Genomic DNA, 72089 nt, shown 5'->3' on the forward strand with positions numbered 1-72089 from the left:
CGCATGCTTGGCCAATCACTCATAGCTCAGGCTGTGTAGTACACGCCCCACACTATATAATGCCGCCAGCGCGGCGGCCTAGTGTAGTGTGTTGGCGTCTGAAGCAGTTAGTGGGTATTCTGTGTACCTTCAACACAGTACACACCGATCGTTTTTGGCCGATTTTCGATTTTGCTGTTGTGTAGTGGTTGTTGTCTGTGTGCCCTGACCGCAGTATACACCGCTATATTCACCTCACCTATATAGCTAGTGAGCTATCTTTTATAATAGAGCTTGCAGTCAGTAGTGTTAGGAGCTTGTGCGTGCTGTCTGCGTGCTCTGTACCCAGTACACACCGCTATATCCACCTACATAGCTCTTCTCTATTTGAGCCCACTTGCCATCTGCAGGAGTTATTGGAAGTTGTGTGTGCCTCCAGCACAGCACAGTATACATCTGTATATACCCCTTTATCTCTGGTGTTCTATAAAAAAGGCATCTGCAGGAGTTAGTGGGTTTTTTGTGCCTCCAGCACAATATACACCTGTATCTACCGTTTATTGCTGTTCTCTAATAGAGCCATCTGCAGGGCTTAGTGGGTGTTGTGTGACTCAATTACAGTATACCCCTTTATATCTGGTGTTCTATAATAAAGGCATCTGCAGGAGTTAGTGGGTGTCGTGTGACTCTAGCACAATATACACCTGTATCTACCGTTTATTGCTGTTCTCTAATAGAGCCATCTGCAGGGCTTAGTGGGTGTTGTGTGACTCCATTACACTATTGTTTTACCCAACTCCCTTCAGGCCATTACCATGTCTGGAAGGCCAGCAAGGGGAGGCAGACAGGCACGAGCCGATAAAAGAGGGCAAGCAGGCTCTGTGGCTAGAGACAACAGTGCTGGTCGTGGACGCGGTGCATTGTCATCAGCACGTGGCCATGGGACACGCTTGTCCTTCTTTTCGGCAGCTGGACATGTTGAACCGCAACATGCCAACGACTTGGTAGAGTGGATGACCAAGCCCTCTTCATCCTCCTCATCCTCTCTCACCCAGTCTCAGGGTATTAGCAAAGCAGCTGCCAACGCATCGTCTTCGCTCCTCTCAATGTCATCATCAGTGACTCCTTCCCTAGACCCACCATGTCCTCCTGAGGAGTCTCCTGAACTCTTTGAGCACAGTGTTGGGTACATGCTCCAGGAGGATGCCCAGTGTTTTGTGGGCTACAGCGATGAAGAGGGAGGGGATGATGAGGGCACTGACTTCATGTGGGTGCCTGGTAGGAGAGAGGAGAAGGAGGAGGAGGAGGAGGAGGCACATGTCCAACGAGGCAGGATGCCCTCCGGGGGCCAGCTTAGGGGCAGCACACCGACTGAATCACACCGCAGAGCTCCGCCTGTGCAGGGCGCTGCCTCTGTGCGTTATTCTAAAAGTTTTTTGGTGTGGGCCTTTTTTGAGACGAGTGCATCAGATCGCACCGCTGCTATTTGCAACATATGTCTCAAGCGTATCTCGCGTGGCCAAAACATCAGTCGCTTGGGCACCACATGCTTGACCAGACATATGTTGACCTGCCATGCAGCTCGTTGGCAAGCGTACCTTAAAGACCCACACCAAAGAACAAAGCGGACCTCTCCTTGCTCCTCATCAGCTGGCATCTCCAACCCCACTAGACCTTCAGTCCTCTCTGAAACCTGCTCTGAGAGGAATGAAGGTGTAGAATTAGGTGTGTCACAGCCAAGTGCTTCCAGGAACTCTGCCAGCGGTACCCCCACGTCCGATTATAGCAGGCAAATGTCCCTGCCCCAGCTGCTGGACCGGCGAAAGAAGTTCACTCCCAGCCATCCACATGCCCAGCGGTTGAATGCTAGCTTGGCTAAATTGCTAGCACTTCAACTGCTGCCTTTTCAGTTGGTAGACTCGGCCCCCGTCCGTGAGTTTGTACAATGTGCGGTTCCTCAGTGGCAGGACCCCAAACGCCACTTTTTCTCAGGGAAGGCGGTTCCGGCTCTCTACCGGCATGTGGAAGGCAATGTCCTTGCTTCGCTGGACAGGGCGGTCAGCGGTAAGGTGCATATTACCACTGACTCATGGTCCAGCAGGCATGGACAGGGACGTTACCTGTCTTTCACGGCCCATTTGGGTCACTCTTCTGGCAGCTGGGAAGGATGTAGGACAAGGTGCAGTAGTGTTGGAGGTTGTTCCGCCACCACGCCTCCAAAATGCTACTATTGGTTGTGACACACCTCTCTCCTCCACCCACTCCTCTTCTTCTTCCTCCATGGCCTCTTCCAGTGCTCTGTCCTCAGAACCAGCGATGCTCCGTAGGCGTTCCAGGGGCTACGCAAGTACGCAGGCAAAACAATGCCATGCCGTGCTTGCGCTGGTTTGTTTGGGGGACAGGAGCCACACTGGGGCGGATGTTTTGTCAGCTCTGCAGGGGCAGGCCGAGAGGTGGTTGACGCCACGCCAGCTTAAGCCAGGAATGGTGGTTTGTGACAATGGCACCAACCTCCTCTCCGCCCTCCGACAGGGACAACTGACCCATGTGCCCTGTGTAGCTCACGTCCTTAACCTGGTGGTGCAGCGGTTCTTGGGCAGGGACCCCGGCTTACAGGATGTACTGAAGCAGGCCAGGAAAGTCTGTGTGCATTTCCGCCGATCATTTAATGCCTGTGCTCGGCTGGCTGAGCTCCAAAAGGAGTTGAACCTGCCCAAGAACCGCCTTATATGGGACGTGCCCACCAGGTGGAACTCAACGTTGGCCATGCTGCAGTGGCTGCACACGCAGCAGAGGGCCATCAATGAGTACCTGTGCGACTACGGCACCAGGACAGGGTCAGGGGAGCTCGGTTTTTTCTCACCACGCCAGTGGGGCATGATCAGGGATGCATGCACTGTCCTGTCACCGTTTGAGGAGGCCACAAGGATGGTGAGCAGTGACAGTGCATGCATCAGTGACACTGTACCTCTTGTCCACCTCTTGGAGCACACGCTGCATGGAATAATGGACAGGGCACTTGAGGCAGAACAGAGGCAGGAAGAGGAGGACTTCCTTGCCTCTCAAGGCCCCCTTTATCCAGACAGTGTTCCTGCTGTGCCACCCATCACACAGGAAGAGGATTAGGAGGAGGAAGAGGAGGAGGAGGATGATTATGCCAGCATGGAGGTGGAGGCTGGCACTCAGCATCAGCAGCAGCAGTCTTGTAGGGATGATTTACAGTCCCAAGAAACACGTGGACTTGTACGTGGCTGGGAGGAGGTAGCTGCGGATCATGTTGCCCTTAGTGACCCAGAGGACTCCGGACCGAATGCCTCAGCTAACCTACGCTGCATGGCCTCCCTGATCCTGCAAAGCCTGCGGAAGGATCCTTGTATTCTTCGGATCAAGGAGAGGGACCATTACTGGCTGGCCACTCTCCTTGATCCACGGTACAAGGGTAAGGTTGCCGACCTTATCTTGCCATCGCAGAGGGAGCAGAGGATGAGACATCTCCGGGAGGCCTTGCAGAAAGGTCTGTGAAACGCGTTCCCAGAGACTGGGAGGTTACAAACTCCTGGTCCTGGACAACGTGTTGCTGAGGCATCGGTCAGAAGGATCGGTGGAGAAGGTGGCCGTCTGACTGATGCTTTCAGACAATTTTTTAGTCCGCAGCCCCAAGGTATAATCGGTTCCAGCAACCATCGCCAGCGTCTGATTTACATGGTGCAGGAATACCTAGGGGCAAGGTCAGACTTGGACACCTTTCCCACCGAAAATCCTCTGGCTTACTGGGTCTTGAGGATGGATCACTGGCCAGAGCTTGCACAGTATGCAATTGAGCTACTGGCCTGTCCTGCATCCAGCGTTCTTTCGGAACGCACCTTCAGTGCTGCTGGTGGCTTTGTTACCGATCACAGCCTGTCCACCAAATCAGTTGATCGACTGACCTTCATCAAGATGAATCAGTCTTGGATCACCCACAGCTACCAAGCACCTGAAGCTGATGTAACCGAATAATTTTTTTTGAAATATCACATCCCTTCAAGACTGCCTATGCTGATGCTGAGTGACTGTCCTGTTATGTTGATTGTCTATCCTCTTCCTCCTCTGCTGATATGTTGGAAGAACATTTCTGGTTCTGGGTGATGCCATTAGCCCAATTTTTCTGCCCCTGTTTAACAGGGGCGTTTAAGTACAATTTTTGATGCAATGCTTTGCAGCAGGGCTAATTCCTGCAATAAAACTAGAGTATATGGGAGAGGTTGCAGTGTCGTGGCACCAGCACCAGTGCCTAAGGCCCAATTTTTCTGCCCCTGTTTAACAGGGACATGTAATTACAATTCTTGATATAATATTTCACAGGAGGGCCCGTTCCTGTGCCCACCCAGAGTAACTGTGAGGACTTATAGTGTTGTGGCACCAGCACCACAACCACCAAAGGTAAATTTTTCTACCACTGTTCAACAATGGCATGTAATTACAATTCTTTCGGTATAACAGAGTATATAAAACAATAAAACAGAGAACAAGCGACATCATATTTAATAATACGGTACAGACAAGCATATGCGTATGTCGCTTAGAGTTGTACAAAGAGTATCAACTGAAGCATATATCGAACAGAATTGAAACACTCCGATTGAGTCGGAGTCAGCTAACTTAGATACACTCTTCCTCTATATTGGTTGTAAATAGAGGAGTAATGGTACTGCATGTACAAAAAGATTTCCATATAAAGAGAAGGGTGGAGAAGGAGAGAGCAGCTAGAAGAAGACAGAAATACAAGTCGGAAGATAGAATGAAGGGAAAGGGGAGAGAGAGTAGGAGAAAAGAAAAGAAGGAGAGTTGGTCAACCGGTCTGCACAGACCCAGGCTTTCATACGTCTGAGGCCATCCCAATTCTGCAATTAACCTAGGGCTCAAATAGATAGGGGTCGAGATCTGGGGGTAGAAAGTGTTGTATCCAGGGCTGCCATATTTTATAGAATTGGGGCATACGATCGAGGAGTTTCGCCTCTGATTTAGAGTGAATCATGGCCTTTGTAACCCTATTCTTCATTTCCGCCACCGGGAGCGTGGGGGTTTTCCACGCCTTGGCAATAGTTTGTTTAGCTGCTGTGGTAAGTTGCAGAAATAAAGCCAATTGACTACGAGTGTAGTTATGGGGAGTAGAGTTGAGAAGGGCTAGCGAAGGGTCTGGTAAAATAGAGTGCCCCGTAAGGGTCGATGCTATCTGGAAGGAAGTTATCCAAAAACGCTGTGCTACTGGACAAGACCACCATATGTGGAAATGTGTGCCCGCTGTTTTACAGCCCCTGAAGCATGTGGCGGGATATCCCGGAACAAATTTGGCAATCCTGGCTGGGACCAAGTACCAGCGCATAAGGACTTTATAATTAGCCTCAGAGGCTATAACATTCTGCGTTGCTTTATTTATGTTAGTCCAGATTGTGTTCCATGTGTCTTCTTCGAGGTCTAGTCCGAAGTCTGCGGACCAGCCCCTAGTATAAGATGGGAGAGTTGTAGGGGGGGAGGAGAATTGAGTGTACAGTTGGGAGATAATGCCCGGTGTATGTGGGTCTGTTTCGCATATTTGCTCATAAAAAGAGTTAGTATCATGGGGACTAATAGGTTTAGGGATTGAGTTGAGGAAATGGGCGATCTGTAGGTAACGAAAACATTCGCCATTAGGTAAGTGCGATTGGGCCTGGAGAGCAGGGAAGGACCTGACTTTGCCATTGCGCATAAGGGTGCCAACTCGGTCGAGCCCTGCCCCAGACCAAGCCGTAAATAGTCCAGGTTCAGAAAAGGCAGGGATAAATGATGGGTGGCCGATAATAGAGAGTAATGGTAGATGACGAGATTTAAGCCGGAAAGATTTGTGGGTCTCGTCCCAGACTCTGAGGGAGTGGGCTGTGATCGGATTACTAAGTCTGCTTCTCAGTGTAGGGGGGAGCCACAATAGATTAGATATATTTATCGGAGAGGCGTCTATAGCCTCGAGGCTGACCCATATCGGTATCTCCGTTTTAGCATGGTACAGGGTGAGTTGTGCAATTTGAGCTGCACAGTAATAGTGTCTAAAATTAGGTACTCCTAATCCACCTAATGATTTGTGGCGGTACATGGTGGCTTTAGTGACTCTAGGCCTAATTGTTCCCCAGATGTATTTGAAGACTTTACCTTGAACCAGTCGGTGAAAATATAGCGGGACACGAATCGGAAGGACTCGGTATAGATATAATAGTTTAGGCAGCAGTGTCATTTTGACTGCCACTATGCGACCTAACCACGATACGCACAGTGGCTGCCAGGATGATAGGAGACTAGTCAGCTTCCTAAGTAGCGGAAGATAGTTATATTGGAACAAATGCAACGGATCTTTCGTGAGATTGACACCAAGATATGGGATAGAGGATGAGGACCATTGAAAAGGGAAATTGCTGCGAAGAAGATTAAGCTCATCACTCGGCAGAGATACGTCTAGAGCTCTAGATTTAGCCTGATTGACCTCTAGGCCGGAAATAGCAGCGAACTGCTCCAGCAATTTACATAAATTAGGCAAGGTCGTATGAGGAGTTGTAACGAACAGCAAAGCATCATCGGCAAACAGACACAATTTATGTGTCGTGTTTGCTATCTCCAATCCCCGGATGTTCGGGTCTGCCCTAATTAAAGCAGCCAAGGGTTCGATAGCTAAGGCGAACAACAAGGGGGAGAGGGGACAGCCTTGTCTCGTTCCTCTCTGTATAGGAAAGCCATCTGACTTAAAGCCAGCATAGCGTACATAAGCACAAGGCTGGGTGTATAGGGCACCTATCCATTTGAGGAAGTGAGGACCAAATCCCCAATATTGAAGTATATATTGCAGGTATGGCCAAGAGACCGTATCAAATGCCTTGCGTATATCCAGTGAGAGCAAATGCATGGGGATCTTACGAGCTTTAGCAATATGCTGCAGCAAGACGACCCTCCGGACATTATCACTGGCTTGTCTCTTGGGGATGAACCCAACCTGGTCCTTATGTATCAGCTTCCCAATTACTGGATTGAGTCGTAGCGCTAGGACCTTGGCCAGAATTTTGACGTCAACATTGAGTAATGATATCGGCCTAAAGTTGGACCATATTGTTGAGTCAGTGTTTGGTTTAGGAATCATTGAAATAATAGCTGTTAGCGCATCTCTGCCGAAGGAGTGTTGCTGGAGGAGAGAATTAAAAGATTTAGTTAAGAGGGGGGAGAGGGTGTGGGCAAATTTTTTGTAATATGATGCCGGTAAACCGTCGGGGCCGGGCCTTTTGTTAGGTTTAAGGGATTTGATAGCTGCAAGAATTTCTACATTAGATATAGGTTCTTCTATTGCTGAACGGTCAGCGCTTGAAAGATTAGGGAGAGATAGCGGATGGAGGAGGGAATTCGCCTGGGTGCTAGAGAAAGGCGTACCTGGTTCATACAGTTTAGATAATCGAGTGCTAAATTCTGTTAAGATTTTCATAGGGTTATTGGTCATGCCACCTTGTGCCAGCCGAAGCTTAATAGGCTTAAAGGACCTATCAGGATGCCGTAGGCGCAGTGCTAAAAAGGTGCTAGACTTATTCGCCTTTGTATAAAGTCTATGCGCCGATTTGTGGATAGACTTATCTGCCTCTTCAGCAAGCACAAGATCCAGGGCCAACTTGGCTTTATCTAGAGCAAGTCTGTTAGTCTCAGTGGGGTCAGACTGAAAGAGAAGAAAGGAACGCTGATGGTCTTCCTCTAGCCGTTGTAATTGGGCCTGTCTGAATTTCTTAAGGTGAGAGGATACCGAAATAATTGTACCACGGATAACTGGTTTATGAGCTTCCCAGAGGAGGGTAGGAGATATTCCCGGGGTGTCATTAAAGGAAACATAGTCATTTAAGGCCGTCTGAATGTCTAGACAATATGATGGGTTAGAAAGCTGAATTTCGTTTAAAGACCATGTCCTGCCTGTGTTCTGTGGGATTATTGACGAAACTGTCGTGATCACCGCGCTATGGTCAGACCAGGATATCGGGTGTATGCGGGAGTGCAACAGAGTGGGCGCAGCAGCAAGTGGGATAAAAATGTGGTCGATCCTCAAGAAGGATTTATGAGGGTTTGAGTAAAAAGTATAGTTCTTTTTAAGGGGGTTACATTCACACCATGTATCGAGGAGCGTCGCGTGAGCAAGCTGCTTGCTTAGTCTTTTAGAGAGAGAAAAATTTTCTGACGAGTATGGGGACTTATCCAGGTGTGGATGTAGGACTAAGTTGGAGTCGCCGCATACGTACAGCGCTCCTCTAGCATGCGTCTGAATTATCTGTAGTAAATGTGAGAAAAAAGGGTTAGGGTTAGTATTGGGGGCGTAGTATGACACAAAGGTAACTTCCGTGTCCTGTATATGTCTCGAAACTAATAGGTAGCGACCTTCTGGATCTCTTACTTCCGACGAGATAGAGAATAGAAGTGAATGATGGAATGCTAAGAGAACTCCTCTGTGCTTCGTGGAGGAGGAGGCTGTGTAGACTTGGGGGAATTTGGCGTTGAAAAATTTAGGTGTGGTATGGGCTGCAAAGTGTGTTTCTTGTAGTGCGACTACTTGGGCTTTCAAGGAGACAAAGGTTCTAAAGGCCTTAACTCGCTTGTTGGGGGAATTGAGTCCCTTCACATTGAGTGATAAGATACTCAGGGGGGCCATGAGATTTGGTAAAAATAAGCGAACATTAGCTTACCCAGGGCTGCACGGACCGGTCGACCAGAGAAAGAAGGGGGAGAGGATAGAGAGAGACCTGAAAGAACAAAGGTTAGAGTAGAGAGTGAAGAATAGCAAAGGTAAGAGGAGAAAAAGAGCGTTGCATGGGGCGGTGTGGGCCGAACCCAGCAACTAGGGGGAACGACAATCAACCTGCTGACTCGCCAGTCAACAGGGGGTCGCACCATCAGGAGGGGGAGCAGTGACAATTCACCGCTGCGAACCGGTAACGGAAAAATATACATTTGCAAATAGATAACATAGTTAATAACAGAATACGATTCAACCATAAAGCAGGCTAGAAAGCCTAGGGGTACGAACTGTGAAACTTAAAGGTTATCAAGTAATACTAGTAATATTAATTATTTTAACCACTTGCTTACTGGGCACTTAAACCCCCCTCAGTCCCAGACCAATTTTCAGCTTTCAGCGCTGATGCACTTTGAATGACAATTGCGCGGGCATACAACACTGTACCCAAATGAAATTTTTATCATTTTTTTCCCACAAATAGAGCTTTCTTTTGGTGGTATTTAGTTACAGCTCGGAGTTTTATTTTTTGCTAAACAAACAAAAAAAGATGCAAAAAAAAAAAAAAAATCATGTTTTAATAGTTTGTTATAAAATTTTGCAAACGGGTCATTTTTCTCCTTCATTGAAGTGCGCTGATTAGGCGGCACTGATAGGCTGCATTGGTGGGCACTGATGGGCTGCATTGGTGGGCACTGATGGGCTGCATTGGTGGGCACTGATAGGCTGCACTGGTGGGCACTGATAGGCATAGTTAAGGCGGCACTAATAGGCACAGATAAGGCGGCACCGATGGGCACAGATAAGGCGGCACTGATGGGCAAAGATGGGCACAGATAAGATGGCACGGATGGGTGGCACGGATAAGTGGCACGGATGGGTGGCACGGATGGGCACTGATAGGTACCACAGATAGATGGGACTGATGGGCACTGATAGGTGGCACTGATAGGTGGCTCTGATAGGTGGCACTGCTGGGCACTGATGGGCGGCACTGCTGGGCACTGATGGGCGGCACTGCTGGGCACTGATGGGCGGCACTGGGGTGCAGCACCTTTGAGGCAGATTTTGGGTGGCACTGTGGGTGGCACTGCTGGGTGGCACTGTGGGTGGCACTGTGGGCACTGCTGGGTGGCACTGTGGGCACTGCTGGGTGGCACTGTGGGCACTAACAGGGGGGCACTTACTTTATTTCAGGATGGCACTGCGGGTGGCAGGTGGGCACTGGCAGGGGGCAGGTGTCCGTTTAAATTGCTGGCCGTGATCGGGACTGATGTCCCGAACACGGCCGCCGGCGATCGGCTTTTTTTTTTTCTCCTCGCGCTGTCAGCGCGAGGAGGAATACTAGCCGATTACCGGCTCCGTTTTATCACATGATCAGCTGTCATTGGCTGACAGCTGATCACGTGATAAGGGGTCGGGATCGACCCCTTACACGGATCGGTGATCAGGCGAGTCTCACGGACTCGCCGATCACAGAGCGCGCCGCGCGCGCCCCTCAGGGGGCGCGCAGGCCGCTCGTATCCGGGATGACGTCAATAGACGTAGTCCCGGAAATGTGGGTCCGCGCTATTGCCGTCATTTTGCAATAGCGCGGTACCCAAGTGGTTAAACCTTGTTTCTGTTCTGCCGGGATTTGGGAAATCACGGCTGCTTAAAAAATAGGGAGATAAGGAGGGGACGGGGTACAGGGAAAAGGTGTTGGGGGGGGAGAAGGGAACAGGGGGAGGGGGGGGACAAGGTAAGGTAGGGAGGGGGATCCAGGAGGATATGAATAAACACAGACAATAAAAGCATCGTGCGACATTACCATTCTGAAAGTAGTTAAAAAAAATATAAATAAACAAATAACTCGCGAGGAGATGATCAGGCCTGCGAGTCAGTGACTCGGCAATCCTGGCCAGATCATCGGCCCGCGAGTAAGTATCTAGAATGGTCAGAAGGTACAACCATTACCGGTCTAACTTGGTCGCCAACTGTCACGTAGAACACATATAAAGCTGGACTGGTTTAGCAAATACTGCGGCGGCACAAAATAAAAGAAAACAATGAGGGCATCAAAGCAGGAGAGCCCGATATAGTGCCCAATATATGCGTCTAAGTTAACATCAAAAAAAAAAGAAAAAAAAAAAAAAGGGGGGGGGGGGCGAATGGTTGGAGGGGTAAAGATGTGGTTAAAGTACTTTGAAGAAAGTGGTAGCGTCTCAGTCTCGGCTTTCTGCCTGGAACAGTATAGGCGTGCAGGCCTGCGCTCAAATAACGTGAGTCTCGTGGTGAGTTCAGGTTACGGCATTAAAAATTGGAGAGAGAAAAATAAAGGAAGAAGTAAGGCCGCGTACACACGGGCGGACTGTTCGCCCAACCTTGTCCGCTGAACAGTGTTTGGGCGGACAGTCCGCTCGTGTGTGGGGCTTCAGCGGACAGTTTCAGCGGACAGTTGGACGAACAAGGTCTTACGGAAATTCCGAAAAACTGTCCGCTGAAACAAGGTTTCAGCGGACTGTTCGCTCGTGTGTAGGCTTGTTCGGCCAACTAAGTCTCGCGCATGCTCAGAAAGGATTTCCACGTCGGAAGGTTGCATTGCAGTGTATAGGACGTCGTATTTTTCGTCCCGTCGTACGTGCCGTTCACGTCATCGCGCACGGTTTCAGCAAACTGTTCGTCCGTCGTGTGTGGCCATGTCCGTCCATGCTAAGTTTGAGCGGACTGTTTGCCGAAACTGTTGGACGGACAAAGTTGGGCGAACAGTCCGCGCGTGTGTACGCGGCCTAACTGAACAAAAGGAGATCAGCGAGGTATGAATACCTTTGGGCTAGGATAACTCAGTCTAGAAGAGGATTTAGGGGTGCCTCGCCGAGGCACAGAAACGCCAGGGAGATCCTGCCGATTCCTCCTCGGGGTAGCCATGTTAGGATAGGGTGCAGCTCGTGCCGGGGTCCGAGGCACCACTTCTCCCACTGGTGGGGGTGGGGCTGACGGGGCCAGTTGGAGGTTCTCTAAGAGGGTTTGAAGAATCGCTGGCGTAGAGCAAGTATGTTGCTGTCCCTGGTATGCGAAGTAAAGAGCAAATGGGAACCGCCATGCATACTTAATTTGATGCTGTTGAAGGATTAGCAACTGTGGCTTCATTGCACGTCTCTTTGCAATTGTTAGTGGGGCTAAATCTGTGAACAGCTGGTAGGAATGGCCCTGGAACTGAAGGTTATTCTTTTCGCGGGCTATAGACATGAGTTGCTCCTTCGTTCGGAAGTAATGTAGCTTAACGATAATGTCGCGGGGTGGTCCGTCCGCTTGGCGCCTAGTGAGTGCTCTGTGGATATGATCGAATTCTAACTGTTCGATCGGAATAGAGGGGGATAGCTCTTGAAACAAAGCCGTCGTAAATGACTGGAGATCATCAACTGATTCAGGAATACCTCTCAAACGAAGGTTCGACCGACGCGACCGGTTATCGGTATCTTCCAGTCGGGACAGCAGAGCAGCATTTTCCTCCCAGAGAGCCTCCTGTTCTTGTGCCAATTCACGCAAATTGAGCTCGGTGTCGTCGGCCCTGGTTTCCAAGTCCGCCGTGCGTTGACCCAGCTCACGAATTTCTCGGGAAAGTCTATCAGTTATCTGATCCGATGTTGTTTTCAGCGCTTTCTTAAGCATTAGGTCCATATGTGCCAGAAAATCGGCCTGAGACATGCCAGATACCGGTGGCGTTGGGGAGGCCGGAGATTGAGGCCTCTCATCGTCCTCCTCGCTACTGCTACCGTGGTCTCGAGGTAGGCCTTGTAGTTGCGTGGCAGCAAGGGCCTTCGCCGCCATTTTAGAGGTAGCGCGCGCTAAGGCCTCTTTAATAGGTTTCTGCTTTTGCTTCCCTCGCTGGCCTGTAAGAACCATCCCGGGTGAGGGCCAGTGGGGTACCCGAGGACCGGAGCAGATTCGGAGATCGTTAGCAGCGAAATATAGCGTTTTATGTGCCGGTTCAGCAGCGGTGAGTGCGGAGCTCTAGTGACTTGCGTCCGCCATGCTGAGCTCCGCGCATGCGCCCCCCTAATTACAATTCTTGATATAATCGTTCAAAGCAGGGCGCTCCAGCGCCCAGCAAGAGTCACTTTGAGGGCTTACAATGTTGTGGCAAAACCAACACCTTGTTCCGCCATTTCTGCAGAGCATATAGGGCAGGCCCCTACTTTCAAACATCCAACTTACAAACATCTCCTACTTGCAAACGCAAGGAGACAGCAGCAAGTGAGATGAAAAAAGATGGACGACAAAACAAATTATACAGGGGTGATAACCCTTCCCTATGTTTTCCAAAAAGCTTAAAAATAGTTTGTTTGACTGGAGCTACACTTTAAAAATGTACCGGTTGAAAATTACAAACAGATTCAACTTAACACAACAAACCTACACAGTCCCTGTCTTGTTTGCACCGCCTGTATACTGCTGTTCTGAGTATATAGGGCCTGGGGGCCACACGCAATTCCTTTTTTTAATATGGGTACAGGGTTCCCCTTGATATGCATACAAGACCCAAAGGGGCTGGTAATGGGCAGGGAGGGCTACCCATGCCATTTTTCTCAATGGTTTTCAACCATATTGCAGGAACCAGATATAACATTAAAACCGCAAGCAGTTTTCAATGATGTTATTTCTGTTTAATGTCATTTTGTGCAGGGACTGTTCTAAACACGGGAAACACGTGGCACTTCACAGGCATACTACAGACACCCCCCAGGCACCATATTTAAAGGAATATTTCACTTTTATTTTCACTTTAATCATCATTAAAATCAGTGCTCCCGCCAAAACGGCCATTTTTAAAAACATTTTAGCCATTGACCCATGTCCCCTGGGGCAAGAGCCAGGTCCCCAAACCCTTTTTAGGACAGTATCTTGCATATTAGCCGTTAATATTAGCACTTTTAATTTCGAACGTTCGAGTCCCATAGACATCAATGGGGTTCTAAAGTTCGTTCGAATTTGGGGTCCGTTCGAAGGTTCTGATGCGAACCGAACCGGGGGTGTTCGGCTCATCCCTATTTGCCAGGAAGGGGGGGGGGTGAGTCATAATTGGGCCAATTAGAGCTGCAGAGCTGGAGGTGTGCTTCTGTGTAAATCCAGTAAGTGAACAGGCAGCAGCTTCATCTGCCCACAGTTAAAAGTTATGCAGCCAGACTTAGTGGAGGGAGATTTCTGCAGCATATTTGGCAAGTAAAGAATCACAGTATATATAAAATAATATTCAAAGTGGTTAGAGGGAAGCTTCAGAATGGCAAATATGTTTTTATTACAAATTATATGAACACACTACAGTTCCTCTTTAATCTCCTCTTAAGATAAATACAGGAAATCTTACAAAATGTATTTAATAATGTAATATATTGACTTGTATGTAGGTTTAGAAGCTCTCTGTGTTACATTTAAAAGTATAACTCAATAAACTTGTACCTAAGTTCCTCAAAAGTCTGTTGTCTAATCATATATGGCACACAACAATACTTTAACAGATGGGGTTTTATGTGCAAGGATGCTTCAGTCGGCAGAAGTTGATCAAAAAATAAACAACAAACGAAGATGAAATTTTGCTGAAATTCGGTTTTCCTCCATTCTTATAGAGCTTTTAAAGATTTTATAACTTATTATTTATTGATATATGCAATATTTTTCCACAAGCAGATGTTTTGCTGCATTTGTAAAAATCTGCTTATAACACATTGAGTGATTTTGTTTTTTATGCTATGTGGAGAAATGTAAATACAAAAATTCATAAACGTGTTTGTAAAATATTTTTAAACTGCAACAAAGGCTGGATACTATGTATTGGGCAGGTGCTTATAAAATCTGTAACAAACACACATTATTATAACTTGCTTATAAGTGTGACAAATGTCTTTACGTTAATCAATCATAATGCTAAATGTTCTCCTGGCTTAAATGAAAGCCAGAGTTGTCTTTCTTCCAGGCTTCAGAGTAGATTCAGGGCAATTACTTTACTCAAAGCAATGCAAAAGTGATTTTAGAATGCCTCAGATACAGGATGCAGCTTTTGTGTTGAAAAAATATTTCCTATAAATTTCTCCATTATGTTTTTTCTTTAAAAGTGATTTACCACAAAAATAAAATTCCCCTGCTTTACATCTGTAGTGAAATGCAAAGGGTTCCAACTTCAAAAACCCATTGAAAACACCAGCAGAATCCCACCTTGCTCTTATTCAGAGTGCCAGTTGGACAGATGTCTGTCCAACAAGAATATGATCATTTCCATGATTGAGGTATTTTAAGCAGGTCTTTATATGGGAGAACCAGTGTTAATTTTGTCGGCTAAAATGACTAAAACATTTTAGTCAACTAAATTAATACAATTTTAGTGGACTAAAATATGACTGAAACTAAATCAAGTGAGATGACTAAAATACAACTAAAACTAAAATGCCATTTTAGTCAAAAGACTAAGACTAAAACTAAATTGAAATTTGACTTCAAAATTAACACTGGTCTGTAGTGCATGTTCATACTTCAGTACCATAAATAATAACATATTCTATTTTTCACTCCAGCAGTATATAATGAGTTTGTAAATTGTAGAGAAATGTTAACTAATGCATTACAATTTAATTACACCCATTAGATTTTAGATGACTAAAATTAGTTTTAGTCAACTAAAATTTACTGGAGATTTTAGTCGACTAAAACGTAGGACATTTTAGTCGACTAAAACATAGGACATTTTAGGCGACTAAAATATACTGGAGATTTAGTACACTAAATACCACTAAAACTAAAACAATTGCAGAAGACTAAAATGGGACTAAAACTAAAATGTTATTTTAGTCCTAAGACTAAAACTAAATTGACATTTGCTGCCAAAATTAACACTGGGGAGAACCTATGGAAAATGTGAGAGTAGGAGGACTTTTACTATTACACGGAGAGTATCAAAATATGGAAGACTCCCATTTTTCCTTGAGATACCTTTTAATGATTTACAAAAGAAGCACAAAAAAAGGATTTAGCTGGCCATAGATCGTTCAAATCTCAACTGGTTCAGCAGGGACCAGCCTAGATTTAAACCATCTATGGGCAGGCTGAATGTACCCAAGTCGATCCATTGATTGACTTAGATACAACCAGCATGCTGGATATTTGGCATGCGATATTTGCTAGTGGCTATAACTGCTAGCAATAATCAGTGTGTTGTGATTATGCGGGATTATGTGGGAGTAATTCTCCCATCAGCGCTGGCTGTGTTGATGGGGAAATCAAGTGATTTTTAGTATGCTGGGTGAAAATGTGAATGTAAATGTATATAACTACAATGTGTATAATGTGAAATACTAGCAATCCAAATGAAACATGCACCTGCAAAAGCTATGCACCTGATAATCATATAACATTATATAGTCAATCTTTGTCAAACTGTAATTAAAGTGTTGTTCAGTTGATGATAGGGATGAGCGCACTGGCTTGAGTTTGATTCAAGGGCTGTTTGTCAAAGTCATCAAAAATTCAGGAGATTTTAAACTTTAATCTGAGCTCCACTGAAGTTAATGGGTAAATATTAAAAATCAATTCTGGTGATTTTAAAGGCCGATAGGTAAGGGGTTGTCAAACAAAAGGTATGGGGTGTTAAACAATGCTATAGGGGAAAAGTACCAATAAAATAAAACAAATTACAAATACATTTATTTATTTGATGTGTGGAAGAAAATGCCAGCCAGTGCCACCAATCCCTTTGCTCTTTTTTTCTATGTGGCCAGGGCAGAAATGGGTGAAGGCTCTCATCATGGTAGCCTGATGTTATGCAGGATATGTACCCTGATCCCGGTATATATACCTGAGCAGGGGCCAGAAGGATAGAGACTTTTGTTTTGAGATCCTTGCTGCTTGTATTGCTAAACCTTTCGGACTTATCCCTTTGCCCATATAGACCCAGGAGTGTCCTCTCCGTGCTTCTTTTCTCTTCTTATTTGTCAGGGCTGGCTTAGCCCTTCCTTCTCTGGGCTGGCCGCTCAGCTGTCGGCTAATTGCCAGCTCACTTCTCTCTCCACAGTTACCAGCTGTTCCTGATGATGCTCATCTGACCTGCCTACTTAAAGCCTTCCAGCTCACTTCACCTCTGCCTTCGCCTTGGTCACATCACTAGAAAACATCTCCTGCGTTTTGTTTAAAGACTGGCTTGCTGACATCCCTTCTAGCTCCTTATCCTGCTTGCTGTTTCTCTACTTGGATCCCCAACTTCTGGCCTGGCTGACTACCCGATCTGGTTACTGGACTCTGGCTATGCTTGACTACACTTTTTCTATTTACCTTTTTATTTGTATTAATAAACAAGTGTGATTTAATTGTACTTCTGTCTGCGTCTGATTCATGGTTTCTGACATTAGTCTCCTCTCCTTGCTGTTGCTGTTTGCTGCCTAGTGGACTGGAAGCTAATGCCAGGACATCCATGTCTCCTAGGTTTCAGTTATCTACATATAGAAGTACACTGCTCACTATTTAGTGTGGACCCCTCTCCTGAGCCAAAACAGCCAGTGAACTGGAACTGTAAGACCGCTTTTGAAATTCTATATTGCTGCCCTTTGCTCTTGGTGTGCGTTCCTTGCTATGTTCTGGATTGTTGCTTGCTGCCCTGTGGTCTTGCTGATTGTCCTTTTTTGTATCCAGGATTGCTGCCCTGTAATTGTTACCTTGTGTCTTTGCTTCTTTTTTTTCTTGGATTGCAACCCTGTCACATGGACATTTTGTGGCCCCATATTGCAGCTGGTTCCTTGCTGTGCCTGACTTTCTGTCTCTGTGACCTTTACTGTGCCATATTGCTTCCCCATGATCCTGCAGCTTGTACCTTAGTCTGCCCTGCTTGCTAAACTGAGACTCTGAACTGATTCCATGCTGTGCCATTTTGCTGCCCCATGACCCCGCCGTTTGTCTCTCATTGTGCTCTTGATTGTTAACCCTGGACCTATGCCTTGTTGTTGCATTCTTCCTTGTTGCAATGGCTGTACTATTATCCTTTAGCGCCCCTAGGTACCGTAATACCCCAATAAACTCCCCCTCTCTTTGCTTTTCCTAGTTTGTCACATTAGTATTATGAAACAATATGATTCTCCCAGAAAGTGTCATCGTGAACCTCTTCTGCCATCATGTATTTTGCATGTGTAATTTTTTTTTACATTTTACGCAATGCTTGGCTTACATACAGAAGCACCCTAATCGGATTATTTTCAACTTAAAAAAAAGGCTTCTTTAGGTTGTTTTGGCCGCAAAACCTGATTTATTTTATCCAGTGGTAATAGGCCTGAATAGAAAGGCGGAATTTTAAGCCACAACAGATGTAAAAGCGATAAGAATATATTCTTCCAAAAAAAGTAAAACTAAAGCAGTTAGCTTCATTCCAATTTGCCATTGCCAAAAATATTTTCTAGTATGCCTTGTAATTTGTCAAAACACAGTACGCAGTACAGAAGACCGATTTTAACCACTTGTCGACCACCTCACATACATATACTGTGGGGCGGCGACTACTACAGGCGAAATCACGTACCTGTATGTGATCGCATATCCTGGATTAGCGCCCCAACCAGCGGGTCTGACACTATGTCTGTCGGGACTCTCCGATCATTTCCGACAGAGGTAGAATGGCAGTCTGCCTATGTAAACAGGGCAGATCGCCATTCTGTGACAAGAGAAGACAGACATCCTGTGTTTCTGCTAAGAAAGAACATGGATGTCTGTCTTCCCACAGTTAAAGCATCCTTCACACAGTTAGAAAGCACTCCCTAGGGACACATTTAACCCTTTGAATGCCCCTGAATTGCACTGATCACTGTATTGGTGTCATTGGTCCCCAAAAAAGTGTCGACTAGTGTCAGATTTTTCCACCGCAATGTTGCAGTCCTGCTATAAGTCACCGTTTGGCACCATGACTAGTAAAAAAGTAAATAAATACAAATTGGCCTAAACTGGTGAAGAAATTCAATTTTTAACATTTTTTTATTGGGTGTGTTGTATAGCAGAAAGTAAAAATTATTGGTTTTTTTTCAAAATTGTCTGCCTTTTTTTGTTAATAGCGCAAAAAATAAAAAATGCAGAGGTGATCAAATACCACCAAAAGAAAGCTCTATTTTTGGGGAAAAAAGGACATAATTTTTGATCATCATTTTCAGTTAAAGTAACGTAGTGTAGTATCGTAAAAAAAGGCCTGGTTATGAAGGGGGTAAACCTTTCTGAGCTGAATTTGTTAAACCTCAGCTTCATATTCCAGAGACAAGGCAGTTTTTATCCTTAAAAATGAGCTTGCCATATTTCAGAGACAGAAACCACACATATACCAAAGTGACTGAAAAGTATATAAGCAGCTAGATTGGGCTGCAATTTAAGAGGTAGAAATGAGGGGATTCTGTATTTATTTACCCTAATAATCACATAAGTCATGACACACAGTCTAATTTTCTCAATTTCTAATATACTGTCCTGTGGGGCAGACTGAACCTGTCCCAGTACAGCGCACCACTACTTTTTTTTGACTAGAAATGAGGGGGTGTCTATCATAGTATATCATAATAGTAGGAGGCAAAAGTAATGATTGTAGACTCTCTGTACAGTAACATACCTCACAAGGATGGGTTGGTTGCATGTCACTTATGGCTTATCATCCTCACCAAATCACAAATACTCTCCTGTGAAATTAATGTTATACATGTCACTGAATTCATTCTTACACACAACTAGTACTTTGCTTTCAACAATGACATCTAGATATGGGTACTGCTATGGGAAGTAAAATTGCACCCCAATATGCAAACTTATTTATAGTTCACCCAGAGGACAAATTTCTGAACAGCATACAACAAAAGCCATACAGATACTATCACTATGTCAATGATATTTTCATCACATGGACAGAAGGTGAAGAAAGGGTTTTCCTTATTGATCATTGCTTGTCACCCACCAATCATACTAAAAATTGATTATTTTAACAGACATGTCAACTCCCTAGACACTACAGTATACATCAGGGATGACAAGCTTCACACTTCAATACAAAGGAAACCAACTCACTGATGCAGTTATCTCCATAGTTAAGTTTTTCACCCCCAACACACTAAACAGGCCATTATACACAGCCAGGCAGATACCACTGAATATGTTCAGACCCAAAAAACAGAGATAAACATCTGAGAACACTAGCATCCTCCTTCCATATGAAAGGTTACAAAAACAAAACCATCAACACCAGCATAAACATGGCCTTGAAAACCCAAAGAGAAAAGCTACTTTAATATGAAAAAACAACAAATAACCATTTTCTTCTATTAACCACATACAATCCAGCACTAGAAGAAGGGATAAGAAAGATAATCAAAGATTTATAACCCATCATAACAGAGGATACAATTCTGAATGCCAGTATTGGGGGGTGTATTCTGATTATGACTTCACTAATGGAAGCAAACTGTAATAAAAAAATGCTTCAAACTGTGCAACCAAATCAATCCATCTAAAAGTGTCACATACACAAAAGGGACCTTCAATATTCCAGGACCATACAACTGCATCTCCAGTAATGTTGTGTACCTCATCCAATGCAAAAGATGTAGCAAATCCTATGTTGGCGAAACAGGATAGAAGTTGCAAAAAGGATGAATTTGCAAAAACAATGGCGAACAGTGGCGCTAGACTGATGTAGATAGGTAAAAAAATATTAATAACTGAAAGAAACAGTTAAAAACTCATATAAATGTTAACAGTCCGTGAATATAGTCCATGATAAATCTTCGATCAGCACTTGAAGACAGCACCCTTAGAGCGAAGCAGTGGACTCTGTGGGTAAAAGCAGGAACAGAGGATGCCAGACTATGTACAGCATTTAAATCATGGGTTTAATAGTTAAAAGCAAATTGGCAACTCACAAGATATATGAATCATATAGGCATGTATAATAGTAATCGCCAGTCTCTGAGACTATCCAAAACATCCTGCTAGACGTGGCAGCCTCAAGCACAGATAATGTTTGTGATGGAACCAGGAACCAGGAACCAGGAAACAGCCAATCAACACAGTGACCAGCGTGAACCACAAGATGGCACTGGGCCAGACGTGACATCACAGCAACAAGATACTTGGCTGACGTTAAAAGAGTGGCAATGCATTTTGAAGCAACTGCTTCTTCTTCAGACCATAATTGGCTAACGCATCTATCAATCTTATAAAGAAAAAAAGGGCTGATAAAATGTCTTTTATTTATAATTTTCAATTTTTTTCCCCCTTTTAAAGATTTTTTATTGATTTTTTTTATTACCATCATTTCTTATTGCCCTTTCTTTCCTAATAAAATTTCCTTATAAAATAACCCTTGATATTTTATAACTCCCGTTTACCGACCGCCATCTTTGTTTGGTACCCTGGGTTCCATAAATTCACGTTATATTCTTTCATCTCTTTTTTTCCTTTCCTCCCTTTTCCCTTTTCTTTTTCTTTTCATCCCTTTTTTTATCTTTCATTCATTATGCTTACTGGTTTCTATATAAACCCACCGCGTCTGGCAGCCGTGCCATCCACCTAAATATTTACATCCTTTTCCCCCCCTCGCCCCATATATTTACATCCCTTTTCTTCCCCCCTCCCCCCCCCTTCTTTATTTTTATCTTATTTATTCTTTCTTTTTTCCCCCTTTGTTCCACTGCGTAACCATATTTACATTATTTGCTAGTTCTCATAGTAATCTGCCGCGCTACATAGTCACGTCCCCTTCCCACCCATTCAATCTCTCTTTGTCCCTGTGTGGAATAAAAGAACACATTTGTTTACCAGTCTCCACAGTAACCCGCTGCGCCACGCAGTCACGCCCCCTTCCTATTCAGTTGATCTCCGTTGTCCCCGTGTATAATAAACCATACACTGTTTACCCGTCTCCATAGCAACCCTTCACGTTACATAGCTACGCCTTCTTCCCATCTGCCTATTCCCTTTGACCATTACTAAGCTCCACCTTAGTTCTAGCCACGGCTTATTGTTAGATTTTCTCTATTTATGTTTTGCCCTTCCCCTTGCCTCTGATTGGCCTGATGAAAGAGCGCGGTCGTCCCTCCATCACGACCCGAGCGCTCAGGAAACGCATCGCCAGGAAATGACGTCATAGCCCATGTCCTGCTTGCCGTAGTGTACCAAGCCTCACTTTAGGACTACACACTCTGCGTCCACTACAGCCGGCAATTTTGAACATTCAACAGTGGAGACGCCCAGAGGTGCAAGAGGACAGTTGTGGACTGGACTACAAACATGACGGAATGAATCAGATGACCCCTATTTTCTTAATGCTCGTTTGTTCATGAAATATGTGAGTACAAATCTTTTTGCTTAATAAATGTGTGAAACTTTTTTTTTTAAATCTGCACCCAGTGGCGCCCCCTCTTTTACTTTTTTGTACCTTATAGTAACTTGGGAACTTGGTTTCAGTTCCCCGACGGTAGCAGCCCTGTATATGGAACTTCTCCATAAAAGACTAATACATTCCAGTGGACCTGATTATAAATATATACAGAGCCATACTGTATATGTATATGTCTCTATGTAGACAGTCCTTCCCTGTTTTGGGTAATATTATATATTGGGCTTTTTGCGCCTTTACTTGTCTTGTATAACCTTTAAGGGTTCATAGTCACAAAGAAGGCTAACTAGAATAACCTATCTCAATAATAATACTACTTGCCAATATCGAGTGTAAGATTCACTAAGAGAAAAAAGAGCAAGAAGATCAAAAGAAAAAAAGGGGAAGGAGCATACTGCAACAAACTATATGCATATGTACTCACCAAGTATGCCATTGAATCTCCCACAGATCAATTTATCCAGTGTACATCCCTCTATTAGCCCCAACAAACAAAATAGAATTGTCATCAGAACTGGTAAGGCCATAACCTTTGAGCGGGTAAATGGAATCGCCATTTATTTATCAAACATTTTGTCATTATTATCAAAACATGTATTCTGATTAAGCAGAGATACTTTTTACAAATGTTTAGTTACAGGATGTATAAACTGTTCTCGTGTTTGTGGTCAAATGCCATTCATACCTCCCAGCTGTGAAAAGGCATTTTCCCAGAGAATCTGGAAGTGACACCTAGGTGCGAAGTGACCATCCCTTTGTGAATATAAATACAATTACAATTTGATTAGGCCTTCAAAGAGGCTTACACAAGACCCCCACCCCTTTTAGAGTGTATAAATGTAGTCAGGCTCCCAGTTTTAGTTAGAACAATATATTTGAATGTATACCATGTACTATACAAAGTTATTCTCTCTGCCTATGGCTAAAACCATAGGCTTGTATATTAAAACACATCATCTTGAATTCGGCTTCAGCAGTCAACGCTACTGAAAGCCCTTAAGTTCTGGGCTATCACCTTCATTATAAATTGGGTGACATTCTTCCAATGTTGTTGGATCAATTCAAAGGACATAGCCAGAAAATGTGAGAAATCAGCTGGGGAGAAAGTACATCTCGAACATTCAGCTGTAAGGACTGGAATAATGAGAAGGGTTGAATCAATAAATTGAACGCGCCAAAATGTGAGACAAAAGCATGACGTTATTGTAGGTACTTGAAAAAGCACCAATTAGGGAGCGCAAATTTGTCATCGAGCTGATCAAACATCATTAATTTGCCTTCAGATACATCTTCAATTGTCCTTCTCCTCACAGCCCACAAAACTGGACCAGGGATAGACATTAAATGGGGATAGTCACAAAGAGGAGAATGGTGAAACCTCATTCAAACCTCTTGTCCCTGAGATTAATTTATGAGTCTGTCCTCAGGCTCTCAAAGTGGTTTTGATGGATGCAATGACTGTTCCCCCAGCCTGCTGGTTCTTATAGGGCCCTGATCCCTATCCAAGGGTGAGATGATGGCCAAAGTAAAGAACTAAAGAACCCAGTGCATGTTGCTGATCCTGTGCCTCTTCCTCTTGTTCTTCCCCCGCAGTCTTTGACATTAATGGATAGTCTGCCACCAGGGACATACGGTGAGGCCAGTAGATGGTGAGACACTGGCTAGTATCAGAACCAGATACACACAGGTTACATACGCCATGAACGTTAGCACAAGAGCAATAATTCTAGCACTAGACCTCCTCTGTAACTATAAACAAGTAATCTGTTAAAAAATTTAAAGCATCTCCTATGGAGATTTTTAAGTACTGAAGTGTGCGCAATTTTAAAGCGTGACATGTTAGGTATCTATTTACTTGGCGTAACATCATCTTTCACATTATACAAAAAAACTGGGATATCTTTAGTGTTTTATTTTATATTCATGAAACTGTTTTTTTCCAAAAGAAAAAACACATTTAAAAACTTGCTGTGCAAATACAGTGTAGCATAAAATGTTGAAATGGCCCCCATTTTATTCCCTAGGGTGTCTGCTAAAACAATATATATAATGTTTGAGGGTTCTGAGTAATTTTTTAGCAAAAAAAGGATGATTATTACATGAAGGAGAGAAGTGTCAGAATTGGCCTGGGTGGCAAGACGTAATTACCATAAGTAATATACAAATAATTATTATATATTATTTTTAAGGTAATTTACAACATTTTCAAAAGCTGTACTCAAGCAGATGGCTTAAAGGACAAATTACTGAAGTTTGAAGGTATGACTTCAAACCAGTAATTTCACAGTAAATAGATAAATAATAAAGGATTATCTTATAACATATAGCAAAATAATATATGATTTAGCTTGATTATAAAAGTACATTTTCAACAGCAGCAGATTCTCATTCTCCCTTTTAACTGTGTGAGAAAAACATGCGATTGTGGGTAAATCTTATACTCATAAACCCATGTTATTTCCTTGTAGTTAAAGAGGGAGTCCACATGAAAAAAATGTATTAAAAGCCAGCAGCTACAAATACCGTATTTGCCGGCGTATAAGGCGACTGGGCGTATAAGACGACCCCCTATTTTTCAAGTGAAAACATAGGTTTTGGGCAATACTCGCGGTATAAGACTACCCCCCTTCTGAGGCAACACCATTTAAAAAAAACATTAGAACCATTAAAAATCACAAAGCAAGAATGCCAACTACTCATCCACCATGCTGTGTTATGTCATAAAGTAAATCAAACAATAATAACACAAACAGAGATCTATTGAATGCCACAACTCTGGAACGTAGAATTTTTCACTAACCAAACCTATACCACTTTTGGGTTACATTCTATGGGAATTGTCCACCAAAATGCATTTAATAACCCCCCCTGTCGTATGTCCCAGATTTACCTGTCCCTCTTGGGTGCCTGGGACCTCAAAGGCAAATAGCAGGATGTATAGTAGTAGGGGATCAGTGAATGGATTTACCCAGGGAAGTATGGTGAGCGGTGTATTATTTTAATGAATACAACGCCTGCTTGGATTGGCAGAGGCTGTAGCATCATCAGCCCTTGCCTCTCTCTCAAAGCCAATCCGTTGGATTGGCAGAGGTTGTTACTCCAATCCAAGCAGGCTCTGTATTCATTAATAGAATACATCGCTCGCCGGGATTGGCTCAACGGCGTATACTGTTTGTAGCTGAAGCCACATACAATATTACCAGACATTTGGGGGCTGACATCCATCGGGCAGCATTGTATACCTGTATACCCGGCGTATAAGACGACCCCCGATTTTTGGGCATTTTTTTTAAGTGTAAAAGGTAGTCTTATACGCCAGCAAATACAGTACTACAGCTGTTGACTTTTAATAAATGGACACTTACCTTTCCTCTAGTCCAGCGATGTCGGCAGCCGAGGCCAATCAATCGCTCGGTTCTCGGCTACTCGGTTCTCGGTGAGGAAATCAGGAAGTGAAGCATTGCGACTTCACGTCCCGCTTCCCAGAATCCCAATCAGAATGCTCCGTGCTGTCTCGCCCAGTGGGACTGGAAGTGGCATAGACTCCCGTGGGAGTCTATGCCCGGAAATGGGTGCAGATACCTGTCTTAGACAGGTATCTGCACCCCTCTCTCCCCTGAAAGGTGTCAACTGTTGCGCCGGAGGGGGGGAGGGTTCCAATGTGCGTAAGTTACACTTTAGGGTGGAACTCCACTTTAAGAGGGCTGGGCTGGAAGGGAGAATTTGTCTTTTAGACATGTGCCCCTTCCATGACACTGCAGTGAGAGGCATGCCTCTACTGCAGAATTTTTTATTTGACAGCTGGGGCTTATGGTACTTTACCATTGGTCCAAGATTCCAAGATGTCCATTGAGCTCAGTGCCTCGGACAAGAAGTGAGGACCTCTCAACCTCTCAGTCTGCTGAAAACAATATAGCACTTTCTATGTCTTCTTAGCAGCTTATCAATTTTCACATAATTTATAAAAAAAAAACAATTTACTTCACATTGTATCCATCCATAGTGCAAGTTTTTTTTTATTGCAAACAGAGTGTGCCAGCTTGTATTTAAACGGGCTGCTCTGTATGTAGGTTCTGACAGGCTGCACAAGGAGCCCGGTATCTCTGGAACAATAGGTCGTGTTGTGGTATGACTTAGGCTGCCTACTTTGGCATCTCTCCACAGTAACTCCCCTGTTGATGATATCCTGCTTGTCAGCCCTGCTTACTTGAGTCGTCCAGCCCAGATGATCTCTGCCTTTGCCTTGGTCAACATCACAGAGACTTTCTCCTGCACTTCCGTTAAAGACTTGCTTGGCTGACATTCCTTCTGGCTCCAGATCCTGCTTGCTGTTCCACTATGCTGATTCCTGGCTTTGTGACTTTCTATTTTGTCTGACTATCCATTAAGGTTATCGAACTTTGGCTATGTTTTTACTACTTATGTTCTATTTACTTTTATCATTAAAGTGTGATTTAACTGTACTTCTCTCTCGGTCTGATTCATGGTTTCTGACAGTAGGCGAAGGCCATGAATTCAGAAGATGCAGTTAATCCACTTGTTGGTAATATTTTTTCCAGATTGGATGACCAGGATCACTGCATGGATCAATTTTTCATGGTGTTACAGATGCTCCTGAGTTACACGGCTCACCTGGAATCTCCCACTGTGGCCGCTCTAATAGAATCTGTGTTGCAGGCCAACCCTGCTGCTGTCCCAGTTTCTGTGCAGGCACCTGACTCTTTGCTTTCTGAGAGAGCCTTGGCCTGGGCAAACCCTCTATGGGAGACATAAAAAACCCTGTTATCTTGAGTTACCCAGACGTTGTGGCTTCCTTTAAAAGGGTATTTCTGCTGCTAAAAGTCTCATGTCCATCAAACAGGGTACGAGAACTGTTGCAGATTACACCATTGACCTCTGTACCCTGGCAACAGAGGCTGCGTGGAACAATGAGGCCCTTGTGGCTGCTTTTTCTCATGGTCTCTCAGATAACATCAAAGATGAGATAGCAGACCGAGACATACTCACTGAGCTGGAGAGGTTGATCTCATTTGCCATGCTTTTTGACTCCAGACTCCGAGAGAGACCTTCCTTTAAGGAGTGCTTGCGGAAGCCTCCTGTACCTCTGAGTTTTGCAGTCCCACCCTTGCCTCCCTCACCTTCATTGCCTCCTGGTACCAAGTCTGTCAGTAAAGGTGAACCCATGTACTTGGGCTTTGCATGTCTCTCTCCGGATGAGCGAGCCCTTAGGAGGAGGGAGAGATTGTGCCTTTATTGTAGCCAAGCAGGTAAATTTTTGAAGTCTTGTCCTACCTGTCCAGGGAATGCCAGAATCTTGAGGTCCCGTCACGGAGAGACCTTAAGTGGTGTTGTTTCATCCCCAGTTATTCAGAAGGATAAGCCCCTGGTTACGTTTCGTCCATCGAGATACAGCCTCTAATTGACTCTGGGGCAGCAGGCCTGTTCATTGATGCTGCCTTTGTATTGAAGCACTCAGTTCTGCTACAGATGCTTGACACTCCACTTGCCATTGAGGCTCTTGATGGGAGACCTCTTCAGCCTGTCCATGTGACTCATGAGACTGTTCCATTGTTCATGGCCATAGGGGCTCTTCACCATGAGATAATCCAATTCCAAGTTATTTCCTCACCTAAGTTTCCGCTGGTTATTGGTTATCCTTGATTACAGAGGCACAACCCCTCTTTTGATTGGCTCTGTGCTGAGGTTCTCTCCTGGTCATCACAATGCAGTAAGCCATGTTTCCAGACAAGGTCCTGTGCACCTCTTCACTCTCCTTTCTGCCGGAGGAGTACTGCGATTTTAGTGATGTGTTTGACAAAGGTCAAGCCAGTAGTTTTCCTCCACACCGGTCATATAATTGCGCATCGTGTAGGTGGTGGCACTATTCCCTCCCTCCAGTAATTCCCTGTTTTTCATTTTCTTTGTTCCTATTTAGGGGTGGAATTGCATGGGTGCATGCGTTTTATGCCAAATTCTAAACTGTTATTAATATATTTTTATAGGGATGTAACCATTCAGCAGTCTGCAAAGCATGCCCCAATTGCATGTTTGCAATCCATGATGGACCCAATCGTGGCTTTATTATACTTTATATTTTCTCAACTCCCATGACTTACTCATACATATATATATTTTATACTTTATTTCAATCCACCATATCTTGTTCCTAGCACCATGTTCCACATGGTAGGGTTTGCTTAGTGTGTGCATGGAATTTTGGGCCATTTGCTCGTCTGTTCTCTGGGAGCTGCGATGCGATTTTTGCCGCCCCTCCCTCTTCCACCTGTTCCCTTCCTCCCCGTTTGCGGTGGATGGAGGTGGTGGTTTGGGCGGGTGCTCCCTACCACATTGGCACCACGTCACCGCTCTGTGTGTGCGACACCTTTTGATGTCGCACCGCAAGAGCAGGTTTTTCTTTCCAGCTAGGCTGACTCTGGGGAGGTACCTGAGCCTGTATGGGTGCATTTTTTCGCTCTGGCACGGATGCCTCCCTTTTCTTGCCACGCCCAAGTGACGTATCAGCTGGGAGCATTTAAATTCGCCTCACTTGGTGTTTGTCTTTCTGGCAAAACCTAATATGCAAGCATTCACCTGTTGATTTTGGTTCCCCATTTCCTTGTGAACCAACAACGTAAATCACCATAGGTTTCACCTATACCTTCGGCACTCTGTTCTTCTTTCTCTTTGGTTCCTTCACTATCTCACCCATGATATCATTTTCTTTTCCTTCTTTTCTACACTTCTCTCCTTTTTTTTTCTCCTTCCCATTTGGTGGTTTTTGAGTATCTGTTTTCTCATCTATGCTCAGTTTTTCCCTTCACCTGACCCGGTGTATGGGCTTTTCACACTCCATCAATAAAATACTATACATTCAATATATATTATTAAATTCGCGGGGCGTGGCTTGGTGCCTGAGGAAGATGGACGCTTGATCTTCACCTCCCGTTCCCAGAGGTCCAGCAACAGTCGTTAAGACGCCCTATCTAACTAACACCATGGGGAGCACACAACAAAATACCCCCCCGGTAAGCTCCCGTCCACCCCGGAGCCAAGACGCACCACTGAGCCAAAACATACCCGAAATATTTCGGGCCCGATCCAGAGGCGCGGCGCCGGACTCACAGGCCGCAATCCACGAGGCCCCTCCAGCCAGCAGACCCGCGCACAGATCACGAAGCCGCAGCCCCCAGGCTTCTGCCATGGATCCTCCGACACCTCCTGCCCTAAATATTGCGGACTTGCGGGCAGTTGCAGCGGACATAAAAAACACATTATCCGCGGCCATCTCTGAGCTCCGAGAGGACTTTCGCGCCATAACGCTGCGAATGGAGGAAGTGGAAGAAGTACAGGCCCGCCATGACACAGCGCTGTGCCAAGTTCAGCAAATCGCGGAATCACATTCGATCCACCTCAGGGAGGTGAACCGCCACTTAGAGGATCTCGACAATCGCGGTCGCCGCCGCAATGTAAGGGTGAGAGGATTGCCTGAATCCATTGAACCGCAGCAACTGACCCAAGCGGTAACGACGATCTTTAACGACCTGCTAGAGAGAGCTCCGGATACGATGATCACCTTCGAACGTATCCACAGGGCTCTTCGCCCTAGAGGGAGAGAGACGGATCCGCCGAGAGATGTCATCTGTTGCCTCACAGATTTCATCGTAAAAGAAGAAGTTATGAGAAAGGCGAGAAACAGGGGGAGAATACTACACCACGGGACAGAAATAAGAATCTTCCAAGACCTGTCATCTATCACCCTCCAAAGACGAAGAGAGTTAAAGCCTCTTCTGGATGTCCTCCGTACGAGGGCCATCACATACCGCTGGAAATATCCATTCTGCCTATCAGCTACAGCTAATGGCCACACAGTCAACTTACGAGTACCGGAGGACCTGGATCATTTTTGTTCTGCCCTCAACCTACCTCCAGTGGATGTCCCTGATTGGTACAGTGACTTTCGCTTACCCACGTTGCACAGAGCTGAATCTATGGAGGGTATAGCTGAAGCAGGAAACTTCCACATTGGCCGCCGTCGCAGGTCACATCCGCCGCCTTCGTCCCCGCGCCCATCGGGTAACCTGCGGAACCACAGCCCCACGGCGTCTCCGGACTACAGGAGACTAAGGAGATCTTAATCCGTCGTCACCCACCTCCAAATAAGGTACCAGCTTGAACTGTACACTTTCTAACTTACGTTGTATTGCTCATCGTTTGCTCTGATGTCTCCAACTAACCCTATTCTCCCCTGAATTCATCAACGATCGTACCGTACTGGCGTGTAATGCGCACGAACTCACCACCGACATGTCTCTTTCTACACTTCGAGACTCTGGACCTTGCACTGCAAGACCCCAAACTCCCCATCACAACTGACGAGTAAATTCGCCCTTCTTATCAAGAATCACTCACTCTCTTTTTCCGGGCCGATATGGTATGTTCCTAACCCCCCGCAAAACTGTCTTTGTTTGACCCGAGGATCATACCTCCCGTTGAACTGCATTGAGCCGAACGTTGATCCCGAATGTTGATCCGAAGCCTTAGATCTCGGGATACCATGCACCTGCCGATCGTAGGTCATTTCGGAACGATGCCTGCCGTCTCATTGACATGGTTCCCGTCCCGCTCTACGATACTGCAACCTACACGCAAGTCTCGGTATCCTTCAATACGAACTGGTTACCAAGTAGTTGTTATATGTTGGGCTACCGGTCTCCTCACTCACGTCCAATGATTTCTTATTGAGCCCAAGTATGTTCCCGCATCCGTTCGGGCTCTCACTACACGACCCCTTTTTTACACTCTAACGTCCGAAATTGAGATCACCGACCCCATTGGATAGCTCGAGATCTCTCCTGCTGGGAGTGGAACTCTAATCCATAGTTACCCTACCTCCACGAAGAGACCGGTTGCCCTCATTTTTTCCATGCTTTAAGTAATATGTTTTTTGTTTTATGTTTTATGTTTCATGTCATATTTTCAGCGTTGTGCACTCTTGAATGAGTCCCGTTTTGTTTAGCTGACGTTTGAAGTAAACAATCGTTGACCTAGCGCTGTAGTACTGATACACCTCTGATACGGTATACCGACCTGAATACATTAATTAGCTATGTCACGTTTCTGACTACCCGGTACAGAAGTATCTGCAAACGCTCGTAATGTGATGTTCCACTTTAATCGCATCCCTCTGTTCGTCGCTACTCTTGAGTTCGTTCGAATGGGGCTCACCCAAGACTCCTACGTTCAGAGGACTGCACCGTTACCCCCTCATTTCTACGTAAAGTAGTTTGTATGCCATAACACCTTAATGCTCTATGACCCCCCTCCACTCCACTGACAAGGTCAGAAGAGCTATCTGTTCTGCCACCAATCCTAGAGCTCCGGATTCACTCATAAACACTTTCAGATATGGGCCTTCACCTCCTCTATCTCTTTCCCTCTCTCTTCTCGATCCCACCACATTAAGTCCACATTCCCCCCCCTCTTCTCTCACCTATCTAATGATGGAACTCTGACCCTGCCTACGTACTCTATGGTGAACGGCCAGACACATTCATTGGCAACCTGACCTCAAGGGTTCTAAAATCCTACCTAATTTCGACCTCGACACCTACCACCCTCACTCACAGGGTTCTTTTTGCTCTCTACTTTCCGAGAGGAAAGAGATTTCCCTGATCCCTCACTGGACTAAGATCAGTCGGGTGTGAACCGCTAAGTCACTCCGACCCCAGTAGTTATACCACCGCCCGGGCCGTGTATCTCCCCCCTTACACGACCGGAACTCCTTCAGCCCCATTAGTTCTATCCTCCCGTTCCCTCCTTCCTCTTCCATCCCTACCTTCCACCTGACCTTTTCCCACCCCCCGGCCTCCCATCTGTCCTCCGCTGTTCTCCGTCCACACAGTTCCCTATTAGATAGTGAACCTGACCACTTACAATGGCCTCATCTTGTACTACCTCCATCCATCCGACTCTAAAAATTGTCATTAAAGGACTGAATACCCCGGAAAAACGAAAACAAACTCTATCCCACATGAAAAGCATGAAAGCTGATGTTATATTCTTACAAGAGACACACTTTAGCTCCCGAAACACACCGCGACTGTCTAACGATTATTTCCCGCATAGCTACCACGCGACCACGCCGGCCTCCAAGACTAAAGGCGTGTCGATTCTTCTATCCAAAAATGTTCCCATCCAAATTACAGACACACTGACTGACGAATACGGCAGATACATCTTTGTCAAAGGTTCATGGTGCGGCAAGCCTATAACTTTGGCTAATGTGTATAGCCCCAACAAAGCACAAGTACCCTTTTTTCGAGAGGTTTCCAATCAACTACTTGCATTTCAATCAGGCATGTTACTGCTAGGCGGAGACTTCAATGTCCCCTTAAACCCTCTCACAGACACCTCGGCAGGTACCTCCCATCTTCCTTACAGAGCCCTACGTCAAATAAATCTGTCCCTCCAACAGCTCTTTCTACACGACACTTGGCGCATCCTACACCCTAACGAAAAGGACTTTACTTTTTTCTCCAACCCCCACAACAGATACTCCCGTCTTGACTACCTTTTCCTAACCCAACCTGATCTCACCTACCTGACCACAGCGACTATAGAACCAATGACTTTATCCGACCACCACCCTATCACGGTAACGCTGACACTCCCCGAAAAGCAAGCCCATACTCGAATATGGCGCTTGGACCCCACTCTCCTCACTGACACGAAACACACATCAGAAATCAGGACCTGTTTAACCGACTACTTTCGAGAAAATGACACCCCGGAGACGTCCCCTATGACCCAGTGGGCGGCCCACAAATGTGTAATTAGAGGGAAAATGATTTCGCTATCCGCACAGAGGAATAAGGAAAAAAAATTTCACCTCCGTCAATTATTCCAAAGACTTAGAACTTTGGAATCAGCTCATAAACATACTCTAGCCGCTCAAACACTCCAAGAGCTGCAGGACGTTAGATTGTCAATACAAACAGAACTAGGCAAAACCACCAGGAAAAATTACATGCTCTCCCAAAAGCAATTTTATGAATTCGGAAATAAAAGCAGTCGCCTCATGGCAAGAGCCCTTCACTCCAAACGAACGAAACACACAGTGCATTCCCTAAGATCCCCCCTAGGTGCCATCTATACGAAAAATACAGAGATTGCTGGGGAATTTGAGAGATTTTATACCAAATTATACAATATAAATGAAACACATGATCCTCATTGCCCTAACCAGACCAGGCTCCGGGACATGGAAGCTTTCCTCCACAAATACTGTCCTAAAATTCAGACATCAGAACTTCTACAAGACATAGACGGCCCTATCTCACAACAGGAGTGGGATACGGCACTCAAACAAACAAAACCCTGCAAAAGCCCAGGTCCGGATGGACTTACATCAGCATATTACAAATCCTTCTCCGATATCCTCCAGAACCCGTTTAGGAAAGCTTTCAATTCCCTGAATGCCTCCAGTACCCCTGACACTGAAATGCTCGCAGCCCACATCGTTGTCATTCCTAAAGAAGATAAAGATCACACGCAAGCTGCTAATTATCGACCCATATCCCTCTTAAATGTGGACATTAAACTCTTTGCAAAAATACTAGCCAACAGACTTCTCCCCCTTCTACCGGCATTAATTACAAAGGATCAAGTTGGGTTTGTCCCTGGCCGCGAAGCCAGAGACAACACCATCAAAGCTGTTAATATACACCACCTCACATCAAAAACCAAACAAAAAGGTTTTTTCCTATCCCTGGATGCGGAGAAGGCATTCGACAGGGTAGCTTGGGACTACATGCACACTGTTCTACAAACCATTGGACTCGGTCCGAGACTAACAACTTTCATCCAAGCTCTATACCAAAATCCGACTGCCCAGGTCAGAGTCAACAACACCCTGTCGAATGCCTTCCCCATACGCAACGGGACGAGGCAGGGCTGCCCCTTATCTCCTATTCTTTTTGTACTTACCCTAGAACCCTTTTTAAATAGTCTTCGTCAGAACCCTGACATAAAAGGGATCCGAACTGCCACTAAAGAATACAAACTTGCCGCCTTCGCGGACGACATTCTACTGTTCCTAACGCAACCGCACACGACAATCCCGGTCCTCTTGAGTGAATTCCGCAAATTTAACCTGCTTTCCAATCTAAAAATAAACTTCACCAAGTCCTATGCCCTCAACATTTCCCTACCCCCGGCCGATGTCACCCTCTGTAAAAACAACTTCCCCTTCCAATGGCGAGACGATCATATCACATACCTGGGTATCAAACTGACTACTAACCTACAGGATCTGTATCCAAAGAATTACCTGTCCCTGCTACAGACAATTGCCTCCGATCTCAAACGTTGGGACAAACCTACTTTCTCCTGGTTTGGTAGAGCCGCTATTCTGAAAATGAACATATTGCCGAGAATCCTTTACCTCCTCCAAACGATACCGATACATCTCCCCCCAGCCCTTTTCCGCTCTTATAGAAGCATATGTTCCAAATTCTTATGGGGCTCCCGCAGACCCAGGATCAACTTCACTCTCCTATCCCGGCCCAAACACCTAGGTGGGATAGGGCTCCCGGACCTCTCCAATTACTACTCAGCTGTACACCTGACCAGAATCATAGATTGGAATGTCCATGCGAATAACAAAGACTGGGTACTTCTAGAATCCTCGTTCACGACATTACCACTTGGATCCCTGCCTTGGATTCTATCCTCCCCCTCTCAAACAGAAATCAAAGCACACCCACTCCTACTTCCAACACTACGATGTTTTCGTAAACTTTGCACGCAATCTTCCCTATCGTCTGTCCCAGGTCCACTAACACCACTGCGAATGAATCCCGACTTTCCTCCGGGGATGCACCATACCTTTCTTCAAAACCATTGGTCACACCCTCAAGTCCTGTTAAAACATTTCTACGAAAGGGGGCGCCCACAAACATCTACCCAAATAGCTAACGCCATGCAGAAACAGCCAATCCCTCCCTGGACGTTCCAACAGATTTCCCACTACTTACACTCGTCAAAGAAAATAACTGACTGCTCCCGACATTTGACGCCCTTTGAGACCCTATGCTCCGAGACTACGCCCTTATCCCATCTCGTCTCCCAAACACACACACTCTTGTTCCAAGACTACAACCCCAATACTTCCAAATTTTGCACGACATGGGAAAGAGACCTGGACCTCACACTCACAGAGGATGACTGGCAGAACATCTTTTTCAATATACATAAAGGCTCCATAAATGTATCCACCCAGGAGAATGGATACAAGATACTGTCACATTGGTACCGAACACCGGATAGATTGCACAGTTGGAACCCATCCACGCCAGATAATTGTTGGCGATGCCTTCAGAGTAGAGGCACGATGCTCCACATCTGGTGGTCTTGCCCTTTACTCCAACCTTTCTGGCAATCTATACACAAACTGATCAAAGACATCACAACATATGAACTACCTTTTACCCCAGCTCAATTTCTCTTGCACCATACCACTGTATCACAAACTTCCTATCGTAAAACCATCATAGTCCACATGATCAATGCAGCCAAACAATGTATACCATTATACTGGAAATCCCAGACAATCCCCTCTCTTAAAGACTGGCTCCACAGGATGCACAGAATATCAGAAATGGAAGAATTAATACACATATCTAGAGACACCCCCGACAAATATAATGTCAAATGGGCTTGCTGGAAATACTTCACAACTACAAACACATTGTAAAGACTGCAAAATACACCGAGTAACTTTTGAACCCCCTAATCGACCTCTGACAAAGATGTAGAGCCGCACCTTTCCTGCCCTTATGACGGTATGACAATTATCAACATACGCCTTTGGGACTGCTCACTGTTTCACGTCTTAACCCCTTTTTAGGGTATTCACCACTACGACCCGCATACGCTAAGGAGTCGCATCCTTTTTATGGAGAACAGCGGTGGACGGATCCTCAATTCCCCCCTACCCAGTTCCCGTTTCCCCTCTGTCCTCCCCTCCCCGGCCCCCTCCCGATCACTGACACTTGGTCATGTTCCACATCCTTATTAAGGCAAATCCCCCCCTCCTCCCTCCCCATTTCACCTTTAGACGGATCCTGCCCCCTAAGCCCGGTCTATAGGGAGCCAAGGCCGAATAACCCGCTCACATGCCTGCTCATACGCTCCCCAACAGCAGGATCGTACAATGTGCACGTAGACATAGCCCTTTTTGTTTTTATAACTCTACTGTTAAAACCACACTGTTTCACGTTGTCTTATGCATTATTGTGCATGTTTATGTTTACGTGCCATGCTAGTGGTAACAGTTGATTATTTTATGTTATATGTTATATGATTCCTGTTATCACCCTTTATACTCAATAAAATCTGTTAAAAAAAAAAAATATATATTATTAAATTCACAGAAGTTTTGGCTCACCATCACCCACAATAGCACATTTACCTTGGTGAATCTACAGTGCTCCCTGCTTGTCCACCTGTCTCTACCTCTGCTCCCATGCCAGACCTTTTTAAAGGCTCTGATCCTTTGTTCACATCTATGCAGCTGACGTGAGTATCCACAGGGATGTCCATCCTGTCCCTTACACATTATTTTTTCATATTACTCAGTTACAATATTATACCATATGGTTATGTTTTTTTTATAGATAACCATTGCATTCGCCCCTGAAGAGTTGGTATACCCCAACGAAACGTGTTGGGCTTACATAGATGCATTTTGTTTTACTCTAGACTTTCCAACATCATTCAGCCCTTCCAGTGGCCCATGTTGTATAGCACTTGTTTTTTACTTTATGATATGCCTATTACCATGGTGTCAATATTTATATGCAGTTTTCAGAATGCCCTGCATATAATAAAATGTTCTTTGCCAAGACTGCTTTTTGCTATACATCTCTCATTCAAATTCCCCCTTTTTTTTGTTGGAACCCATAAAAGCAACACTGTGTTTTATATCCCACATGTTTACTTTATACAGTGATTGGCCTCATTTAAAGTCCCACTGACCACTTTCCCTTTTTTTTTGTATTGATTATAGGGGTCTCAATTGTTTCACAATTAAGAATGCTTAGCTGATTCCATTGATTACAGGGTTATTTGACCGCCTCAAGGGAGCAACAAAGCTTAATTTGAGAGGGGCATATAATCTTGTGAGGATTAAGGAGGGTGACGAGTGGAAAACTGCGTTCAAAGAGGAAGTAAAGCCTCTTAAAAAAAATACAACCTGCAAGACAAAGGCATAATGAGCTAGTATGCATAGCATACTAGATCATTATGAATTACTTACCTGAGATCGAAGCCCCTGCACCCGCCCTTGTTCGCTTCCTCCGACGCCACCATCTATCCCAGAGTGACTTCCGGGTATCGCGGCTCTGGTGCTTTGACTGGCCGGAGCCTCGATGACGTCACTCCCGTGCATACGTTCTGGTGCCGTAACTAATGGCATGATCACTGTGGGCTCCTTGAGGGTAGGAACCGATGTGAGTGTGCAATGTACAAGGATAGGGACAATTATAGACACACACTCAGGTTGAACTGGATGGACTGGTGTCTTTATTCAACCTTACCAATTATGTAACTATGATTATCACTGTTAGAAACAGCACGCTCAGTGCATGCACCGTAGACAGCGGTGCCGCTATTTCTGCAAATATCTCCTAAAACTTTTAAGTTTGGGAGATATTTCCTGCACCTACAGGCAAGCCTTAATCTAGCCGTACCTGTAGGTTAAAGTGGTTGTAATGGGTTTACAACCAATTTAATACCAGAACAGGCCATTATGAGTACCTTGTAATGCCTTTTGGCCTTTGTAACACACCAGCAGTTTTCCAGGAATTTATTAATGATGTCCTCCGAGATTTGTTGCAGTTATGTGTGATGGTTTATCTTGACGATAGCCTCATATTTTCCAAGTTCCTGGAGAGCCACCACATAGATGTCTGTCATGTGCTTCAGAAACTAAGAGAGAACAATCGCTATTGTAAATTGGAGAAGTGCAAATTCCATCGGGAATGGGTTTTTTCGATGGACCCAGAGAAACTTTCATCAGTCCTACAGTAGCCCAGACCCATGGGTTTACGTCCTCTGCAGCGTTTTCTTGGCTTTGCCAACTATTATCTGAAGTTTATTCGTAACTTCTCATCTCTGGTCAAGCCCCTGACTGATATGACCAGAAAGGACGGTAGCCCACAGAGTTGGTCTCTGGAGTCCATTAAGGCCTTTGGGAGTCTCAATTACACCTTTGTTTCTGCTCCTGTGTTGGCACATCCTGATCCAACGTTACCTTTTATCCTTAAGGTTGATGCTTCTGAGACTGGAGTTGGCACCCTTCTGTCTCAATGTCCTACCTCTGAGAGCGCTATGCATCCTTGTGGCTAATTTTCCAAGAAATTTTCACCTGTGGAGTGCAATTTACAAGAATGGGGAAGAGAGCTGTTAGCGTTCATTTTAGCCCTGAAAGAATGGAGACATTTCCTCAAAGGTACCACTGTGCCGGTTCTTAATTTGAATGACCATAAGAATCTCACATTCTTGTCTAAGGCTAGATGCCTCTCTCCCAGAAGGGTGCAATGGGCTCTTTTATTATCAAGTTTCAATTACATTGTCTCATTCTTACCCAGTACTAAGAATATAAGGGCTTTGTTACAAAAATTTTCCTTTACTTCCAAGATGTAGTCGGTTCCGGTTCCTGTGATTCCTCCTGATTGTATTCTGGCTACGGTTCGCACCAGTCCTTTGGGTGACAAAATTATTGCTACTCAGGTCCATGCTCCTCCTGAGAAACCTTGTGACCGCTGCTTTGTCCCAGAGAATCTCCGTACTGCCGTGCTCTAGACTTACAAATCTCCCAAGGCTGCTGGCCACCCTGGGAAGAATCAACACTTTTGGGCTATTTTCCAACAATTCTGGTGGCTTAGGCCGCGTACACACGGGCGGACTGTTCGTCCAACTTTGTCCGCTGAACAGTGTTTGGGCGGACGGTCCGCTCGTGTGTGGGCTTTCAGCGGACAGTTTCAGCGGACAGTTTGACGGACAAGGTTTTTCGGAAATTCCGTAAAACTGTCCGCTGAAACCTTGTTTCAGCGAACAGTCCGCTCGTGTGTAGGCTTGTTCGTCAAACAAAGTTGCGCGCATGCTCAGAAAGGATTTTCACGCCGAAAGCTATAATGCAGTGTATAGGACATCGTATTTTTCGTCCCGTCGTACGTGCCGTTCACGTCATCGCGCACGGTTTCAGCAAACTGTTCGTCCGTCGTGTGTGGCCATGTCCGTCCATGCTAAGTTTGAGCGGACTGTTTGCCGAAACTGTTGGACGGACAAAGTTGGGCGAACAGTCCGCGCGTGTGTACGCGGCCTTAGTCTACGTGCTGATATAGCCACCTTCGTAGCTGCCTCTTCTGTGTGTGCTCAGAGTAAGACTCCAGGACACCTCCAGTGGGCCTCCTATAACTCCTACCCAATGGAGGGAGGCCCTGGACCCACCTATCTATGGCTTTCATTGTGGAGTTACCCAACTCTCAGGGCAACACAGTTATCCTTATGGTGATTGTCCGGTTCTCGAAAATGTCTCATTGTATTCCACTTAAGAAGTTGCCTACTTCTAAGAATCTGTTTTGCATTTTTGCTCAGGAGATCTTTTGCTTATATGAGCTGCCCAAGGTGACTGTCTCAGATAAGGTAGTCAGTTTGTGTCCCAGTTCTGGTAAGCCATTTATGCACAGTTGGGAATTCAACTTGCTTTCTCCTCTGTGTATCACCCACAGTCTAATGGGGCCACAGAATGAGCCAGTCGGTCCTTGGAGCAGTTCCAATATTGGTATATTTCTGACCATCATAACAACTGGTCAGACCTCTTACCATGGGTGGAGTTTGCTCACAATAGTGCCTTGAATTTTGCTTCTCGATTGTCCCTGTTTATGGCGAACTATGGTTTCCAACCTTCCATGTTGCCTGACTTGTTTGTTCCGCATAGTATTGCTGCATTAGAGCAGCATCTCCGTGGTCTTCGTTCCACTTGGGCACACGTCCAGGAGGCTTTGCGACATGCTAATGATAGGTACAGACTCTATGTTGGTGCATCTTCCTACCCTGTTTCCCCTAAAATAAGACCTAGCGTGAGTGTCCGTGATGGCTGCAATATAAGCCCTACCCCCCAAATAAACCCCACCCTCTTTCCCCGAAAATAAGCCCTAACCTGAGAATAAGACATAGAAGGACTTTAACTAGGGCTTATTTGGGGGGTAGGGCTTATATTGCAGCCATCGTCGACAATCACGCTAGGTCTTATTTTAGGGGAAACAGGGTACCAGGCTGGGGACAGGGCCTGGCTCTCATCTCGCAACCTTTGACTTTGTGTTCCCTCTCTGAAGTTTGCACCTCGGTTTCTTGGGCCTTTCCATATTCTCCGCAGGATTAACCTAGTGGCTTATGCATTAGACCTTCCTTCTAATATGCGTGTCTCAAATGTATTTCATGTCACCTTATTAAAATCTTTGGTCTGCAACTGCTTTACCACCTCAGTGCCATGTCCTAAACCCTGTACAGGTTGAGAACCTTCAGGAGTATGAAGTACAGTCCATTGTTGACTCCCGTAGGTTTTGTGGGCTCATACGGTACTTGGTGCATTGGAAACGGTACGGTCTGGAGGAATGCTGTTGGGTCTCATTCTCAGACATACACGCCCCTGTCCTCCTCCGTAATCCCCATAAACATTTCCCCCTCAAGCCTGGTGGTCCTCCGAGGGGGAGGGGTCGTTGAGGAGGGGTACTGTCAGAGCTCTGCCCTTCCTTCTCTGAGCTGGCCGCTCAGCTGTCAGCTAATTGCCAGCTCCGATCTCTCCACAGTGACTCACTGATATATGATATCCTGCTTGTCAGTCCTGCTTACTTAGGCCGTCCAGCCCATATGATCTCTGCCTTCGTCAGCATCACAGAGACTTTCTCCTGCGCTTCTGTTAAAGACTTGCTTGGCTGACATTCCTTCTGACTCCAGATCCTGCTTGCTGTTCCACTATGCTGATTCCTGGCCTCCTGACATTCTGGCTTGTCTGACTATCCGTTTCGGTTACTGAACTTTGGCTATGTTTTGACAATGTTTGCTCTATTTACTTTATTATTAAACAAGTGTGATTTAACTGTACTTCTGTCTTGGTCTGATTCATGATTTCTGGCACTCTGTGACCTCAGGTCACCGAGCTCCGACCCTCGAAGCTCAATTTTTTAATTTATTTTTTTATTTGTTATTTTTTTTTAATGTTCTGGCCTGCCTCCCCTGACTGCTCGTCCCTGTCTGCCACCTCATCATCCGCACCCATCTCATCACTTGTGTCAACTTGGCTGCTACAAGTGCAGATAAAGGAACATCAATGACACTTGCTTCTCCCTGCTGGTTTTCTTCTCCCACTATGTTCTTGGCAGTGTCTGCCTCTATATTTGATAACAAGAATTCCTGCATCAACTGACTCATGCTGTGCTGAAATAATTCAGCCACCCCCTCCATGTCAGTTTTCAGGCTAATTAGTGGATTAGAAGGAACAGGTGGAAGAAGAGGGTGCATTTGCAGCAGTCATCGAAAATGTGTTGCTCTGCTCCTGAGTGAAGGAGGAAGGCTTGGTTATCCACTCCATGACTTACTCCATGTTCTCTGGATACATAGCATGAACACATTCCAGAAGGAAAAGGTATATATGTGCAAAGAAGGGACAACTTTGTACCATCAAGTTAAAATTGTTTTTTAACCTATTAGTAAAAGCGAAATAAAAGAAAATAAAAACTCCATAAATATACTGTAAGAAAGGGATGGGGGGAGTCAGAAGAAGCTAAATAGTAACAAGTTGTTTCTGACACACGCAAAAGGTAGTCCTAAACAGGACCGTTCAATGCATTCACTGTGGACACAGATGTAGGTACACAATAGTTTGGAACACTGTACAATGAAAATCACAATTAATGACTTGTGTTTGGGCAAACCCATTGTTGACCTGAACGTAAAGTTCATCCCTAGTAAATGATTATTTACCAACTTGAGCCTAAGGTGCTGTTCTAAAACTATTTGTTTTAGTGCTTTTTATTACAACTTAGCAGCTCTGAAAGGTCTCAGAGGAGTTAATTGCTGAATTGATCAGTCACTGGGCTTGATCAACAGTACAATGTATCAAGACAGTGCAGCATAATGCTTTTGCATTGTATTTAAAGTGGATGTAAACCCTAACAATGAACTTCTCCAACATATGTGCTATATTTTGGCTTGTTAAATATACCATTGGAAGTGTTTAAATCGGTAGTAAACCCGCTGAAGTTTTTTTTTCCTGACCTACAAAGGAAAAGGCATTATGAGGTAGTATGCACCGCATACTAGCTCATTATAAAATACTTACCTTAGAACGAGGCCCCGACATCTGGCCCGATCCACGCTGAGGGAGCTGACATGTTCCCTCGGCGTGTCTTCCGGGTATCGTGGCTCCGGCGCTGTGAGTGGCCGGAGCAGCGATATCGTCACTCCCGTGCATGCGCGCGGGAGATTACTTGCCGGACTTTCAGCCAAGAATTCCCTGTGCGCATGCGCATGCGCCGCTGCAGACAGCGGTGCATTGCGAGGAGAATATCTCCTAAACTTTACAGGTTTAGGAGATATTTTTTTTACCTACAGGTAAGCCTTATCATAGACTTTCCTGTAGGTAAAAGTTATAAAAATTACTATACAACCACTTTAATATATCTGTTAAATCAATTAAAAAAATACAAGTTGATCCTGGCAGAAATATTGTGAGCTAATACATTCATGTGCTCTCTGCCTTTACTGACTGTTTTCAGTTAGCATTGTTCACAGAATTCTCTGGGAACTACAGAACAACTCTCACTGTGTTATGGATATTAGGAAAGGAGAGAAAGTGTGCTACTGGCAATATCCCATGACAAAAATAAAGGAAAAGAAGCCTGAAAAAAAGAAAACAGGGAATTGTATGCAGTATGTAAAATATTTGTTCATGGTTTAGTTCGACTTTAAAAGGAAACCGAAAAACAAAACAGAATATTCCCAAACGCCAGCAAATATGTCTGTTGCTCTGGATGATATCTATGTTTATTGCATCAACATGAAACATTTTAACCCCCATAATAAGTATCCCTTTAACAGGGTCTTTATGCCTGGAGGGCAGAAAGAACCAGCCAATCACTTGAAAACTGTGATTGACTGTCACAGTGGTTACTTGATCAAGAACCTGCTCTCAATCGTTATTAGCAAAAGCTGAGAGCTGTCAGAAAGCTCTGCCACCCATGGACACATATGTGGCATTACATGGGTGTCAAGAGTTTAATCTTATCTAATTGTTACACAATAATGTATCATTCAGAAAAAAAGATATTCCTAATCTAAGATTAACTTTTACTATGATCTTTACTATTCTTTGGTGTTATATAACAATTGCACTTACATAATACACTGAATCAGAAGGCTTTGTTGATTGGATGTTAGAGTACATTTTTGGGTCTGAATTGTTTAATGATTACTTATATATAGGTCCTTCAAATTGACAGCACATCGCATGGAAATATCTTCTAGGTTTTTCTGTGCAATCTTATGAACTCTGGCTGTATAGGAAGCTTGGAAAATAACTGTAAGTAGTAACAAATTGAACCTTCCTTCTTCATGTTTGTCTGTTGTCAGGACCAGATTAAGAACATTATGGGCCAGGTGCTGAGGATTTTGGGTGGGGTCTTTTATAAACAATAAATAAATAAAAATGCAAACATTTTTTTGTTATAACAAATTAAATTAAAGAGAGAGAGAGAGAGGATGAGAGAGAAAGGGGGGATGAGAGAAAGAGGATGCACATGAGGATGTGTGGGAATGACATCAACGCAGCCTGGCCAAGGCAAGTGACCGAAGGCACAGAATCCAGAAGGAACCGGGTGAAGATGGAAGTGCCCGGGCCCCGCCGGATTGATCACAGCACAGCACTGGAGGGCTCAGTCTGACAATTTAAGTGTACCCTAATGTGCTAATATGCTGTGAATACTTGTACATTATGGCATAACCTTCCCCAGGGCCTCTAAAAAGTAGTAATGTTAGAAAAGTTTACTACCACTTTAATATCACAGGAGCCTCTCATGGGGCTCCCTACTGACCCTGTGGCCCTTGGGCAGTGCCTAAGTGCATAGTTGTCAACATTTCAAAAATATTTTCAGGGAAGCTATTTAGAGTAGCTGACATCCCCTATGTTCCTTTATACATCACAATAGTAATTACAAAATTAAATAAGTACTAATAATGGGGCAGAACAAATAGAAGGACTGTGAGATTTCCTTTAGTTGAACTAACAAAAGTGTGCCCATTCTACAGCTGGTAACATTGAGGATATTCAGTATAATTTTAAAGAACAGTTTTTGTGGGTAAGAGGCATAGGGGAGGAGTATGGATGGTATAAAAGTGGGAAGTATGTGCAGGTGAGGGAGAGGAATGTGGAGGGTCTAACAGTGGGCACTATGTACATGAGAGGAGTGCAGAGGGTATGGCAGTGAGCAGTATGCACAGCAGAGGAGTGTAGAGGGTATGACATTGAGCACTATGTATAAGAGAAGAGTGTGGAGGGTATGATAGTGGGCACTATGTACAGGAGAGAAGTGTGGAGAGTAGGACAGTAAGCAGTAATTACAGGAGAGGAGTGTGGAGGGAGGGTATGACGGTGGGCACTATGTATAGGAGAGGAGTATGGAGGGTATGACAGTGAGTAGTATGTACAGAAGAAGAGCGTGGAGGGTATGACAGTGGGCACTATGTATAGGAGAGAAGTGTGGAGGGTATGACAGTGGGCACTATGTATAGGAGAGAAGTGTGGAGGGTATGACAGTGGGCACTATGTATAGGAGAGGAGTATGGAGGGTATGACAGTGAGTAGTATGTACAGGAGAGGAGTGTGGAGGGTATGACAGTGGGCACTATGTATAAGAGAGAAGTGTTGGAGGTATGACAGTGGGCACTATGTATAGGATAGGAGTGTGGAGGGTATGACAGTGAGTAGTATGTACAGGAGAGGAGTAGGGAGGGTATGACAGTGGGCACTATGTATAGGAGAGAAGTGTTGGAGGTATGACAGTGGGCACTATGTATAGGAGAGGAGTGTGGAGGGTATGACAGTGAGTAGTATGTACAGGAGAGGAGTGTGGAGGGTATGACAGTGGGCACTATGTAGAGGAGAGAAGTGTATGACAGCGGGCACTATGTACAGGAGAGGAGTGTGTAGGATATGACATCGGGCGTTATGTATAGGAGAGAAGTGTGGAGGGTATGACAGTGAGCAGTATGTACAGGAGAGAAGTGTGGAGAGTATGACAGTGGGCACTATGTATAGGAGAGAAGTGTGGAGAGTATGACAGTGGGCACTATGTATAGGAGAGAAGTGTGGAGAGTATGACAGTGGGCACTATGTATAGGAGAGGAGGATGAAGTAATCTGGAAAGGAAAAATGTAAAGGTTTGTGGAAGGATGTTTAAGGGCTGCGTAGTGGTTAAGCGGGCCAGACATGGATTGAAATTACACCAATTAAGCAGAGACCAGCCATAGTCGATCTATGTATGGGTTAGCTGGTTTTACACAAGTCAACCTATTAACCGACTTGAGTACAACCAGCTTGTCAGGTTTTCCGCAAAACAATCAGTGCTGCCAGCTATAGTTAGCAACCCTAATCATTGTATTGACTGGCAGAACACAATAACACTGCGGGAGTGATTGCCCCATTCACAAGTCGGCAGGTGAGAGGGTGTATGGGGACAGGCTGGGGAGAGATACTAGTCAGTCCCTGGGTAGGCACTGGTTAGTATCAGAGCTAGATACACACAGGTTACATACACCGCCATCGTTAGAGCGAGAGCAATAATTCTAGCACTAGACCTCCTCTGTAACTCTAAACATGTAACCTGTAAAAAAATGTAAAGCATCGCTTAGTACACAACAAAAAATTGTGCTAACTTTAGTGTTTTTTTTATGAATGAAATCGTTTCTTTCCAAAAAAAATTTTGAAAAATCGCTGCGCAAATATCGTGTAACATAAAAAGTTGCAAAGACCACCATTTTATTCCATAGGGTGTCTGCTAAAACAATATATAATGCTTGAGGGTTCTGAGTAATTTTCTAGCATAAAAAAAAGATGACTTTTACATGTAGGAGAGAAGTCTCAGAATGGGCCTGGGTGGCAAGGGGTTAATTATCATAAGTAATATACAAATAATTATTATAAGCACTGTGAGTTCATCCTCTCAGTCTGCTGCAGAGTGTTCCAGCTTGTACTTAAACTGGCCGCTCTGTATGTAGCTTCTGACAGGCTGCGCATGCAGCCCTTTATCTCCGGAACCATGGATGATAGCAGCCCCATATTTTAACCAGTGCTGGGTCTTTAGCTACCTACCCCCCAAATGTGGGGTCTCTGTGACTCCTGATCGCTGAGCTACAATCCTCAAAGTCAATCTTTTTTTTTTTTTGGACAAATGGGCCTATCTTGAGAAAGGGGTCTGGAGCTGCAGCTCCAATAGCCCCTATATTAATCCGGCCCTGTCTGTTGTACTAATTTTCAAAACTTCTGATACGGTCTCGTCTGAGTCTTCTTAATTAGGTGAACTTGTTACTTCAGGTGTTGTCTATGATCCACCCACTGCTTCACCCACTGCTCCACCCACTGCTTCATGACCTCCACCACTGCCCATGACAGCAGTTGCTTTGTGTGTCCATTCAGAAATGGAGCCCTGGTTCAGGTGGGGGGCACTCTCTCGTCCCCCCCTCTTTTACTGTGGCCTGCCAAGTTGCATGCTCGGATAAAGGGTCTGGTATGGATTTTGAGGGGGACCCCCGCACCATTTTTTTTTGGCACAGGGTTCCCCTTTATATCCATACCAGACCCGAAGGGCCTGGTATGGAATTTTGGGGGAACTCCAAGCATTTTTTTTCTTAATGCTAATGCTAACATGACCTGTGTGCAATGCAAATAGCCTTAAAAAAACCCATAGAAGATGTACAACATTAGAATCCTACTATAGCTTGTAGTCTAAATATTCGACCGGGAATGTATGATTGCAGCATCATACAGTGAGTTTCGCTGCTCTGTCAAATCTTCTTTAAACATTCGACAGACGCCATAAGCCTTCAATGACAGATTTGACCTTAATTTATTTGGATTTTCAGACTAATGCAATTTTTTTACGAAAAAATTAATAAATAAAAACAAATTTCGGGAGTAACTAAATAAATTTATTTTTCAGATGAAAACGAAATTCCGAAAACAAAATATTTCAGTCTGCACATGTCTAGTGCTTTCTCACCCTCCTTTATCATGTTAAATAATATTATTGTGGAGAATTACATTTAGTTGTGACTATCTGTTATTTTATATTGAGTGAAAAACAGCATTTAAAAATGTGTTGAACAACTATTTTCTTTAGTTACTCGATATCTATTAAATTTAAGGTTACCTAATTTTCAAGTATTGTAATTATCCTTTAAAACGACATTTCAGCATTAAAATTGTTACTGTACAGGGATTTATATGATATTCATCTTCCTAAGAGAATAGAGTTTAACCTTCTGTGCCAGTGACTATAGAAATTAATCATTTCTTGCAGATCATTCAATAATTTTTTTCTCTGTTAATTTAATTTCAGTATTCCAATTTGCTCCTTGGTCTTTGCACAGTGGCAAAAACTTTTTTTTCAAGTGGCAGCCTTCATGTTTTAAATGTTTATACTGAGCCCTAGTACAGAAAAAGTGAATATATTAAACTCAGCATCTCTTTCTCCTAATTGGTTAAAAATAATATATGTTTAGCTGTATAATATAATGGTCTCTCTAGTGAAGTCAGACCATAGTTTTAATGTGAGAGCTAGCTATGATAAATAAAATATAAAGATACTTGCAAACTAGCAGTAGATAAAAAAACGAAAATGCTTCAATGCCACTTCCCTGACAATTTTCACACTTTAGCGAGATTGCATGTAGGTGTTAGGCATTTATTATTGTATTTCTGTAATTATTATGTCAGTTGCTATAGGTTAAAATGTGTACCATAAAACATCCATCCTATTTTTTGAGATTAAAAATGTTCTCCTAAATCTTCAAACTTGATTGCAGCTAGAGTTAGAAAAGAATCTACTTGTCAAAATTATACTTATTCGGAAGCACATTTTTTATAGTGAAATGTTCTTACAAGACTATAGTTTAACGTTCAAACCTGCTGAAAAGTTCCAGTTACCTAGAGCTAAAAATTACATTAAAGCTGAACTCCAGGCATACAAACTCTTTTTGAAATATATTCCTCAATAGCAGAAGGTTATACACAGGGGTGGACTGACAACTCATGGGGCCCCCGGGCAATAGGAGATTATGGGGGCCCCAGGCAATCCGAGTTTATGGGGCCACACAATATACACACACACACAATCACACAGTATACACATGTTTCTATTGGCTGAAAGGGTACTGGAGAGGTGGGGCAGCTATAATCTTGGGATTTTTAGACCAAAGGGATGTCGGTAAGGGACATTTCAGAGACAGATGTAAAAAAAAAAAACACAGATTTTTACATACTGTCCCTGGTTTTACTGAGGCTGGCAACCCTGATGGGGCCCCCTAGTGGCTCGGGGCCCTCGGGCAGTGCCTGAGTAGCCCAATGGTCAGTCCGCCCCTGGTTATACATTTACTTTGTGGCCACCGAATGCCTTTAAAAATACAGATATTACCTTGTAAAGTAGCAGTGACATCATTACAGCTGTATATAGCCTGTACAGAGAGTAAAGATGTGGGAGGGACCCAGCAGGTCCACCAATTACAGGTTGCCTGCAGAAAACTACAGAAGGGGCAGGTACAAGACCAATCACTCTGCACAAAGAGAGAGCAGCAGTGACCGGCCTTTATTATAGGAAATTCCTGCACAGAGGTAAAGTTTTATACTGGATTACTGCATAGACTTGGATGAAATACACAAAGCACACCAAGATTCAAGTAAAAATGCAAATGTATTTGGACATTATTTGCTTATGCTGGAGGTTAGCTTTAAACCATAAGATATATGTAATTTTTGATGTTGTTATTGAATGGATAATATACAATTTTTTGGTCTAGACAGACACAACTGTTCATTTGTAATTGAATTTTTTTTACTGCATTCACTTTCTCGTCTCTCTTCTATTCTTCATCTATTCTGTCCTGTTAGGGTCTGTTTTGCAAAATCCTTGCAAAATCCTTAGAATAAATCAGGCCCATTAGTTGAACAAGAATAATACAGAATAATATTATTAATAATAATAATAATAATAATAATAATAGAGAATAATATGGGATCTGCCATTCATGACTTCTCAAAATGCTCAGAGGGGTCTATTTATCATGTGTGTTCAACATTTGAGAAAATGTCACGAAAAATATACTAGCAAATGTTTTTAATATGTGCAACATTTTATTTTCTGATATGTAAGCTGTAATGTGACATTCCCTAAAACCCTAAGTACATTCAAACCTTAATAAAAAGAGCATCTGACTAGAAGAAACAATTGCCTCAAACAATAGCCTAACAACATTTGATTAAAATAGCCTAAAACAATAACCTAAGAACATTAAGCTGGCAATAGACGAGTCATTATTTCCTTCAGCCAGTGGGTTGAATGAAAAAAACAAAACAAAAACAAATGTATTCCTCCATCCATACAAGCAAGGTGGATGAATAAATCTCTGAGACATTGTTGTCTAACAGGGGGCCAAGTGGCTGCACCCAGTGATCAAAACATTTTTTCAACATTCCCGTTTGACAAAAGTCTAAAGGGATCGAGTTCTGTCAAACAGGGATACCCACACATGGATCGAAATTCAGCCAGTCCCTGCTAAACTAATCACATGTTGATCCATCTATGGGAAGCTTTAGATTAGAGAAGAAAATGTCTGAAGAACATTTGATGTTGCCCTATTTGCATAACAGCCACAGTTTTGGGTAGAATAGTTATTTAAAAAAAAAAAAATTAAATATACCCTAAGGTATTGTAGCCATTAGGTGAGAGTCATATGGGCATTCCTGTTTATACCAGCTGGGGGCTGCCTGTAGATAACCCTAAGGCCCCTTTCACACTTGTAGGACTTGTCCTATGATTTCGGACTGTAAAGTCGCATGTCATTCATAATCCATTCCCTCATGATTTCCAATGACTAGCATTCATATTAGTACGACTTCAAGTTGTGCTGACTTCAAAGTAGTCTCTGCACTACTTTGGTCCTACTTTGATCAGACCGACTTTGATCCTGCTTCAGACCATTGAATATCACTGAAGTCGGATCAAAGTCGGATTGCCGTCTTAACTCTTTTGGGGAAAAAGTTATTTTCCTGTAACCTGCACAGTCACTTTGTCTTCCAACAATTGTGGCTTGATGTTGGGAACTGCCGCATAGAACCCCTAGGCCGATGTGGTCAAAAACAGATGGAACCAGGAGACTGCCAACTAGTGTCTAGGGGTACATTCAGATCTTTATTCTCCTATTATATGTTCAGACATATCTTAATCCATGATGTTCATGGGATTTTTCAGCTAGCACAACTAATAATGACATTTGGCAGCTACAGTATGCATACTTACAGGCTTATAAATCTTCTGCATTTAGCGCATAAGGAAGATGAGTCAAAACCCTGTAGGGATAGAGTATAATAGAACACATGCTCTGTGGGTGTGTATCACTCCAGACTAATCGCTGCTTTTGGGTATTTAGATTAATTTTGTCTTTTTTGATAGTTTAGCGCAGTATTTCCCTCCTTTTTTTCCAATTATATTAGAACACCGCCATGCCAGTCCCCAAAATAGCTCTTCCATTCAACATGCATGCATATGATTTACAAATCTATTTTGTAGGCAAAACAACGTGAACATTTAAATATAAACTGAATTCTTCCAGGTCAGAACAACTGCACGGTAAGCTTTGTAAAAAGTGTACATTTTTCTATTATTACTATTAAAGTAAAATTATAGGCAAAACTTTTTTTTTCTATTTTTAATAGAGTAAGGGGGGTTATAACCCCTGTTTGTTTGTTTTTTCCATCTGTGTCCCATTTCAGAGATTTATCTTCACTTCCTGCCTCACAAAAGTGATAGGAAATCCCTACAAATTAAGGGAATCAATTGGGGACCCCAGGTCACCAGAACTAGTTTCCCTATTGGAAGATTTCCCCTCTTTTACTTTTCTGGGGAAAACCCAAATTGTGGGGTTTTCGTTTACTTTTTACTAATGGTAAACAGGACAAGTAGAGAGGGGGAATCTCTTTACTAGGGATGAGCTTCACGTTCGACCGTTCTGCGAATTCCGAACATTATGGGGAATTGGCACCAAATTCGAGTGGCGCATCACGGCCCATAATTCACTGCAGCATCACAGCGCATTGCTGGCTGATGATTGGCCAAGCATGCACTATGACCCGCATGCTTTGGCCAATCACAGCGTGGAAAAAACAGAGAGCCATAATTGGCCAAAGCCAGGGTGGCTTTGCCCAATTATGGCTCAGGGGGTTTAGTACACTCCCCGCACTATATAAGGCTGCCTGCTTAGCGGCCTTGTGTAGTGTGTTGCCTCGGCGGAGAGAGAGATAGACGAAGAGACAGTGTCTTTGAATTTCATTTGAAGCTGTTGCAGTTACAGTCAGTGTTTTGTGCCACCTGCACAGTGTACACCTAAAGCTACCCCAATTGCTGGTATTCTGCTGATCCTATACCACAGGCGGGCAGCTGCTGCAACAATTACAGTCGGTGTGTTGTGCCACCTGCACAGTGTACACCTAAAGCTACCCCAATTGATGGTGTTCTGCTGATCCTATACCACAGGCAGGCAGCTGCTGCAGCAATTACAGTCGGTGTATTGTGCCACCTGCACAGTGTACTCCTAAAGCTACCCCATTGCTGGTGTTCTGCTGGTCCAATACCACAGGCAGCTGTAGCAATTTCAGTTGGTTTATTGTGCCACCTGCATACTGTACACCTAAAGCTACCCCAATTGCTGGTGTACTGCTGGTCCTATACCACAGGCAGGCAGCTGCAGTAATTACACTCGGTGTACTGTGTCATCTGCACAGTGTGCACTTAAAGCTACCCCAATTGCTGGTGTTCTGCTGATCCTATACCGCAGACAGCTGCAGTAATTACAATCAGTGTACTGTGTCATTGTCAGGGCTGGCTTAGCCCTTCCTTCTCTGGGCTGGTTGCTCAGCTGTCGACTAATTGCCAACTCTCATCTCTCTCCACAGTTACCAGCTGTTCCTGATCATGCTCGTCTAACCTGCCTACTTAAAGCTGTCCAACTCACTTCATCTCTGCCTTCGCCTTGGTCACATCACTAGAAACCATCTCCTGTGGTTCTGTTTAAAGACTGGCTTGCTGACATCCCTTCTGGCTCCTTATCCTGCTTGCTGTTGCTCCACTTGGATCCCTGACTTCTGGCCTGGCTGATTACCCAATCTGGTTATTGAACTCTGGCCTGGCTGACTACTCGATCTGGTTACTGGACTCTGGCTATGCTTTGACTACGATTTCTCTATTTACCTTTTTATTTAATAAACAAGTGTGATTTAATTGTACTTCTGTCTTGGTCTGATTCATGGTTTCTGACAGTAGGCGATGGCCATGAATTCAGAAGTTACAGTCAATCAGTCGTCTCTGCAGCTGCACCAGTCTCTGTGCAGGCACCCGCCTCGAGTATTGCCTCTATAAGAGATATGTCTGGTTCCGCTCCGCATCTCCAGTGATTTGGGAATGATCTAGTTCAATGCAGAGGGTTTCTCAACCAGGTTGAGATTTACTTTGAAATGCTGCCCCAGGTGTTTCCCACGGACAGAAGCAAAGTAGGTTTTGTGATATCTTTGCTTTCTGAGAGAGCCTTGGCCTGGGTAAACCCTCTATGGGAAAAAACCTGTTGTCTTGAGTTACCCTGAGTTTGTGGCCTCCTTTAAAAGGGTATTTGACGTTCCCGCACGCATCAAGCAGAGTATGAGAACTGTTGCAGACTACGCCATTGAATTCTGTACTCTGGTAGCAGAGGTTGCTTGGAACAATGAGGCCCTCATGGCTGCTTTTTCTCATGATCTCTCGGATTCCATCAAGGATGAGATAGCAGCCCGAGATATACCTACTGAGTTGGAAAGCTTGATCTCATTTGCCATCCTCATTGACTCCAGACTCAGAGAAAGACTTTCTTTTAAGGAGAGCTTGCGGAAGCCTCCTGTATATTTGCCTCCACACCAGTCTTATGATTGCGCAATTGACCTTTAACCTGGTGCCATACCTCCCCGTGACCTTTGTCGGTCTTGGAGGATAAGGCCATGGAGGAGTATGTTGCAGACACACTTTCTCAAGGTTTTATCCGCAAATCCTCGTCTCCTGCTGGTGCTGGTTTCTTTTTTGTGAAGAAGAGCGGTGAACTGAGATCTTGTATAGATTATAGGGGTCTCAATCGTGTCATGATTAAGAATGCCTACCCGATTTAATTGATTAAAGAGTTATTTGACCGCCTCAAGGAAGAAACGGTTTTCACAAAGCTTGACTTGAGAAGGGCATACAATCTTGTGCACTTTAAGGAGGGCGACGAGTGGAAAACTGAGTTTAATACCAGAACAGGCCATTATGAGTACCTGGTAATGCCTTTTGGCCTTTGTAATACCCCGGCAGTTTTCCAGGAATTTATTAACTATGTCCTCCGAGATTTGTTGGAGTTATGTGTGGTGGTTTATCTCGATGACATTCTCATATTTTCTAAGTCCCTGGAGAGCCATCACACAGATGTCTGTCGTGTGCTTCAGAAACGAATAGAGAACAATCTCTATTGTAAACTGGAGAAGTGCGAGTTCCATTGTGAACAGGTTACATTCCTGGGATATGTCATTTCCACTGCTGGTTTTTCGATGGACTCGTGTTCGGCAGTCCTACAGTGGCCTCAACCCATGGGTTTACGTCCTCTGCAGCGTTTCCCGGGCTTTGCCAACTACTATCGGAAGTTTATTCGTAACTTCTCATCTCTGGTCAAGCCCCTGACTGATATGACCAGAAAGGATGGTAATCCACAGACTTGGTTTCCGGAGTCCATTAAGGCCTTTGAGACTCTCAAGGCTGCCTTTGTTTCTTTACCTGTGTTGGCACATCCTGATCCTATGTTGCCTTTTATCCTAGATGTTTATGCTTCTGAGACTGGCCTTGGCGCCCTTCTGTCTCAGCATCCTAACTCTGAAAGCGCTATGCATCCGTGTGTCTACTTTTCCAAGAAATTGTCAACTGCTGAGTGCAATTATGAGATTGGTGACAGAGAGCTATTGATGATCATTTTATCAGTGAAAGAATGGAGACATCTCCTTGAAGGTACCACTGTGCCGCATCTTATTCTTACTGACTATAAGAATCTCACATTCTTGTCTGAGGCTAAGCGCCTCTCTCCCAGAAGGGCACGATTGGCTCTTTTCTTGTCGAGGTTTAATTACATTGTCTCATTCTTACCCGGCACTAAGAATGTAAGGGCTGATGCCTTGTCACAACAATTTTCCTCCACTTCCAAGTCGGAGTTGGTTCCGGTTCCTGTGATTCCTCCTGATCGTATCTTGGCTATGGTTCGTACCAGTCTTACTTCTCCTTTGGGTGACAAAATTCTTGCTGCTCAGGTCCATGCTCCTCCTAAGAAACCTTGTGACCTCTGCTTTGTCAGAGAGAGTCTCTGTACTGCCGTGTTCCAGACTTACCATTCTCCCAAGGCAGCTGGCCATCCTGGGAAGAATCAACTCATTTGGGCCATTTCCCAACAATTCTGGTGGCCTAGTCTACGGGCTGATGTTACGGCCTTCGTAGCTGCCTGTCCTGTGTGTGCTCAGAGTAAGACTCCACGACATCTTCCTGTAGGCCTCCTACAACCCATACCTGATGGAGAGAGGCCCTGGACCCACCTGTCAATGGATTTCATTGTGGAGTTGTCCAACTCCCAAGGCAACACTGTTATCCTTATGGTGGTTGACTGGTTGTGCCATTGTATTCCACTTAAGAAGTTACTAACTTCTAAGGAACTGGCTTCCATTTTTGCTCGGGAAATCTTTTGCTTACATTGGCTACCCAAGGTAATTGTCTCGGACAGGGGCAGTCAGTTTGTCTCCTGGTTATGGCGAGCCTTTTGTGCACATTTGGGAATCCAGCTTGCTTTCTCTTCTGCGTAACACCCACAGTCTAATGGGGCCGCAGAGTGAGCCAATCAGTCCTAGGAGCAATTCTTTTGCTATATTTCTGACCACCGCAACAGTTTGCTCACAACAGTGCCTTGAATTCTGCCTCTCGATTGTCTCTGTTTATGGCGAATTATGGTTTCCAACCTTGCATGTTGCCTGACTCGTTTGTTCCGCAGAGTATTCCTGCGTTAGAGGAGCATCTCCATGACCTTCGTTCAACTTGGGTACAAGTCCAGAAGGCTTTGCATCATGCTAATGATAGTTACAGACTCCATGCTGACCGCAGATACCTGCCTGCGCCTTCCTACCAGGTTGGGGACAGGTTCTGGCTGTCATCTCGCAAACTCCAACTTCGTGTTCCCTCACTGAAGTTTGCACCTCGGTTTATTGTTCCTTTCCGTATCCTTCGCAGGATTAACTCAGTGGCTTACGCATTGGACCTTCTTCCTAGTATGCACATCTGAAATGTGTTTTATGTCTTCTTATTGAAACCATTGGTCTGCAACCGATTTACCACTTCTGTGCCACGTCCTCACCCTATTCAGGTTGATAACCATGAGGAGTATGAGGTACAATCCATTGTTGACTCCTGTAGGTTCCATGGGCGCATACAGTACCTGGTGCATTGGAAGGGGTACGGTCCGGAAGAACACTCCTGGGTTTTATCCTTCGGACGTACATGCCCCTGTCCTCCTCCGTGAGTTCCATAGACATTTTCCCCTCAAGTCCAGTGGCCCTCCAAGGGAGAGGGGTAATTGGGGTGGGGGTACTGTCAGAGCTGGCTTAGCCCTTTCTTCTCTGGGCTGGCTGCTCAGCTGTTGGCTACTTGCCAGCTCTCATCTCTCTCCACAGTTACCAGCTGTTCCTGATCATGCTCTTCTGACCTGCCTTCTTAAAGCTGTCCAGCTCACTTCATCTCTGCCTTCACCTTGGTCACATCACTAGAAACCATCTCCTGCGGTTCTGTTTAAAGACTGGTTTGCTGACATCCCTTCTGGCTCCTTATCCTGCTTGATGTTGCTCCACTTGGATCCCTGACTTCTGGCCTGGCTGATTACCTGATCTGGTTTTTGAACTCTGGCCTGGCTGACTACTCGATCCGGTTACTGGACTCTGGCTATGCTTTGACTATGCCTTCTCTATTTACCTTTTTATTTTTATTTAATAAACAAGTGTGATTTAATTGTACTTCTGTCTTGGTCTGATTCATGGTTTCTGACAGTCATCTGCACAGTGTACACCTAAAGCTACCCCAATTGCTGGTGTTCTGCTGATCCTATACCGCAGGCAGCTGCAGTAATTACAGGCGGTGTACTGTATCATCTGCACAGTGTGCACTTAAAGCTACCCCAATTGCATGTGTTCTGCTGATCCTATACCACAGACAGGCAGCTGCAGCAATTACAGTCAGTGTATTGTGCCATCTGCACAGTGTATGGCTAAAGCTACCCCAATTGCTGGTGTTCTCATAGTAATAATACTACAGGCAGGCAGTTGATTCTTCTAGCTGCAGTATAATCAGTATATATGTCCCAGCTTTGTGCAGCTACATCTCCCTGCAGGCCATTAATATGTCTGGGAGGCTAACAAAGAGAGGCACACAGTCATGAGCCAATAAAAGAGGGCAAGTAGGCTCTGTGTCTAGAGGCAACAGTGCTGGTCATGGACACAGTGCATCCTCATCAGCACGTGGCCATGGGAAACGCTTGTCCTTATTTTTGGCAGCTGGACTTGTTGAGCAGCAACATGCCGAAGACTTTGTAGAGTGGATGACCAAGCCCTCCTCATCCTCCTCATCCTCTCTCACTCAGGCTTAGGGTACTGGCAAAGCAGCTGCCAACGTGTCCTCTTCCCTCGTCTCAAGGGCATCAGTCTCTTCTTCCCTAGACACACCATGTCCTCCTGAGGAGTCCCCCGAACTGTTTGAGCACAGTGTTGGGTACATGCTCCATGAGGATATCCAGCGTTTTGAAGGCTTTGATGATGATACCAAGCTATAAGAAGGCAGTAACGTGAGCCCAGAGAGAGAGGATGCCCAAGAAGGACAGCAATCTGGCAGTCATATTTCCCCGACTGCTGCATACTGCTAGGTTTGCTCTAGTGATGAGGAGGGAGGGGATGATGAGGTCACTGACTCCACATGGGTGCCTGATAGGAGAGGAGGAGGAGGAGGCACATCTCCAACGAGGCAGGATGCCCTCCAGGGGCCAGCTTAAGGGCAGCACACCGACTGCATCACACCGCAGAGCTCCGCATGTGCAGCAAAAGTTCTTTGGTGTGGGCTTTTTTTGAGATGAGTGCATCAGATTGCACCACTGCTATTTGCAACATATGTATCAAGCATATCTCGCATGGCCAAAAACATCAGCCGCTTAGGCACCACATGCTTGACCAGACATATGTCGCCTTGCCATGCACCAAAGAACAAAGAGGATCTCTCCTTGCTCCACATCAGCTGGGATCTCCAACCCCACCATACCTTCAGTCCTCTCTGAAACCTGCAATGTAGAATTAGGTGTGTCACAGGCATATACTTGCGGGCACTCTGCTATCGGTACACTGACGTTCGATTGTGCCAGGCAAATTTCCCTGCCCCAGCTGCGGCACCATCGAAAGAAGTTCACTCCCCATCAAACACATAGCTCTAACTCTAAACATGTGTCTCCTTGATCCACATTACAAGGGTAAGGTTGCGGACCTTATCTTGCCAACGCAGGGGGAGCAGAGGATGAACCTTCTTCGGGAGGCCTTGCAGAAAGGTCTGTGCAATGCGTTCCCAGAGACTGGGAGGTTACAGATCCCTGGTCCTGGACAATGTGTTGCTGAGGCTTTGGTCAGTCACAGAAGGAGTGGTGGGGAATGTGGCCGTCTGACCGATGCGTTCAGACAATTTTTTAGTCTGCAGCCCCAAGGTATGATCGGTTCCAGCAACCATCACCAGCGTCTGATTTACATGGTGCAGGAATACCTAGGGGCAAGATCAGACTTGGACACCTTTCCCACCAAAAATCCTTTGGGTTACTGGGTCTTGAAGATGGATCACTGGCCAGAGCTTGCACAGTATGCAATTGAGCGACTGGCCTGCCCTGCATCCAGAATCCTGCTAGAGGCTTTGTAACCGATTACGGGGTGCGCCTGTCCACCGTTTCGATTGATTGACTGAACTTCATAAAAATGAATCAGTCTTGGATCACCACCAGCTACCAAGCACCTGAAGCTGATGTAACCGAATAATTTTTTTTGAAATGTCAGATCCCTTCAAGACTGCCTATGCTGATGCTGAGTGACTATCCTGTTATGCTGAGTGACTATCCTCTTCCTCCTCAATGATCATGCTGATAGCTTGGAAGAACATTTTTGGTTCTGGGTGCCGCCACCAGTGGCTAAGGCCCAATTGTTAAGCCCCTGTTTAACAGGGGCGTGTAATTACAATTTTTGATGCAATACTTCGCAGCAGGGCTCATTCCTGTGCTGCAACTAGAGTATCTGTGAGGGGTTGCAGTGTTGTGACATCAGCACCAGTGCCTAAGGCCTAATCTTTCAGCCCCTATTTAACAGGGGCCTGTAATTAAAATGTTTGATGCAATACTTTGCAGCAGGGCTCATTCCTGCACTCCAACTACAATATCTGTGAGGGGTTGCAGTGTTGTAGCACCAGCACCAGTGCCTAAGGCCCAATTTTTCAGCCCCTGTTTAACAGGGGCGTGCAATTACAATTTTTGATGCAATATTTTGCAGGAGGGATCATTACTGCACTCAACTACAATATCTGTGAGGGGTTGCAGTGTCGTGGCACCAGCACCAGTGCCTATGGTCCAATTTTTCAGCCCCTGTTTAACAGGGGCGTGTAATTTACAATTTTTGATGCACTACTTCGCAGCAGGGCTCATTCCTGTGCTCCAACTAGAGTATCTGTGAGGGGTTGCAGTGTCGTGGCACCAGCAACAGTACCTAAAGGCCTAATTTTTAGCCCTGTTTAACAGGGGCATGTAATTAAATTTTTTGATGCAATGCTTTGCAGCAGGGCTCATTTCTGCACTCCAACTAGAGTATCTGGGAGAGGTTGCAGTGTCGTGGCACCAGCACCAGTTCCTAATGCCCAATTTTTCAGCCCCTGTTTAACAGGGGCGTGTAATTTACAATTTTTGATGCACTACTTCGCAGCAGGGCTCATTCCTGTGCTCCAACTAGAGTATCTGTGAGGGGTTGCAGTGTCGTGGCATCAGCATCAGCACCAGTGCCTAAGGCCTAATCTTTCAGCCCCTATTTAACAGGGGCCTGTAATTAAAATGTTTGATGCAATACTTTGCAGCAGGGCTCATTCCTGCACTCCAACTAGAGTATCTGTGAGGGGTTGCAGTGTCGTGGCACCAGCACCAGTTCCTAATGCCCAATTTTTCAGCCCCTGTTTAACAGGGGCTTATAATTACAATTTTTGATACAATACTTTGCATCAGGGCTCATTCCTGCACTCCAACTAGAGTATCTGTGAGGGGTTGCAGTCTCTTGGCACCAGAAACAGTACCTAAGGCCTAATTTTTTAGCCCCGTTTAACAGGGGCATGTAATTAAAATTTTTGATGCAATGCTTTGCAGCAGGGCTCATTTCTGCCCTCCAACTTGAGTATCTGGGAGAGGTTGCAGTGTCGTGGCACCAGCACCAGTGCCTAAGGCCCAATTTTCAGCCCCTGTTTAACAGGGACATGTAATTATAATTTTTGATGCAATATTTTGCACCAGGGCTCATTACTGCTCTCCAATTGGAGTTTTCTGTGAGGTGTTGCAGTGTTGTGGCACCAGTGCCTAAGTCCCAATTTTTATGCCCCAGTTCAACAGGTGCATGTAATTACAATTCTTGATATAATATTTCACAGCAGGGCCCATTCCAGCTCCCACCAAGAGGGCTTACAGTGTTGTGGCAACACCAACACCTTAGGCCCAAATTTCTGTAGAGCATATAAGGCAGGCCCCTACTTTCAAACATCCAACTTACAAAGGTTCCTACTTGCAAACGGAAGAACACAAGAGGAAGTGAGATGAAATCTTCCCCTAGGAAGGGAAATTTTCTCCTGTAAGAGTTGGTCATTGGGACAGAAAGTGAGGTGAAATCTTCTGAAGAGGTGCACAGACAGCAAAAAAAAGTTACAGGGCTGATAACCCTTCCCTGTGTTTTCCAAAAAACTTAAAAATAGATTTTTTTGACTGTAGCTACACTTTAAAAATGTACCAGTTTAAAATTACAAACAGATACTACTTAACAACAAACCTACACAGTCCCTGTCTTGTTTGCACTGCCTGTATACTGCTGTTCTGAGTATATAGGGCTTGGGGGCCCCACGCCTTTTCTTTTTTTAATTTGGGTACGGGGTTCCCCTTAATATCTGTAAAAGACCCAAAGGGGCTGGTAATGGGCAGGTACCCATGCCATTTTTCTCAATTATTTTCATTCATATTGCCGGGATCAGACATTACATTAAAACCACATTTTCAGTCCGTTCGCAGATTTTGGTTGCGCACCGAACCGGGGAGTGTTCGGCTCTTTCCTACTCTTTAACAGGGGCACAGAAAGCAATAAAAAGTGACAAGTGTTCTAAGCCCTCTCCACTCTATCCAAAACAAAAAAAAAGTTTTGCCTTTAGTTATACTTTAAGCATCTGGAGAAGAGACGCTTGAGAGGGGATATGATTTCAATAAACAAATACCATACTGGTGACCCCACAATAGGGATACAACTTTTTCACAGAAGGGAGTTTAACGATACTTGTGGCCACTCATTAAAATTAGAAGAAAATAGGTTTAACCTTAAACTACATAGAGGGTTATTTACCGTAAGAGCAGCAAGGATGTGGAATTCCCTTCCCATCTCAGCGGGGATCATCAATAGTTTCAAGAAACTATTAGATAAGCACCTGAACGACCGCAGCATACAGGAATATACAATGTAATACTGACATATAATCACACATATAGGTTGGACTCAATGGTCTTTTTTCAACCTCACCTACTATGTAACTATGTACTATGTAACTATGTAATGTGTTTTTGTTTTTTTTTCCTTCAATATGCTTACACAGATCTTTGAGGTAACTGAAAAGTGAGGGGAATCTTTGGTTCTTTAAATGTAGAATTGTTTACTTGGATTGACTCAAAGCCATATGCCTATAGTTCCTTCATTGCAAAAGGCAAAACTTAAACATTTAACACTGGACATAATTCAAGATCCTAAATAAAAATTGGGAAATGTGGCAAATGTCCTCAAAGGCTGCAAAACATAATTATGGATCAAAGGAAAATATTCCACTAAGGGATCCCATCCACAGGCTCCCACCGATGACAGGAAAAACTTAAATCAAAAATCCAGATGCACAGACCAGAGACCAAGTGAAAAGTCAAAAGAAAAATTAAATGTAGCCTTTTGCCGCTGCTGTCCAAAACTCATAGACAAATGAGGACAGAAGATATAATTAAAGGGGTGAACAGCGCTGATCAGCAGACATAAATAGGACCCTCAGAGGCAAAGTAAAAAGTTTTTATTATTGTTAAAAAGATTATAAAATGTTCACCAAGGCATACAGCAGTCAATTGATGGTCATGTAGAGACTTGGATTAAAAAACTGACAGTACCTGGAGGCTGGAGCCGCATGGATGACGCAGGGGCTTAGGGAAACCCAGCACAAAGCCATTGGACAAAGAACACAGGAGCACCACTGGTGGGAGGCTCGCCAAGGACCATAAGGCCAGGGGTCTGATGAAGGGGGAACCAAACTGCAGGCACAGGAACTGTTGGGGCCGGTATACAGCGGCCACTTGCACTGTGTACGAAGCCCAGAAGTGATGTCACAGCCTGGCGGAAGTCAGCCAAGGGAATCCAAAGAGTATAGGCAAACCCTGCTGCCGGGGCCAATTAGGAACTGCCAATGCCAAGGGAGCAAAGAGAGTCACACATCACCGACTGGAGACACTATATGTTTTGGGGGCACGCCCCTTCTTCAGGTAACTGATTAGATGGCTGAGTGTGAAGATTAAATAGGGAAAATGACCCAGAAGTATAAGTGTGGGGGAGCTAGCAGCCCCTGTCATCCATACGGTCCCACCCACCCAAGTGGATAGCAACAATACCCAGTGCACAATACTTTATAGACAATTGCATATCGCAAAAATGTACTGTTGAAAAGTAATACTACTAATAATAATAAAAATAAAAAAACAACAATAATAATAATCCTAATAATACACATGCAAAAAAAACCTTTCAAATATATATGTGTATTTTGTATAATATACATGCAATCCTGGGCAGCACAGTGGTGTAGTGGTTAGCACCCTCACCCAGCAGGGTGGCTGGTTTGAACCCCGACCCCGACACCACCTGCCTGGAGTCTGTACGCTCTCCCTGTACCTGCATGGGTTATTTATAAATAATAATAGAACATTTTAAAAACACAAATAATGTGTATATCTCAGAAAATGCAAAAAACAGATGAAAACATCTAAGGTATATGCAACGGCTAGGACAGTCAGTTCCTTAAAGTTCATGCAATGATGAGTAGCAAAATGATGGGGCACACTATGCTCTCTGAAACCTTTTTTAATGAACCTGTGGTGTTCACCAGTCCTGATACACAAGGTCCAGATGGTATGACCAACATACAAAAGGTTGCATGGATACCGCAGGACATAAAAAACAAATTGGGTCAAACACATGATGAATTGTCTAATGGATTATGTATTACCAGAACTATCCAAAAAGGAAGACTGGCCCTGGGTTACAAACTGACAGGTAAGACAACATTGTTTCTTGCATTGAAATATTCCAACCCTATTGTCAAAATAGCACCTGATGTCTATGGTTCTGATTGAATTTTTTTTAGGTTTGCTAGGAGCAATGCAATTTCTGAGAGTGTAAGCTCTCCTGAAGACGACCTGGGGGTCCAGTGTTGAATGCAGACCTAACCTAATCTGAGCAAAGAATAGGCCAATGCTTACAGATAATAATGGCAACTGCTTTATAATTGCCATTAAAACCTGTGATGAACCTGGCTCACGAGTTATGAGGGGCTACAATGGCTCTGTCGGCAGTCTGTTCAGTAAGGCAGGATTTAAATGCTTCCTGCAAAAGATCATCCGGGTAGCCTTTCTCTATAAACTTGTTGGTAAGTAACGTACTCTGGGCAGTGTAATCGGTATCTTTGGTGCAATTCCTACGTAACATCAGGAACTGTCCTTTTGGAATGTTCTTCTTCTAAAGAGGGTGATGGCAGCTTCCAAAGTGTAAGTAGGAATTACCCCCAACTGGTTTAGAATGGTTGATGGTAATAATTGAGCCATTCTCATGGGTCAATTCCAGATCCAAAAATACCAAATGTTCACGATCGATAACATGCGTGAATGTGAGTCCTAGGAGATTGCTATTACAATATGTCACAAAGGCTGAAAAATCATCAACAGTCCTATCCCAAATGATAAGCACATCATCGATATACCCGCCATAAAGAATGAGATGCTTAGCATAGGGATTATTGTTCCAAATCAAAGAGTCCTCCCAAAAACCATCGTTAAATTCACATAGCAGGGTGCAAAACATGGCTGTGCCTCTAGTCTGAAGATAGAACTTGTTGTGAAAGGAGAAATAATAATTGTGTTCGAGGCAGAACTCCCCTCAAGTATGAACTGGGCCTGTTGGGAATTGTACCATAAATTTCTGGACAAGAAATTATTGAGATATTCCTTCCTACATACGGGACTCTGGACATAGTTTCATAGTTAGTAAGGTTGAATAAAGACACCAGTCCAACCTGAGTGAGTGTCTACAATTTTCCCTATCCCTGCACATTCTCATCGGTCCCTACCCTCAAGGAGCCCACAATCCAAGGTCCCCATTCATATACTAGGGCCGATTTTGGACAGAAGCCAATTAACCTACCTGCATGTCTTTGGATTGTGGGAGTTAACTGGAGTACTCAGAGGAAACCCACGCAGGCACAGGGAGAACATGCAAACTCCAGGCAGGTAGTATCGCGGTTGGGATTTGAACCAGCAACCCTTCTTACTGCTAGGTGAGAGTGCTAACCACTACACCACTGTGCCGCCAAAACATGTGATTGATATCCTCCAGAACTACTCATGGGATGGTCATTACCTTTGGGCATCTTTGGATGTGTGTTCTCTTTATACTTCCATTCCCCATGAGGTGGGTCTGGAGACTCTCAATCATTTCTTGTCCAGAGACTTATGGTACAATTCCAATCAGGCCCAGTTCATGTTTGAGGGGATTAAGTTCTGCCAAACGTCCAGAATGCAGTGACATACAACACGTACGACGGGACTATAAAAAGGAAGTTCAATAGCCAGTGCACCACCCTTTGGGCTCCTTCTGCTAATCTCGTGTTTATCTGAAGTTGAAGTTTGGTGAGAGATGATTTGCGCTTTTCAGCCTCATGCTTTTCAGTTCATTTCTGCTTGTCAGTTTGTGCTTGTGGGTTCGTATCTGTTCTTCAGTGCGTGTTGTCAGTTTGTTTCTGTCTGTCATTGCTTTCTATCTAATAGTCCATATCTGTTTTTCAGTGCGTTCTTGTCCGCTCGTTTCTGATTTTCACCTCGTTGTTCTCAAGTTCTTTCAGATTTTCACTGCGTTCTGTTAGTTCGTTCCAACCATTTTCTAGCCGCATTGTGGGTACGTACTCATTGTAGAGTTCATGCTGTGCAAGGGCTTGGTGTTGGAGTTCTTGGTTTGACCCAAGTCCAGTCCATAAACAGGTGAGGAGGAGTTCATGGACGAAGAATCGGTTGCTCCAGCGTGGCCAATTCTCTCATATGCCTTGTGGGATATCTCTGGATGACAGACCCCGTTTTTTACCCTCTGTTGGCTTTGCTGTCCCCTTATATTGTCAAGCAGGAAACCTGCATGCAACAAGCTATCACTCCCAAACAAAAGCTTGTCACCACCTTGAGGTACTTGGCGACAGGGAGAAGTCTGTAGGACATCAAGTTCTCAACTGTGATCTCCCCCCAGGCTCTGGGAATCATTATTCCAGAGACCTGTTCTGCCATCATTCAGGTCCTGCAGAAGTACTATATTAAGGTAAGTTTTTCCCTTTAACATCATATTCTGTGTATATAATAGACATGTGCATTCGTTTTCGTCCGAATGCATTTTTGTCCAAATTTCAGGTATTTTCGTTCCAAAAAACAAAAGATCCAACATAAATAAATGCTTTATTTTCGTCTTCATTGTGACAACAGTTCGATACAGATAGGAGATTCAACATGATGCTGACAATAACAATCTGTGTCTATTGAACCAATGGTCGAATGTGCCTAACCTTAACTCTATTAGTCTAGGATTATTCTACATAGAAAGAAAAGATTTGACATAGAGAGAAAAGATTCGGCAGAGAGAAAAAATTTGACGGAGAGAGAAAATGTTCGACAGAGAGAGAAAGGATTGCTGCTGGAATTGGGTGGGGGAAGTAAAATAAAAATAATGATGATGATGAATGTTATTGACTGATTGTAACCAAAGAGGAGGAGCAGTAAAATAGCTAGAACTAAGTAGACACGTACAGCCAACTTACTTTCGCTTACGATTGCTAGCAGAGAGACACACACTGAATCATTTCAGAAGACAGTGAATCTTAGCTGGTCCGTTTGTCAGAGAACCTAAATTATTTAGCAATTAAGCATAAACGCAGCAGCAGAACAATAGTGAAGCAAGCTACAGTTCAACTTAACTTTTTCATAATAATCTGCTGCCATTGTGTTAGTGTTGTGAACCTGATAGTGATACTGGTGTTGCTAGTGTTGTAACCTCAGAGGCTGCCCTTGTTGTGGGGGGGGGGGGGGGGATTTATTATTATCGATTCTATATTATAGATTGAGATTCTATATACCCTATCATGTTACCTGTCTGATCAGTGATCACTATCACCAGTCCATTTTCTGTTTGAACTATATACATTCCACATGAACGACAAAGATTCGACAAAGCAGCGAAAAACATACAAATGTTGAATCTTTGGCTTATGGTGTCTGTTGAACGTTCTAAGAAGATTTGATGAAGCAGCTAAACTATATGGAGTCATACAATTTAGATGCTCTGTCGAATCTTCTTTGAACATTCGACAGACACCATAAGCCTTCAATGACAGATTCAACCTTAATTTATTTGGATTTTCGGACAAATGCAATTTTTAACGAAAAATTAAATAAATAAAAATGAATTTCAGGAGTAACTAAATAAATGTATTTTTCAGACGAAAAAAACAAAATTCTGAAACAAAATATTTCAGTGTGCACATGTCTAGTATTTAATGTTTGCTAATGTATTGTATTTATTTCATCATTCCATAATTACCATGATTGTAATATGCTGTGAATGTCCTCTTTGTCCTCATGCATGCTGGAAGCTTTTACTGCTCCTTTTTTGTCCTTCATGCATATATACCTTCACTAACCTCCCTAGCATGCTATTTTGGGCCCATACACACTTAGCCTAGTCACTTAACAATGTATTTTGTCAGCTCCATTGTAGTGCTTACCCTAAACACCCCCTAAAATGTGTACAAATGTTATTGTTGTCCTTAAATTTAGGCAGAGTGCAAGATTTTTTATTTATTTTTGGGGCCCAAGCTCATTTGGAACCCCCCACCCAGCCGCTAAGTCAGCCAATACCAATCCTCTATCTGCTGATTTTGCCAAACCCATACACTATATCTACCTCTTTTGTGGTCAGATTTACGGATGAATTCACCAAAGCATGTAGTGCAAGGGCCTGCCTGAATATTTTCAAATGGTACTGTTTTAAGTTGTGTTCTCCTATTATCTTGATAGGTAATCACAGAATGTAAAAATGTGCTTCAATTTGTACAGTGTGTATTCCTATTTTTGGATTATGACACTAATTACCTGTCCAGTGGACTGCCAATAGTGTAAGACCCCTTTCACAATGGGGAGCTTTGCAAACGCTATAATGTTAAAAATAGCACCTGAAAAGCACCCCGAAAAAGCCGCTGCTGTCTCTCCAATGTGAAAGCCCAGAGAGCTATCGCACTGGAGCGGTGCGCTGGCAGGGCGCTAAAAAAAGTCCTGCTAGCAGCATCTTTGGAGTGGTGAAGGAGTGATGTTAAACTGCTCCTGCCCATTGAAATTAGTGGTGCAGCATGGCTATAACGCAGCATTTTCCGGTGGTTTTAACCCTTTCTCAGCCCCTAGCAGGGGGTAAAAGCATCCTACTAGCGGAATAGTTCCACAAAATTGACAGTAAGAGCCTGTTCACACAAGGGTAATTCGGGATCCGACTTCAGGTCGCCCCAAGTCCCCCCAAGTCGCTCTGTTGAGAAAATCAATGTTAGTTAATGGAGCCACCTTAATGTACACTACAGCATTCACTCCGACTTCAAAAAAGGTTCCTGTACTACTTCAATCTGACTTCTAGGCAACTTGTACCGAAAGTCGGTTCTATATCTATATTGAATCGACAATGTCGCCTCTCTCACAGAATAATCAGCTCTCAAAGGGGAACTCCACACCAAATTTTTAATAAAAAACCAGCATGGGTTCCCCCTCCAGGAGCATGCCACGCCCCTTAGGTCTGGTATGGATTGTAAGGGGAACCCCCTACGCCGAAAAAACGGTGTGGGGGTCCCCTCAAAATCCATACCAGATGCTTATCCGAGCATGCAGCCCGGCCAGTCAGGAAAGGGGGTGGGGACGAGCGGCACCCCACCCCAAAGTACCTTGTCCCCATGTTGAAGAGGACAAGGGCCTCTTCCCGACAACCCTGACCATTGGTTGTTGGGGTCTGTGGGCGGGGGGCTTATCGGAAATTGGGAGTCCCCTTTAATAAGGGAGCCCCCAGATCCTGCCCCCCCCACCCTATGTGAATGAATATGGGGTACATCATACCCCTACCTATTCACCTGGGGAAAAAAGTGTCAATAAAAAAAACACAGCACAGGTTTTTGAAGTAATTTATTAATCAGCTCCAGGGTTCTTCTTCTGACTTCGGGGGTTTTCTTCCGACTTCTCCGTTCTGTTCGGCCTCTTCTCCCGGTGTCCGGCCTCTTCTCCCGCTCTCCAGCGTCATCTGCCGCTCTCCGGTTGTTCTGCTGGCTCCTCCGCTATGTTCTTTCTGCTCTTTTGCTAACGGAGGAGCCTGGTCTCCTTTATCCTTCTTCCCTCTTCTCTCTTCTCCCTTCTTTCTACATACAGTCATCTGCAGGAGTTAAAGTGGGTGTTGTGTGCCTCCAGCACAGTATACACCTGAAGATACCCTTTATTGCTGGTGTTCTGTAATATAGGCATCTGCAGCAGTTAAAGTGGGTGTTGTGTGCCTCCGGCACAGTATACACCTGAAGCTACCCTTTATTACTGGTGTTCTGTAATACGGGCATCTGCAGCAGTTAAATTGGGTGTTGTGTGCCTCCAGCACAGTATACACCTGAAGATACCCCTTATTGCTGGTGTTCTGTGATACAGGCATCTGCAGCAGTTAAAGTGGGTGTTGTGTGCCTCCAGCACAATATACACCTGAAGCTACCCTTTATTGCTGGTATTCTGTAATACAGGCATCTGCAGCAGTTAAAGTAGGTGTTGTGTGCCTCCAGCACAGTATACACCTGAAGATACCCCTTATTGCTGGTGTTCTGTAAAACAGGCATCTGCAGCAGTTAAAGTGGGTGTTGTGTGGCTCCAGCACAGTATACACCTGAAGATACTCCTTATTGCTGGTGTTCTGTAATACAGGCATCTGCAGCATTTACAGTGTTTGTTGTGTGCCTTCTGCACAGTAAACACCTGAAGCTACACCTTATTGCTGTTGTTGTTCTGTTTCTGTAACACAGGCAGGCAGCTGCAGTAATTACAGTCGGTGTACTGTGTCATCTGCTTAATGTGCACCTAAAGCTACCCAATTGCTGGTTTTCCCATCTCCCTGCAGGCCACTACTATGTCTGGAAGGCCAACAAGGATAGGCAGACCGTCATGAGCCAATAAAAGAGGGCAAGCAGGCTCTGTATCTAGAGACTACAGTCCTGTCTGTGGACGCGGCATATCGTCATCTGCACGTGGCCATGGGACACGCTTGTCCTTATTTTTGGCAGCTGGACTTGTTGAGCCGCATCATGCCGAAGACTTGGTAGAGTGGATGACCAAGCCCTCCTCATCCTCCTTATCCTCTTTCTCCCAGGCTCAGGGTGCTAGCAAAGCATCTGCCAACGCGTCCTCGTCCCTCGTCTCAATGTCATCAGTCACTCCTTCCCTAGACCCACCATGTCCTCCTGAGGAGTCCTCCGAACTGTTTGAGGACAGTGTTGGGCACATGCTCCAGGAGGATGCCCAGCGTTTTGAAGGCTCTGATGATGATACACAGCTAGAGGAAGGCAGGTGCGCAGAGAGAGGGGATGCTCAAGAAGGACAGCAATCTGGCAGTCATGTTCCACCAGCTGCAGCATACTGCCAGGTTTGCTCCAGTGAAGAAGAGGGAGGGGATGCTGAGGTCACTGACTCCACATGGGTGCCTGATAGGAGAGAGGAGGAGGAGGAGGAGGAACATCTCCAACGAGGCAGGATTCCCTCCGGGGGCCAGCTTAGGGGCAGCACACTGACTGAATCACACAGCAGAGCTCAGCCTATGCAGAGCGCTGCCTCTGCACGTTATTATAAAAGTTCTTTGGTTTGGGCCTTTTCTGAGACGAGTGCAGATCGGACCGCTGCTATCTGCAATATATGTCTCAAGCGTATCTTGCATGGCCAAAACATCAGCCACTTGGGCACCACATGCTTGACCAGACATATGTTAGCCTGCCATGCAGCTCGTTGGCAAGCGTACCTTAAAGACCCACACCAAAGAACAAAGTGGACCTCTCCTTGCTCCTCATCAGCTGGGATCTCCAACCCCACCATACCTTCAGTCTTCTCTGAAACCTGCAATGAGAGGAATGAAGGTGTAGAATTAGGTGTGTCACAGCCAAATACTTGCGGGCACTCTGCTATCGGTACACTGACGTTCGATTGTACCAAGCAAATTTCCCATTTCCAATTTCCCCAGCTGCCGGACCATCGAAAGAAGTTCACTCCCAGCCATCCACATGCTAGCTTGGCTAAATTGCTAGCACTTCAGCTGCTGCCTTTTCAGTTGGTAGACTCGGCCCCCTTCTGTGAGTTTGTGCAATGTACGGTTCCTCAGTGGCAGGTCCCCAACGCCACTTTTTTTCACGGAAGGCGATTACGGCTCTCTACCGGCATGTGGAAGGCAATGTCCATGACTCGCTGGACAGGGCTGTCAATGGTAAGGTGCATATTTCCGCTGACTCATGGTCCAGCAGGCATGAACAGGGACGTTACCTATCTTTCACGGGTCATTGGGTCACTCTTCTGGCAGCTGGGAAGGACAAGGTGCAGTAGTGTTGGAGGTTGTTCCGCCACCACACCTACAAAATGCTACTACTGGTTGTGACACACCCCCTCCTCTTCTTCTTCCTCCATGGCCTCTTCCAGTGCTTTGTCCTCAGAACCAACGGTGCTCCATAGGCGGTCAAGGGGTTACACAAGTATGCAGGCAAAAAGATGCCATGCCGTGCTTGGCACTGGTTTGTTTGGGGGACAGGAGCCACACTGGGGCAGATATTTTGTCAGGTCTGCAGGGACAGGCCGAGAGGTTGTTGACACCACGCTAGCTTAAGCCAGGAATGGTGGTTTGCGACAATGGCACCAACCGACCGACAGGGACAACTGTGCCCTGTGTGGGTCACGTCCTTAACCTGGTGGTGCAGCGGTTCTTGGGCAGGTACCCGGGCTTACAGATGTCCTGAGGCCAGGAAAGTCTGTGTGCATTTCCACTGATCATTTAATGCCAGTGCTGAGCTCCAGAGTCCAGAACCTGCCCAAGAACCACCTTATATGTGACATGCCCACCAGGTGGAACTCAACGTTGGCCATGCTGCAGCGGCTGCACACGCAGCAGAGGGCCATCAATGAGTACCTGTGTGACTACGGCACCAGGATAGTGTCAGGGGAGCTCAGAAGAACAGAAGAACAGAAGGCGGCGAAGACAGCGGAGAAGACAGCGGCGACAGTGGCGACAGCGGCGACATAAGACCGGGCCACCGCCAGTAAAAGAGCTGGAAGAAGGAGTGGAGGCCCGGCAAGAAGAATCGTAGAGGGGGGACAAGACCCCCAAAGTCGGAAGAAGATGGTGGTGGCAAAGAAGAAAGCCAGGCTCCTCTGCTAGTAAAAGAGCTAGCAGAAGATAGTGGAGGAGTCCGGCGAGAAGACCCCCCAAGATGGAAGAAGACCCCCAGAGCTGTGCAATAAATTATTTTAACCCTTGTGTGTTTTATTTTATTTATTTTTTTCACAGGTGAATGGGTAGGGGTACATTGTACCCCATACTCATTCACATAGGGTGGGGGGGCGGTATCCGGGGGCCCCTTATTAAAGGGGGCTCCCGGATTCCGATAAGCCCCCTGCCCACAGACCCCGACAACCAACGGCCAGGGTTGTCGGGAAGAGGCCCTTGTTCTCATCAACATGGGGACAAGGTGCTTTGGGCGCCCCCCTTCCCCAAAGCACCCCCTATGTTGAGGGCACGTGGCCTGGTATGGCTCCGGAGGGGGGGTGCTCGCTCATCCCCACTTTCTTTCCTGACTGGCCGGGTTGCGTGCTCGGATAAGGGTCTGATATGGACCTAGGGGGGACCCCCATGCCGTTTTTTCAGCGTAGGGCTTCCCCTTTAAGTCC

This window comes from Lithobates pipiens, unplaced genomic scaffold (assembly GCF_037356315.1).
Source record: "Lithobates pipiens isolate NorthernLeopardFrog02 unplaced genomic scaffold, aLitPip1_a1.2 Scaffold_18, whole genome shotgun sequence".
Lineage (NCBI taxonomy): Eukaryota > Metazoa > Chordata > Amphibia > Anura > Ranidae > Lithobates > Lithobates pipiens.